The sequence below is a fragment of the Ceratotherium simum genome, chromosome 1, assembly GCF_057802395.1.
Source record: "Ceratotherium simum simum isolate JZ-2026a chromosome 1, ASM5780239v1, whole genome shotgun sequence".
In the NCBI taxonomy this organism is placed as follows: Eukaryota; Metazoa; Chordata; class Mammalia; order Perissodactyla; family Rhinocerotidae; genus Ceratotherium; species Ceratotherium simum.
The window spans coordinates 86,430,020-86,482,282 of record NC_141900.1 but is presented as its reverse complement, the minus strand read 5'-3'; the positions used below and the strand labels follow the sequence as shown (position 1 = coordinate 86,482,282).

The 52,263-nt window shown below is 47.1% G+C and overlaps 2 protein-coding genes across 2 annotated transcripts in view; both read right to left on the bottom strand.

Annotated features, from left to right (window-relative positions):
* CPA1 (carboxypeptidase A1) overlaps positions 1–4,485 on the bottom strand; it is a 6,626-nt gene extending 2,141 nt beyond the window's left edge. The window contains exons 1-8 of the mRNA XM_004418679.3: positions 4,403–4,485; positions 3,836–3,917; positions 3,145–3,378; positions 2,796–2,897; positions 2,136–2,237; positions 1,831–1,941; positions 1,049–1,139; positions 339–538 (exon numbers count right to left, since the gene is read on the bottom strand). Of these exons, the coding sequence (XP_004418736.1) occupies positions 339–538; positions 1,049–1,139; positions 1,831–1,941; positions 2,136–2,237; positions 2,796–2,897; positions 3,145–3,378; positions 3,836–3,917; positions 4,403–4,467 (987 nt within the window). The 5' untranslated portion in view covers positions 4,468–4,485. The remainder of the gene's footprint in view (positions 1–338; positions 539–1,048; positions 1,140–1,830; positions 1,942–2,135; positions 2,238–2,795; positions 2,898–3,144; positions 3,379–3,835; positions 3,918–4,402) is intronic.
* Positions 4,486–19,482: 14,997 nt separating this feature from the next.
* CPA5 (carboxypeptidase A5) lies at positions 19,483–37,918 on the bottom strand. The gene is made up of 11 exons (XM_014784803.2): positions 37,725–37,918; positions 35,980–36,061; positions 34,809–34,943; positions 27,761–27,859; positions 26,435–26,536; positions 25,128–25,229; positions 24,661–24,771; positions 24,133–24,223; positions 20,656–20,855; positions 20,281–20,365; positions 19,483–19,804 (listed from the first exon to the last, which is right to left on the bottom strand). Exons 1-11 carry the CDS (start codon positions 37,838–37,840, stop codon positions 19,617–19,619), a joined length of 1,311 nt encoding a protein of 436 aa, XP_014640289.1. The 5' UTR covers positions 37,841–37,918; the 3' UTR covers positions 19,483–19,616.
* Positions 37,919–52,263: the final 14,345 nt, after the last annotated feature.

Here is a 52,263-nt window from a genome sequence, read left to right as displayed (position 1 = left end):
ACAATCCTCTGACCCTGCAGGATGTCTGGCTAGCACTTCAGTGCCCTTTGGTCACACTGCAGCTCCAAGTGCAAACTTGCAGTACAACTTGCTCCAAGTCCAGCCCTGCCCCTTGCTCTGTCATGTGACAGAAGTGACTCAACCACTCTGTGCCTCAGTTTCCCAGACAGAAAGCGAGGCTAGTCTGCCTTGCCGGTCTTCCTCACCATCAGGGTCCCACGGGAGGAAGGGGTGGTAGGGTGTAGGCCCTCAGGCCTTAAGCAGGTCTGATGGATGAAAGCCCAGACCTGCCCAAAGCCGCCTGTGGGGTCGGAGGGCAAGCAGGGGTCAGCACATACCAGCTCATTCTGGTCGGCAGCTGCTTCTTTTTGGTAGCCATAGGGATAGAGGAGGAGCTGGGAGTAGCTGTGGATGGAGATGAAGGCCTTGATGTTCCCATGGTCCTTCACAAAGTCCACGACGGACTTGACCTCCACTTCAGAATTGGCAGACTTGCCGTGGTAAGTCTCTGAGCAGGGGCTGCTGCTGGCTCCGGCCACTGTGGGAGAAGAGAGGGGTAGTGGGCATTCCTTACACCCAAGCAGTTGCGGCTCCCATGGCTTCCAGCTCTCTGGATGGAGTTAGGGGTGAGGTGGGATGCAGGAGGGTTCACCCCGACCCTGGGATTAAGAAAAGGCCAGAGGCCTTTTATAACCTGGGAGTCCTGTCTCTGTCCACAGCCAGGCTTGGGCAGAGCTGATGGCCACGCCCAGGGAGGTAAGAAGGGCAACTCAAGCCAGACAGGTTCTTGTAGAGAAGTGACCACAGAGGGAAGGAGCTACCCTAGCAAAACCCTGGACAGGTGTCAGACTTTAGTTCCATTGGAAGGAAGTTTCTTTTTACAGACTAGGGACAAGCAAATCTCAGAGTGCCACCTTCCTCACCGAGAGCCTCAAAGGAGGGGCTGACCCCCACCCCACCCTCACTGCTGAGGGCAACAGGACAAAGGAGGGTAAGAAGCCCTTCTGGGTCGTCCCATCCCTGCTCGCCAAGTCACTCTGGGCCTTACACCCAAAGCCAGCGTCCCAGTTCCTGTTGGCGTCCACCCCGACACAGGAGGAGCCTGAAGTAAGGGATCGAGTCTTGCGCCACAGGCGATTCTGAGGAAGGAATCAAACACTTGTCGGTCACCGCGCTAGGCTGGGGTTCAGAGCCCCAGAGAGCACTGTGGGCTGCGAGCGGCCTCCATCAACACGAAGCTCCCCAATCCAGAGCTTGGGTGTGGACACAGTGTGGGATCAGAAACCACTTCCAATTGGTTGTCAGGGAGAAAGGTCTGCAAAGGGGGCTCTTGGTTGAAGGAGAGCAGAGGAAACAATGGAGGGCATTTGACCAGAGGGTTCTACTGGTGGCAGGTGAAGAACGCATGAGGCGCCCCCCAGACACATTTAATTGGAAACATGCTGTATCTGCCATAAACATAAAATAGAACCAGGAAGAAAGGTCTGGGGCAGTGGGTCTCCACTGAGGGCAGTTTTGTCCCCCCACACCCAGACATTTGGCAATGTCTGAAGACGTTTTCGATTGTCTCAACTGGGAGTTGCTACTGGCATCTAGTGAGTAATAGGTCAGGATGCTGCTCGACACTCTGCATGCCCAGGACAGCCCCGCACACAAAGAATGCCCTGCCCCAGAAGCCAAGACCACCGAGGTCAAGAACCCCTGGCCTGGGAGGACAGGTGTGTGCCCCTCCTTCGACTACTGGGGGTGGAGATTAGGGGTGAGTAGCTTGTGGACCTTGGAGGCTAGAGGCCCACCCTGCTTTCCTCAAGAACAGAAGAAGGCCTGTACCGTGCTGTGGGTGTAGGCAAAACCATCAGGGTTGGTCACGATCTCCAGGAAGATGTCCAGGGAGTCAAGAACGGCGGTGATAGCTGGGTCCTGGCCATAGTCTTGTGTGATCTGGTGGAGGGTTAGGGGGCAGAGAGGCAGAGTGGGCCAGACCAGGCATCAGCCCTGCTAAAGCAATGGACGCCTGTCCTCAGCCTCCCTCTACAGTCACGGCTTCTGGATGGGAAGGGGAGGCCAGGGCTTCCGTGGGCCTCAGACACCAATGCCCTACCAGACAAGAGCCCTCCTCACCTCCCTAGGCTTACCTTCTTTGCAAACCAGACCCCGCTGGCCTGGGTGACCCACTCCCGGGAATGGATGCCTGTGTCAAGCCAGATGGCAGGACGGTCTTCTCCCCCAGTGCTGAACTGGACAAGAAGAGCAGGGAAGTGGTCCAGCTGGAGCCTCATCTCACCTCCTTGAAGGCGAGAGCACCCCAGGCCAGAGGCCATCTGCTCTCTGGCTATCTCCAGTTAACGCTCTGTTTGTGGGGCCATCACTCGGGTGGGGTATAGGGGCTGGGGTCGGGCCGGGGATCCCGCAGAGCTTGGCCTCCTGCCCTCATGTTGGCCTTGGGGCAAATATGACTCAGCCAGACTTCAGGGCCCCGCCCTGTTCTGCTGCACATACAGTTGTCTGTGGGAGATCACATTTTATCTGGACTACTCTGCCTCCAGGATACTTTCCACAATGTGACACTTGATTGGAAACACTCGGGTCACTTAAAAGTTTAAACTGTGTGTGTACAGATATGCGCACACCTAGACCAGCATGGAAATTCTGACCTTCCCAAATGTCGGCACAGGGAGTCAGTACAACAGTGTGTTCTCTGTGACCATGGGCTCACCCGGGGGAACCTACGCACAGATGTGGGTGCCCGTTCTTGCACGTGTGCCCGTGTACATCCACTTGCAGGCTCCCGTTACCTTCAGCACGTAGATGGGACGACCTTCATAGGAGCTGCCAATCTGGAGCTTGCTGACAAGCTGTGGGTTCTCAGCCACCAGCAAGTCAATGAAGCCATAGATCTGAGAAGGAAGGGCGGAGAAGGGAGGGCTTAATGGCTTCCGAGCACCCGGGAGCCTCCCTTAGCAGCTCCGTTAGCCAGCCTCCTGTGAACTCTGCAATGCAGAGGAGCCACGACCCAGACAGCCCAGGACACATGGAGGCAGAGCAGGTGCCAGGCACACCCAGACTGGCCCTGGCTCTGGCCGCATTCTGCTAGCCTGATGAAGAGCTTGGTGCTTGTGGGGAGTGGCCCCAGGGGTCCCTCACCTCCTCCAGGGTGTGGTAAGTGGCGTAGTTAAAGTTGTCAGTAGAGCTGGTCCGGGCCTGGGAGGTGAATATCTGCTCCTGCTCTTCATCCAGCAACGACTGCACATCCTCGATCATAATCGTGTACTCGATGCCATAGGACTCCAGGAAGATTTTGACAGCCTGGATGCTGGAGAAGGGCACTCGGACGTCGATGGGGGAGCCAGGCTGGGCAGGGGCCCGCCAGAAGTCCAGCTGGAGAAGACAAGAGCTGGCACTGTCACAGCGGGCTGGAAAAGGGCCAGCCTGGGAGGGGTTGTTGGTGCCAGAATTTCCCGTATAATTGGGGAGGAGGCATGGGCGTTAGGGGCAGAGGTTGAAGGGAAACCCTGGGCACTGGACAAAGTCCAGTGTGGTCAGAGAAATGGCCCAGGAAGCGGAGAGGAGGGGCTTTGAGACAGCAAGTGAGAGAGAAGTACTGGAAGCGGGGGTCCCCCCTTCACTCAGATGCTCAAGGGCAGCAAGATTCTGGAAGGGGGCGGGGTTTAAGTCACTTCCTAACAAGGATCAGTCCCATGGCTCTGTTCTGGGTGGCTGGGGAGATAGAGCCCAGGCCCCAGTAGGTCCCAAGGGGTAGTGGGGTTCTGGGGTGGGCCCAGTTAGCCTGAGAGGTACCCTGGGGCCTCAGGGAGGGCTCCCCGCTTCCTCTGACCTTCAGGTGCTCCAGGTCCTCCAGCTCCTTCACCTTCTGTACCTGGGCTTCATCAGCCCCAGAGATTCGGAGCACCTGGTGCCTAGGCAGAGCACAGGGGGAGACTGAGGGCCTGAGCAGCCTCTACTGGCCATGCACACTCCCCACGTGGGAGGAGGGCAGCGGCTGGCCTGGACACCTCGTCCTCTGGGCTGAGCAGGGGGAAGCACAAGGGGTCTTAGCAATGGGAGGCCTGGGCTCCTTGGAAATTTCTGGACACTGCTGCAGTCCCCATCCCAGTTATACTCTATTTCTCCCGCCAAAGCCAGCTAGGCCTCTTCCCACCTCCTCTCCTGAAAATTCTTTCTCAGAGCTCAGATTTCTCCAGGGCTCAGGAGGCTGTCCTGAGAGACCGGACCCCTTCTCAGCCCTGGTCTCCAGTCAGCCTGCCTCCTAGGGTGGGCTAGTCTGCTCCTCTCTGGCCATCTTCCCATGCATCTGTGTGTCTGTCTCCTCTAGATGCCGGCTGGGGTCCAAGTCCTCCCTATCTCCCCTCTGAGCACCCTCTCCTCCTCTCCACACCCTTACCCCACAAAGTCCTCTTTGCCGAGGACAGCCCCCAGCAGCACACTCAAAATCAGCAGCTTCTGCATGCTGCAGCCAGTTAGGAAGGTCAACTGAGGCGGAGAGAGGCTCCTGGGGCTTTTTAAACTCTCCCAGGACAGAGGTCTTCTGGTTGTGCCCAAGAGTGGGCCTCCCCTTGCACCTGGGCCCTGTCCCACGGGGAGGGAGGGATGGGAGTTTTGAGCTCTGACACCTTCTCACCCTCCCTGATAAAGTGGCAGGGAACAGGGCAGCTGGAAAGATAAGCCTGGCCCCAAGCCCTTGGCCATGAGGGGCCAGGCTGGGCTGGAGGCCTCAGCGGGGACCCTGCTCTTTCATAGCCCTGGGCACTTCCAGTTTGCTGACCAGGCAGTGGAGAGGGAGCCAGGACTCCGGAGAGGCCTCACTAGCTGGGGCCTCGTGCAGGTGCCCCCTTCTCCCAGGTCCCTGAGCGCCAGCTCTTTTGTTCCTGTGACAGAGCAAGCTGGGACCCTCTGCTCCCATACAGCTCCTGTCCCCGCTGGCTCCTCACCACACTGGCTTTGTCCAGGGCTGCCCTACCCTGTGCACACGTGTCCCCCTCTGCAGTACAGTCCCCTGAAGGGCACTTCCCAGCCCCACTCCCACCAGCCTCAGCAGCCTTGTGGGAGTCAGGCCACAGCAGCAGCAACTGGGGCAGGAGCCCAGCTCTCTCCAGCATTTCCCTCCACCCCCAACGCTCGGGCTCAGGGATCAGGGTTGCTCTTGATGGGAACTGTAACCGGATGTCATCTGACTAGAAAGTGTGGTGGTGGGAACCAGGGCCAGACCCCTGTTGAGACCGCACAGTGTACAGGAGAAACTGGAACTCACAAAGGGGAATTCGCTCTGGCTCTGGCTGCTGATCTCACTGCAGAGACATCTAAGGCAGATCCGCTCTAATCCGCAGGGGCCCCCATCAGTTCCATAGCACCATCTGGGGGCCCTGCTCTGTGTCAAGGCCTCAGGCGTGGGCACTGATGACAGCCAAGGCAGCCCTTTCTGGTTTGCATCTGTTCCCTCTGCCTCTTTACCCTACACCCTACCTGGACACCCTCCTATATGCCAAGGCAGAGCAACCCCATTATATTTACCCACAACTGTCTCCCGAGCCTAGCTCTGGGAAGATGATAAAACACTGAACCCATCCTCAACAGATGTTGGGCCTCCACAAAGACTGTGTCTTTCCTTTCCTGCCCTCCAGGCCCCAGGCAAGGCTCACTTCCTCCCTAAAACTTCCTCTGGCTTCTTTCTCTCTCACAAGTCTGCCTCTTCTCTGAATGCTCATCCCTTTATTCAGTCATCCTTCCAGGCCAGGTACTATGTTCCACCCTGGGATGATGGCCAAGACAGACTGGTCCCTGATCGCAGGGAGCTCACCGTCTAGCAAAGGAGACAGACGTCACCAACCAACTTGTATTTTCAAGTGCTTCAAGAAGCTGTTGCCAAGACAGGATTAGACTTGCAAGAGACTTACTGGGGATGCTCTCCTCGCTGTAAGAGACCTGAGCAGCACATTCTCTGTGACATGGCATGAGAAGTAGCATAGGCTATGGACTCAGCACTATGGGCACACACAGAAGGGTCCAGGGAAGACTTAACCAAGAAAGTGACATTTAACCTGGGTCTTAATGACAGGATTTTGCCAGGCAGAGAAGGGAAGGGGTGTTTATCACACTATTCAGTGCTTGAACACAAACTCACATTCATTCCTCCTTAATTGTTCCTGGAGAGTTATTTCTGTCTCCCCAACAAGACTATAAATTTCCTCCTACTAGGAACCGTGTCTTACCCGTCCCTCACACTCTTCCTCATCCCTTAGTGTCCTGCAGTGTCTCAAGCTTTTTAATCTGTTCCCCACCAGGAAAGAAGGTTTTGTAGAGCCTTTCTTTAGCTTGCATTAGGAACACAATATTTCTCTTTCTATTTCTAAATCTAAAGCTGTCCTATAATTTTGACTCTGTTTCATGCACACTACACATGTTGGGGGATGTTGGCGAATTCTTGGGCCTTCTGTGAATTCCTTCCAGAAAAGATAAGCCCATTGGAAAAGGGAGGGGTGGGGGGGGCGGGGAGACTGCCTTGCCAAGAGGGCCTCTTGCTGCCTCGAGCCAGCAATCCAAAGTGTCCAACAGTCATATAATCTATTTTCTTGCAAGGTTGGGAAAGATTAATTCAATGCTGCAAGCTGAAATGAAAGCCCACTCTGGCTGGAAGCTTGAAAGCACAGCGGCAGAGGAATTTGGGTCTCAGGTGGAGGTTCAGCCTAATTCCCTGGGCCCCCCCAAAGCACCTCAGGAAGATGAAAATTGCCTCTTGGTAAAGACCAATTTGCTAGAATGGAGGCTGGGGCAGAGGGCCACAGCTCTGCCTTCCCACCCCGTGAGCTTATTTTGCGTCAGTCCAAGGCAAGCACCAAGACGAAGGCCAATAGGCGGAAAGCTAGAGGAACAGGCAGAGCAGCAAGACCTATTCGCATGAGAAAGAAACCACCAGGCTGGAGTCTAGATCCAAGGACAGGTCACCGGATGCAAACAGAGGGAGGCCTGCTGTAGCCACATTGACTAGTGTTCCCAGTGTCCCTCCCTTCTTCTTCCGGGCTGAACAAACCCAGATTGCGTGTAGGTGTCACCCCTCGGGAAAGCCACCCCATTGCCGGCTCAGGGACAGATTCTTTTTTTTTTTTTTAAAGATTTTATTTATTTATTTTTTCCCCCAAAGCCCCAGTAGATAGTTGTATGTCATAGCTGCACATCCTTCTAGTTGCTGTATGTGGGACGTGGCCTCAGCATGGCCAGAGAAGCGGTGCGTCAGTGCGCGCCCGGGATCCGAACCCGGGCCGCCAGCAGCGGAGCGCGTGCACTTAACTGCTAAGCCATGGGGCCGGCCCTCAGGGACAGATTCTAAGAGTGGTCTAAGACAACTGAGAAATCCCTTCTCTTTCGCAAGTGATTGGTTTAGAGCCGGGCATGTGACCCCATTTTGCGAATGAGATGTGAGGGGAGGCCAGCAAGGAAGCTTCTAGCAAACGTTTCCCCACTCTTGAGAAAGAGGCACCTGTCTCTGGATATTGTCAAGTCTGTTGCCCCACCTTTGGGCTATATAATAGGAAAGAATATACATTTCGTTTTTATTAATTGAAGTTTCTGTTGTTCCTGTAAAAAGCTTTCTAACTGATGCACTTACCAAACTCTTAAAGTGCTTCTATTGTCAGAAGACAATACAATTTTAGCCTAGGGGAGCCTTTATGTGACATGGAGAAAGGGACCCCTCCCTCTCTGGGCAGTCATAGTCCCTCATCCTCTTAGCAGAATGCCTTTGTGCAGTGCACAAACTGGACAACTATCCATGGCAGACTTGTTGCCAGAGAATGCCCAGGCACAGTAAACAGAAGCTCTAAGGCAATGATCAGAGAACCCCTCCACCTGCCACCACCGAACTAAAACCTAGAAAATGGATTGTTAAAGAGGCAGAAGGAGAACCCGTGCCCCATGTCCACTTTAGGGATCAAAGGGGGACAGCGGACAAGGGAGATCCTTGCAGAGAGCACAAACAGGTGCAGTCAGAATGGCTGGCCGCAGTAGCTGGACGAGACTTCAGGAGTCTCCTTTGGCAAGTGTGTTTAAGGTCGGACATAGTACAGTTGTGTGTCTGGGAAGAGAAGTCTATGAGAATTTGGGGCAGCCATGTGGTGGATGTAGTCCACCATCTCTCACTTGCCCCGCCCAGGATCCTCCTCCTTCTGATAACAGCACCTCCATTTTCCCTTGCGGAGGGAAGGACCACCCCTTCTTGACTCTGAGGCCACGTGATTCAGGTGGACCTAGCCACCCCACCCCAACCCCAGGTCTGGGGATGAGCCAACACATTCCATTTTTCTTCCTCAAGCTTTTTCAAGTTGGTTTTCTGTCACATGTGACTGAAAAAAGTACACAGCTAACACAAAGACATTCTCTAACTTCAGAAGAGAGCAAAATGGGGCAGGGGATGCCTTTAAAAGTAGATTGCCACGAACCCCTTATATGATTTGGGGCGGGTCACTGCATATCCCTGGGCCTCAGTTTCCTCATCTATGAAATGAGGGAGTTGGTCAGAATGATCTCCATGGTCCCTTCCAGCTGTGACACTTTATGACTCTAGGATATTTGTATTTTTACCCCCAAAAGAATCAAAACTGTGGTGACAGGTCTGGGCTTATGGCACGATATGTTTAAAGTGCTAAAAGGAAAAAATTTACAGCCAAGAATACTCTACCCAGCAAGGTTATCGTTCAAAATGGAAGGAGAGATCAAAATTTTCCCAGATAAGCAAAAATTAAAGGAGTTTGTCACCAAGAAACCAGTGTTACAAGAAATGTTAAAGGGACTGATTTAAGGGGAAAAGAGAAGACCACAAATAGGAAAAATTATCTATTTCCACGATTAGAACGTAATGGATACAAATGCACAAAAAAGAGGTTGGATATGATATCAAAAACATAAAAGGAGGGAGGAGGGGAGTTAAAGAGTACAGCTTTCAGACAGAGGTCAAACTAAAGTGACCATCAATTCTGTATAGAAGAAGTAAGGAACAGAGAAGGACTACTAAAACACTGAGGGGAAAAAAAAAAAAAGTTAAAAAATGGCAGTAAGTACATACTTATCAATAGCTACTTTAAACGTCAATGGACTAAATGCTCCAATTAAAAGGCATAGGGTGGCTGACTGGATAAAAAAACAAGACCCATATATATGCTGCATACAAGAGACACACTTCAGACCTAAAGACACTCACAAACTGAAAGTGAAGGGATGGAAAAAGATACTCCACGCAAATGGCAATGAAAAGAAAGCTGGGGTAGCAGTACTCATATCAGACAAAATAGACTTTAAAACAAAAACTGTAAAATGAGACAAAGAAGGGCATTACATAATGATCAAGGGAACAATCCAACAAGAGGATATAACACTTGTAAATATCTACGCACCCAATGTAGGTGCACCTAAATATATAAAGCAATTATTAACAGACATAAAAACAGAAATAGACAGTAACACAATAATAGTAGGGGACTTTAACACTCCACTTACACCAACGGATAGATCATCCAAACAGAAGATCAATAAGGAAACATTGGCCTTAAACGACACACTAGAACAGATGGACCTAGTAGATATATACAGAGCATTCCATCCAAAAACCGAAGAATACACGTTCTTTTCAAATGCACATGGAACATTCTCCAGGATTGATCACATATTAGGCCACAAAACAAGTCTCCATAAATTTAAGAAGATTGAAATAATACCAAGCATCTTTTCTGACCACAAAGGCATGAAACTAGAAATCAACTATAGGAAGAAAATCAGAAAAGCCACAAATACATGGAGATTAAACAAAATGCTACTGAACAACGATTGGGTTAACGAAGAAATCAAAGAAGAAATCAAAAAATACCTGGAGACAAATGAAAATGAAAATACGACATGCCAGAATTTATGGGATACAGCAAAAGCGGTTCTAAGAGGGAAGTTTATAGCAATACAGGCCTATCTCAACAAACAAGAAAAATCTCAAATAAACAATCTAACAATGCACCTAAAGGAACTGGAAAAAGAAGAACAAACAAAGCCCAAAATCAGTAGAAGAAGGGAAATAATAAAAATCAGAGCAGAAATAAATGAAATAGAGACCAAAAAAACAATAGAAAAAATTAATAAAACCAAGAGCTGGTTCTTTGAAAAGATCAACAAAATAGACAAACCTTTAGCTAGACTCACCAAGAAAAAAAAGAGAGAAGGCACAAATAAGTAAAATCAGAAATGAAAGAGGAGAGGTTACAACAGACACCTCAGAAATACAAAAGATTATAAGAGAATACTATGAAAAACTATATGCCAACCAATTCGACAATCTGGAAGAAATGGATAAATTCTTAGAATCATACAACCTTCCAAAACTGGATCAAGAAGAAGTAGAGAATTTGAATAGACCAATCATCAGTAAGGAGATCGAAACAGTAATCAAAAACCTCCCCAAAAATAAAAGTCCAGGACCAGACGGCTTCCCTGGTGAATTCTACCAAACATTCAAAGAAGACTTAATACCTATCCTTCTCAAACTCTTCCAAAAATTGAGGAGGGGGAAGCTCCTAACTCATTCTACGAAGCTGACATTACCCTGATACCAAAACCAGACAAGGACAACACAAAAAAGAAAATTACAGGCCAATATCACTGATGAACATCGATGCGAAAATCCTCAACAAAATACTAGCAAATCGCATACAACAATACGTTAAAAAGATTATACACCATGATCAAGTGGGATTTATTCCAGGTATGCAGGGATGGTTTAACATTCGCAAATCAATCAACATAATACACCACATTAATAAAATGAAGAACAAAAATCACATGATCATCTCAATAGATGCAGAGAAAGCATTTGACAAGATCCAGCATCCATTTATGATAAAAACTCTGAATAAAATGGGTATAGAAGGAAAGTACCTCAACATAATAAAGACCATAGGGCCGGCCCCGTGGCTTAGCGGTTAAGTGCGCGCGCTCTGATGCTGGCGGCCCGGGTTCGGATCCCGGGAGCGCCCCGAGGCACCACTTCTCCGTCCAACGCGAGGCCGAGTCCCACGTACAGCAACTAGAAGGATGTGAACCTATGACGTACAACTATCTACTGGGGCTTTGGGGGGAAAAACTGAATAAATAAAATCTTTAAAAAAAAAAAAATAAAAAAAAAAAAAAATAAAGACCATATATGAGAAACCCACAGCTAATATCATCCTCAATGGTGAAAAACTGAAAGCTATCCCTCTAAGAACAGGAACCAGACAAGGATGCCCACTGTCACCACTCCTATTTAATATAGTATTGGAAGTCCTAGCCAGAGCAATCAGGCAAGAGAAAGAAATAAAAGGGATCCAAATTGGAAAGGAAGAAGTGAAACTGTCACTATTTGCAGATGACATGATTTTATATATAGAAAACCCTAAAGAATCCACCAGAAAACTTTTAGAAGTAATAAACGAATATGGTAAAGTTGCAGGATACAAAATCAACATACAAAAATCAGTTGCATTCCTGTACACTAACAACGAAGTAGCAGAAAGAGAAATTAAGAATACAATCCCATTTACAATTGCAACAAAAAGAATAAAATACCTAGGAATAAACTTAACCAAAGAGGTGAAAGATCTGTACACCGAAAACTATAAAACATTTCTGAAAGAAATTGAAGAAGACACAAAGAAATGGAAAGATATTCCATGCTCTTGGATTGGAAGAATTAACTTAGTTAAGATGTCCATACTTCCTAAAGCCATCTATAGATTCAATGCAATACCTATCAAAGTTCCAACAACATTTTTCACAGAAATAGAACAAAGAATCCTAAAATTTATATGGAACAACAAAAGACCCCGAATAGCTAAAGGAATCCTGAGAAAAAAGAACAAAGCTGGAGGTATCACACTCCCTGATTTCAAAATATACTACAAAGCTATAGTAACCAAAACAGCATGGTACTGGCACAAAAACAGACACACAGATCAATGGAATAGAATCGAAAGCCCAGAAATAAACCCACACATCTATGGACAGCTAATCTTTGACAAAGGAGCCAAGAACATACAATGGGGAAAAGAAAGTCTCTTCAACAAATGGTGTTGGGAAAACTGGATAGCCACATGCAAAAAAATGAAAGTAGACCCTTACCTTACACCATACACAAAAATTAACTCCAAATGGATTAAAGACTTGAATGTAAGACCTGAAACTGTGAAAGTTCTAGAAGAAAACATAGGCAGTACGCTCTTCGACATCGGTCTTAGCAACATCTTTTCAAACACCACATCTGACCGGGCAAGAGAAACAATAGAAAAAATAAACAAATGGGACTACATCAAACTAAAAAGCTTCTGCACAGCAAAGGAAACCATCAACAAAACGAAAAGACAACCTAACAATTGGGAGAAGATATTTGCAAACCATACATCTGATAAGGGCTTAATCTCCAAAATATATAAAGAACTCATGCATCTCAACAACAAAAACTACCAACCCAATTAAAAAATGGGCAAAAGACCTGAACAGACATTTCTCCAAAGAAGATATACAGATGGCCAACAGACACATGAAAAGATGTTCAAAATCACTAACTATCAGGGAAATGCAAATCAAAACTACAATGAGATATCACCTCACGCCCGTCAGAATGGCTATAATTAACAAGACAGGAAACAACATGTGTTGGAGAGGTTGTGGAGAGAAGGGAACTCTCATACACTGCTGGTGGGAGTGCAAACTGGTGCAGCCACTATGGAAAACAGTATGGAGATTCCTCAAAAAATCAACGATAGAACTACCATATGATCCAGGTATTCCACTGTTGGGTATTTATCCAAAGAACTTGAAAACACCAATTTGCAAAGGTACATGCACCCCTGTGTTCATTGCAGCCTTATTCACGATAGCCAAGACTTGGAAGCAACCTAAGTGCCCATCAAGGGACGAATGGATAAAGAAGCTTTGGTATATATACACAATGGAATACTACTCAGCCATAAGAAACGATGAAATCCAGCCATTTGTGACAACATGGATGGACATTGAGGGTATAATGCAAAGTGAAATAAGTCAGAGGGAGAAGGTCAAATACCGTATGATTTCCTTCATTAAGTAGTAGATAATAACAACAATAAACAAACACATAGGGACAGAGATTGGATTGGTGGTTACCAGAGGGGAAGGGAGGAGGGAGGAGGGTGAAAGGGATAATTCGGTACATGTGTGTGGTGATGGGTTGTAATTAGTATTTTGGTGGTGAACATGATGTAGTCCATGCAGAAATAGAAGTACAATGATGTACACCTGAAATTTTTACAATGTTATAAACCAATGTTACTGCAATAAACAAAAAATTAAAAAAAAAAAAAAAAAAGTAGATTGCCACGAACCCCTTATATGATTTGGGGCGGGTCACTGCATATCCCTGGGCCTCAGTTTCCTCATCTATGAAATGAGGGAGTTGGTCAGAATGATCTCCATGGTCCCTTCCAGCTGTGACGCTTTATGACTCTAGGATATTTGTATTTTTACCCCCAAACGAATCAAAACTGTGGTGACAGGTCTGGGCTTGCCAGGTTTGTGAGATCAGAATAAAGCCACAGGGGCCCTGGGGCTTGTGATGGGTCAGCGTTCCCAGGGCAGTGTAGGTCGAGAGGGGCCACATCCTGCTGGAGTTGCAGGGGGGTCCCAGGGCTTGGGGGCGTCATGGAAGGCTGAGCAGAGGAGATCCATCAGCAGCCTCTCTGAGTTTTGCCCAGGAGAGCATATTTGTTTGTTTGCTTTGAAGCCGTAGAACTGTCCCTTTAAAGTGGCTAGAGGTGTTTGTCCCCAGAATGGAGGCAGGATTTTTCTTTGGAGGAAGAGTCACCTGAAGATAGAAGTAGGTCCTCAGGAAATGTCAAGTCAGAGCCCAAATCTGAGACGGGAGAGGTGGAAGAGAGAGGAACTAAGCAGGACTGTCCCATAATGTAGAAGGACAAGTAGGCTGGAGGCTGGCTTCTCCCCCAGCCTGAGAGAGGAGCTGAGGAGCCCTTGGAGGGGCATTCCCACACTTGGGGGGCAGGATGGGCTGCCCCAGCGGCGTGGGAGTGGGCAGGTGGTCAAGGAGGGCGAAGGCTGTAGGGGTTACCTCGCGAAGGGACATCCACCAACTCCAGCGCCAGCGATCTCCAGCGTCCCGCTGGAGTGTTTTCTTTTCTACACTGTATGTCCCTTCTGTATTCTCAAGTGACATTTTGTGAAATGTTGCCCTGCGGTCTTAGCTATGCTTTGGGGAATGGAGGGAGGTGGGCTGAGAGGCAGAAGGGCGGATGGAGAGCCACAGAGCTTGGCGAAGTTGGTTAGGAGAGAGCAGGACACCGGGTACAGGCCCCAGGGCAAGAGGCCAGTGAGGGTCAAGCCAAACGGACTGATTTGCAAACAAGTTATCGCTCCCAAGGACTGTCCCAACTACTCAGGGAAGGAGAACCTCCAAAGGCTGGACAGGCTGCAGTTGTCCTTCAGGACCCCCCCACCACCCCAGAAGAACATGATTTGCCCCCAGGATCGAGATGTGGTGCTGCCTCACCAGTTTGTGAAGCCCAGGCCCCATGTTCACTGGATTCTCTCTCAGCCTGTACTAAGTGGCTGCCTGGGCCTTCTTATTTTTCTAAAGGAGCTTTTTTAAATTTAATTTTATTTTTCAGTAAGGCCTTTTTTCTCTCTGGCCCCGTCTGGAGCAGTCAGAGGGGAGATGGAGGAGGACAGGGGACGTGAAACGCACCTCAGCAGCCTCCCTGGACCCCAGCCATTAGCCCATCACTCTCAGCCTCTGCGCCCGCCCTGCCCTCACACAGGACTCTTTCACATTCCACACCGCCTGCCTGGTTTGTTTTTTTAAGAAAGCAATAACTGCAGCACATTCGCTGTGGTTCTTTATAGCTTTCCATATGTATAATCGCTCTTTCTCTCTTCAGCTTTTCCAATGTTTTTTTCTTTTAAATAAATGGTCATAAATTTTACTGGTGAAAAGGATGAAAAAACATACCTTAAAAGAGAAATTTGTTGGGAGAAAAAAAAGTAAGCAGAAAGTAGAAAAACTGAATTCCTATTTAGCATTATATAGCTAAAAAAATGAAAAAAAAGTGCAGGTTTTATGAAAAAGAGATTATTCCATAATATCTCTAAAACTTGCATGTCTAAATCTTGAGCCTTTATTTGATAAACTTAAAGCCCCAGCCATCATCTCCCTGGGCTTGGTGAGGAGACCCCTCAGTCCTAGGAGGAAGACCCCCTGGCTTTGGTCTTCTCTCAGGAGTAGGTTCATATGGGGCCTTGTGCAAGTCAGGTGATCTAGCGGCCCCCGATCTTTATAACTGAAAATGAGGGGTCTGACTAGAAGCTTTTAAAAGACCTTTCTTTTGGAAAGTTCTATGGCTTTATGATTAAGTCAGTCACTTGATGAACTAGAGCAAAGAAACTGATTTGGAGGCCCCTTGAGATCCTCTCTCCCCTCAGAGAAGCTGCCGCAGACTCCGCTGGCTGCCTTCCCAATATCCATTCTCTCCTTCCTCCTTACCAACAGAACTCCAATTTATTCGAGGCAGCAATAAAGCAATTTCCTAGCCTCCTCTGCAGCTGAGCATGGCCACCTAACACAGCCCCAGCCAATAAGATGTAAGTTGAAGTCCATGGATGGGCCAACTCAGCTGGCTCACATTTTTTGCCCGTTGCCCTTACTGCCTGGAATTCAGTCATATGACGGAGACGAGGGGTCAAAATGATGGTGGAGCAGCAAAACAGAAAAGATCTGAGGGGTCTGCATCCCCAGTGCATCAAGCAGTCACTGAACTAGCCCTGGGCTGCCTACCTCAGATGACTTCCTGTTACACGACAGAAATAAAACCCTGATCTGGTTAGGCCACTATAAGGTGGGTTTCTGTCACATAATGCTAAACCTGGTCCTAATTTGTACTAGGCTGAGGAGAAGAAACACTCCTTCATCAAATATTGAGTACCTACTGCGTGCCTGACAGGAAGTGAGTGAGGGCGAATAACCCAGATACGGTCCCTACCCTCACAGAGCCCTCACACTGGTGGCAGAGGCAAACAACAACAAATAAAGTCAATTAATTACTATCATTGCTATGAAGGAAATAAAAAAAGCCTTGAAAAAGAGAATAATAGAAGATCTACTTCCAGTGGATGGTTCTAGAAGGACTAGTGAGAAAATGGTATTGAAGGGGAAAATTTAAGGAGTGGCCATTTGAAGGAAGAGTGGGAGGAAAGAATGTTCCAGACAAGAAGGAGAAGCACATGCAAAGGGCTCTAGTTTGGAAGGAGCTTTCATGCTGAAGGAACAGAGAAGAAGCCAGTGAGGTTGGGGCTGGTGAGTGAGGGGGTGAGGAGTATTGAAACACCATGGGAGAGGTAGGCAGGGCTGATCAAGGAGCGCTTTGGCGGGATTTTAAGTCATTGAAGGATTTTAAGAAGAAAGTTGCCTTTTAAGAAGACTCCCATCTGGAAAGCAGTTTCAGCCCCACCTTTTGTGGGCCTGTTGGCTACACAGAGATCTTGTCAACGTGGCTGTGAGAACAAGTTCCTGGCCCCTGGTCCTGAGGGGCCTTGGCCCTCAGGTTCAGGTTCTAGAAGCACATGATAAACTGTCACCTGAAGGCCGGTCCCAGCCCTGCTGCTCAGTAGCCGTGTGCCCTTTAGCCACTATCCTCTCTGAGCCTGAGCTTCCTCATCTGAAAATAAGGACAGTAATAGTCTTACCTCTTACAGCTGTGAGGAGCCAAAGTGTTGAGTCCTAGAAGGCACTTGGAACAATGCCTGGCACATAGTAAGTGCTAGAAAAGAGTTTATTGTTTTCACTGTTGCTGGGATCCCAGTGTCCAGATAGTCCTGCCTCTAGGCCAATGCTTCTCTAGCTTGGCATTAGAAACACATGGGTCCCATCCCCAGAGATTCTGATCCAGCAGGTCTGGAGGGACCCAAGAGTTTGCGTTTCCAACAAGCTTCCTGGTGATGCTGATGCTGTGGTCTGCAGACCACACTGCATTAGGCCAGGATCAAGGCGGCCCCTCGGGAATATTTTGGAGAAGGATGACTGGCCTCCCACTGTGGTAGCCACCTTCAGCTCTACTGGACAATGGCAGAGGGTGGGAGACCCAAAGCCCCAACTCCCCCTGGAAGACTCAAATGTGTTCCCTCTGGGAGGCAGGAGAGCAGGGATCAGTGGTTCTCAGCCTTCAAGTACCTCAGAACTCCTGGGGCAGACGGTAAAAATGCAGATTTGGGGGGTCCACCCCAGAGATCTGTTTCAGTCTGGGGGTGGAACCCACATAGCTTCATGTTAAATGACTCCCCATGGATTCTGCTGTGGGCGTGGCCACAGGCCTTACTTGGACAAATGGTAACACAGGTTTTGGAGTTAGACAAACCCAAGCTCAAGTCTCTCTCAACAACTTTCCATCCATGTGGTCTTGCATGGCCTTTAAAACCGCTCAAAATCATGCTTTCCTTATCTGAAAAATGAGCTTATTGATACCAGTAACATCTTCCCCATGAGGATGAAATAAAAATATTTGTGCAGAGAGCATAAAAGTTATAATCACAGGCTCCAGTGTGCAAAGGTATAACTTGCTTTATTTATCTACAGCTTATATTAACTTAGCCCATGACCTCGTATTTCCACTAATAGCAGAAAACTTCGGCTTGGAAATTCTAGATCACTCAGACCACTTCCAGCTTAAAAAAACTCAATCTCTTTAGGGAAACTGCAGCCTGAATAGGGATTTTCTCCTCCTCCGTCACTGGCTCTTCCCCTTAGGGTTCTTCAGGGGTTCATTACCCTGACTTCCTCAGGCCTTCCCGTAGCACAGCTGGTCCTGGGCACAGGTGTTCCCAGTGAATGCCCACTGTGCCACCATGGTCGCTGGTTGCTTGACCCCTAGGCTCGGCCTCCTTGCCTCTACCCCAGGCCTCCTCAGCCACCAACCTTCTCATTTCTTTGCTCAGAGCTCTCAGTAGCTGTACCACTGAGGTGTACCCAACCATATGGCTGCCTCTAATCACCCGTCCAGACCCCTCGCTCAGCCATTGTTAATCTGCTGCTCAGGCACCATATTGGACATGGGCCTTACCTGGGGTTTCCATCACCACTGATCCCCTCCTTCCACTCACTGGTCCAACCTCTGTCTCCTTTTACAGTTGTGTGTAAAGGGGGGCTTGTTTTTACTTTACCCTACTTTCTTCCCTGTCTGTGATTTGTAGTAAAACCCTACGCTCTGTGTCCTGCAGGAGCCAACTCACGGGTACCCACAATCCTTTTCTTTTGCAACAACACCAACAACAAAAGTCTGGCCTTTGCAAATGAAAGTCTTGCTTCTGCCTCAAACTTACACAAACCCATTCAGCTTTCCAGTTATCTCTTGCTTCTTAGGGATACCTGCCTTCCCCTGTGGGCAGGGCAAATAGACCCACTATCTCTGCTCCCCAGTGGTGGGGGATGGCAAAAGGCACAAGGAAGGCTGAGGATGGGGGAAGGATCTCATTAGCATCTCAAAGGATGCTCATTAGCATCTCAAAACAGTGCCCCTTTCTCTCCCTTAGATAAAGTGCTTACTAGGTACATGGCCTGGCCTGGAGTCACCGCTCAATGCATGACAACCATGACTATGGTGAGGAGAAAGAGACTTCTTCCTGGGTGTGTGGTGCTTTGCATGCTGGCTCTGACAGGCTGAGACTCTGTGCTCCCAAGATCAGCAGAGCCTGTGAGGACGCCCAGGAGGAACAGGTCACAAACCAGTGATTCGTTCATTCATTGACGGGGTGAGTGGATCTTCTGAGTGGGGGCCTCTGAAATGTGCCCCTGCTCTCTACCCAGCACGGGAAATGAAGCAGGAAGAGGAGGAGGCTGCCTGTCCACACCTATCTCTCCCTCAAGGTGCCAGAAATGCCACCACTGGAGACCCACTCCTTTAGATCAAAGAGTGTCCCCTCCAGTGTCATCTAAAAATGTAAAAAAACTGTGGGGGCCGGCCCTGTGGTGTGGTGTGAAGTTTGCGTGCTCTACGTCAGTGGCCTGAGGTTTGCAGGTTTGGATCCTGGGCGTGGACCTATGCACTGCTTATCAAGCCATGCTATGGCAGGCATCCCACACATAAAGTAGAGGAAGATGGGCACGGATGTGGCTCAGGGCCAATCTTCCTCTGCAAAAACAGGAGGATTGCCAACAGATGTTAGCTCAAGGCTAGTCTTCCTCACAGAATAAAAAGTAAAAACTGTGGGGACAATGTGTATATTAGTAGCTCCCAGAGGGTGAGTTATCTGTTCTAGGCCATGAGAACCTGCAAGAAGAGAAAAGGTAAGGCCTGCTAGTCCCTCATCCTCCTGAAAACCTGGGAGCGAAGAGGCATTTCAAGCTGCCCCTGCCCCCTCCTTAATGCTGAGCGCAAAGGGGTGGCAGCCAGCACCAGAGGCTGCCAAGCCTGTTCAAACTTGTTTTTATTTCCTAAGGGGTCAGGGTAGGAGGGGCATGGAGGGGAATTCATAACTTGGGTTTCAGGAGGGGCGCCGGGCCTTGGGCCTTGGGGAGGAGGACGAACCCTCCTGCTCTGCCCTCGGTAATGTTGCTAGTAGGGGTGATTCTGGGTGTGCTCCATGATGGTCCGAATCGCCATCCATGTCTCCTGGGCCGTGGGGACAATCTGGGAGGCCGGCAGCAGGAAGCCATAGCGCCCGGTGTCCCGGAGCTCAAAGCTGAAGGAGTACTTGATGCCGCTGTCGTAGGCCCAGTCCACGGTGATCCCGCTGGCCACATCTGGAAACAACAGGGCAAAGAAATGCCCCCGAAAGGAAGAACAGGGTGTGGCCACAAGGTACAGAGGCATCCTGAGTGGAAAGTGAGCCCTGGGGGCAAAACGCCCACCCACCCCAGACCACACCAAGCTTCCTAGCCCAGGCCTCACTCTGAACCACAGCCCGCCCACTCAGCCCATGCTCTGCCCGGCAAAAGGAAAGCTCCTTGAGGTCACCAGAAGGAGGATCTTTCCCCTCAAAGTACTTAGCAGTAAGCCAGGCATTGGGAGCTGTACATTAATTACTGTTGCAAAGATACAGCTGCCTGCTTCTGGGTTCCACCGTCCACTCCTCTATCCAGTTGTGGGAGTCAGCTCTGGCCCAGCCCAGCTAGATCTATGGTACTGCCCTGTAGCCAACCAGACCTGCCAGTCAGCAAAGAGCCGGCACCTGCTGGATGCAGTGCCTGAAGCAGTGGCCAGGGGAAGGCTCACTCACAGAGGGTGGTGCTGATGCTGCCATAGATGTACTCGATCCCGTGGACCCCATACATGGCCTGCACTGCGTCCTTGGCAAGATTGTACTGCAAGATTACATCCAGAGGGTAAGAGGCTGGGGTTCCCCACACCCCGCTCCCTTACCAACTGCTGAGAAGCAGGGACTTAGGAGTGCTAGGAGTTGAACATGTAGATGGCTCTCATGACACGGGAGCACAACACCTCCAGCTTTGAACTTGATCACACGTGAGAACAAGCTCCCCACTCCTCCCTACTGTGGGGTCTATTGGTCCAGATCCTTGTTTTCAAAGTGAGGGTCTGAACCCTGTGGGAGTCTGCTGGATGCCTCCCCCAAACCCTGAGCTGCCAATCTCACCAACTCCTTCTGGTTTGAAACAGGCTCCAGTGAGCGGCCATAAGGGTACATGAGCATCTGAGAGTAGCTGTGGATGGAGATCAGAGCCTTGATGTTCCCATGCGCTGTGATGAAGTCCACAATGGCAGCCACTTCTGACTCCGACTGAGGGCAGGGCCCATGATAAGTCTCTGAGCAGGGGTTGTTGTTAGAACCGTTTCCTGGAGGTAAAATAAAACCCCCCAAAGGGTTAGAATTTCCAGTTTTAGGAAAGACACTTCATGCTTTCAAAATATCCACGTATTCTCCTACATTTCCCACCCTCCTGTGCAGTTTAAGGCCGTGTGACTACTTATGACCAATGAGAATGTGAGCAGAAATGATGTGTCCCTTCTAGTCCAAGGCTATTTAGAGCAAGCATGACTTCACACTCTCTTCTGCTCACATGGTTGGAAGTAAAAGACTCTAGATGGAGGAAGTATCCTGGATCCTTCTGTTACTATTGGAAGAGAGCTGTCAAGGAGAGTTGACCCACATTGGACTTCATGTACACAAAAAATAAACTTTTATTGTGTTAAGCCACTGCGATTTGGAGGGGTACTGCTGCATACCCTAGTCTAACACATCACAAGAGTGTAGCCACACCATGACTCAGCAACTCTGTAGCCCTGTGGGGAGCTCCCTTGCCTTGTCCATTGGTTAAGTCCTGACTGTGGTTCCATTGGAAAGCCAAGCCTGTCTGAGCATTGTCTCCACAGGAAACCAGGTCTCTGCCCCAACCCAGCCTTCCCTATGAGCAGCGACCCCTTTGAGCTGACCCTTCTCTGCAGACCCTCCATGGCCATGCGGAAGGCTTGGGTTCACTGTCAGTTGAGTGCTCAGACTTCGCATCTGCTCAAGTTTTGTCACAGCCATGGCCCCAGGAGCAACAAGGACTTGTGGCCAGGAAAAGAGAGAACAGATCCCCATAGTTGCCTGGGGCTGGTCTGGGAACCACAGATGCAAAGAGGTCTTCGAAAATTCTTCTTGGGGACCAAAACTGGGGGAGAGGACAAAGAGGGTCAGTGCTTCCATTTTTTTCCACAAATTTAATTTGTCACCATCTCCTCCTAGATTCTTTGCTCCCTATCTCTTTTCTTCCTCTTCCCCTATTCTGTTTTCCTCCCCTCCCCAAGGGCCAGGTCATGGAGGGCTGGGCTGGGCTGGGCTGGGCTGGTCAAGATTTGTGGGTTAGGGACATATTTGGAAAGAACCTTCCCAGTTCCTCCTCTCGCTCCTCCTCCCTGAAATGACTATGCACAAGCCCAATTCAGAGGCCAGGGATCAGTCCAACTTCTGAAGCCTCCTGAGGATGCCAGAGCATCCCTCTTGACCCCCAGGGCAGCTGGCTGGCTGGAGAGCTGGGGGGCCTGGCCTGTGAACCAGTTCAGATGCTGCTCTAGGACTGCAGCAAACCGGTCCTCACCGAGAGTGCAGGTGAAGGTGGTACAGGTGGGAGGGATGGTCTACTCATTATGCAGCAATTAAATTAAGGCAATAATAAAACCATAAACAAACTCTTCCTGCCTGAGTCACCAGCCCAGACTCATGCTATTTCTGGCCACAGGAAGGCCCAGAGCAATGCACTGGGGAGCAGGGAGCACATCCCCTCCTGGTCTGTGGGGCCTTGCCTGGGGTGAGGACCCTGGTTAGAAGGGGATGTGCTTGCAGGGAGCAAGGGGGTGAGGAACAGTCCCACAGGCTGGAGTCAGCCCAGCTAATGGTGGCCCTGTTTGTTGTGTCTGCCGGGAGCTTCTGCACCTGCTACACTTGATGAATGACAAATAGCAACAGATGAGCAGAGCGAGGAGGCTGAAAGCTTTGTCTGCGTTTGCAGCCCACGCATGGAAAGCTGTTCCCCTGCCAACGACCAGGTGGCTTTGCCCAAATATGGAGAAACACTTCAGGCCATTAGTTCTGGTTTGAGCTAAGCAGAATAAACTAATCTCGCCCTGACCAAATGGGAATTAGCTGCCTGCTTCTCTCTGACGTTCACAGAGTCCTCTGAGCCTGCCTATTTCACAAGTACCTGCTAATAGATTCATTAGCTATTTATTTTTCCTTCTCTAAAAATGTAATTTGTAGCAAAATGAAATCTCTAGAAGGACATGGTAAATTATTAAAAGCAGTAATCTTTGGGTAGTGGGATTTTGGGAGTTTTTTTGTCCCCTCTGGGCTTCTTTTTTTTTTTCCATTGTGTATATACTGATCTTTTTTCCCTGCAATGAAACCCACAAAAGTTATTTTCTTTAAGAGGTAATTTGTCTTTCTACTAGCCTTTCCATCTTGGGGTCCATGGGCACTCACTTCAACCGGTTCTGAGGGGCCCACATGGATGCCCTGGGGCAGGGGTCTGGTCACTTGGAAGTGGAATCACCTAATTTTACTGGGTCGTGTTCCCTTACACACGGGGTTACACACAGCCCAGACCCTTAGGCAACCCTCACATAGTGGACTGGGGGCCTCGCTCCAAAAGCTTCGGAGCTGTCATTATTTCAATGAGAACAGACTCAAAGAAGCCAGATTTTCAAAGCGATAGGCAACCAGATCTAGAATGTTCTATCTCGTTGGTGCGGCCACCTGTCTATGGATCTGCTTTTCAAAAGCAATGGCACTGTCTCCTGTGGAGCCAAACCCCAATCCCCCAGTATAGTGCGGATGCCACATCTGGGGACTGAGGGCTGTGTGCATGCAACCCTCAGTACTGGAGACTGTCCCGGCTGGACCCAATGTCCCACCCACCAAATTGCTGCATTTCCAGGGTCCACGTGCTCATCTCTGAGCTTCCTGGAGATCTCAGTTTCCCCATCTAGTCCCTGTGCCCCTGGCATGGTAAGGGAGATAACCAGGGAAGAACATCAAGGAACTCAAGAGGAAGCTACCCACCCCTCCCTGGAATCAGACAGCCCTGCAGACACGCACCAGCCCATCAGCCCAAAGTACTTGGGTCAAAAATAAAAACCAGGCTCAAGTCAGTGTTGACGATAGGGAAGCGGCTTATTCTATATGTCAACTACCATTCTGGCCTCCTCAAAGGGCAAATTTCAGGTCACAGCTCTCAGGGAATGAGCTCAGAGGCATTTTCTTGTGGCATGCTCCCTTCAAAGAAGGGCTAGGGACATTTTGGGGGCACCATAAACTCCGAGTTTTGAGCAACCAGCTACCTTAGGCCTTTCTCCACCATATTGAAGATTTGATCCTTGCAGTTCATCTCCACTCAAGGAGCTGTTTCCCATGAAGGCTAAGCATATGTACACAGGTAACACACATGTACAAGCTCTCCCCATATCCCACAGCCAATCTTAGGCACATGCTTGCCTGTCCCTGGCCATGACTCACTTGCATTAGCTAATACGTTGCCTCCCAAGTTATGAGTCAACATAATCTGTGTGGGAGAATGTGCCAAGGACCAACACATCCTCCTCCAGCCCTGCCCCCAGGTCCAGTAGATTGCCATACCTCCAAAGCCTGACTTCCAGTTCCTGTTAAGATCCACACCGATGCAAAAGATTCCAGGTCTGGTGGACTTGTTCTTCCGCCACAAGCGGTTCTGAGAAAGCCCAGGTCAGGTGACCTCATTCACTGGGTCCATTCCCAGAGGTGGGAGCCACTGACATCCTGGCCTAGGAAGGGGGGTCTGGTGGGACAGGGAGGGACAAAGGGAAAGAATCTCTAGGGCAGGATGGGGCTAGCCTGGGGCTGGGCCAATGCTGCGGATCACACACTTTGTGGTTAAAGCCAGAGTGTGGAGGGAGGCCTGAGTATAGGCTGCCAATAGTGGCTTTCCTTGGGCAGCAGGAGGGAGGTTGGAGGGCAAGAGCCGCAGCTGCATACCTGAGCAGCCCACCTGCCTCAGTGAGACTCTCTGCAGGGGGCCCCTGAGGGGCTGGCCCCCAGGGAACCTCAGCCCAAAGCAGCAGTGACCTTTCCTCCAAACCTCCAGAGCTGACCCTTGGCCCCCAACCCCTCCCTCCCAGATGTCCTCACCATGCTGTGGGTAAAAGCAAACCCATCAGGGTTGGTGACGATCTCCATGAAGATGTCCATGGCGTTCAGTATGTTCGTCAGGATGCGGTCTTTGCCATATTCACTGACAATCTGCAAGAAAAGGCAGAGTAGATACAGGGTGAGGGAGGGGAGACCCTGCTGGGCTCTCCTCCGAGGTGGAGCAGGATATTTGCATGGCCATTGGCTGCAGGCAGGGGTGGCATCAGGCCATCAGGTACATCCTTTGTGCAGAAACAAAGACCTGGATTTTAAACAACTAGAAGGCAGAGGATAGATGTGGGTTCTGTGCTGCAAAAGGCCAGAGCACATGACAGCTGTTCCAAAGGGCAGGAGGGTAGAAAGTACCCTGAGTTTAAACAAACCAAGTATAATTTTTCAACTGGAGGTGCCCTTAAGTAGTGGAGCAGCTCCCACCCCCTGCACCAGCCCCCATCGTCCATGCTGACCTTCTTGGCAGTCCAGATGCCAGTGGCATGGGTGATCCACTCCCGGGAGTGAATTCCAGTGTCGATCCAGATGGCCCGTCGCTGAGAACCTCCAGTGCTGAACTGGGAAAAAGAACAGGGATCCAAAAAGAAGTTTGAACCGAGACAGCTACAAGGCTGTCCCTGAGCTGCCTGGGAGGAGACCCCGGATGTATCTTCGCTGCCTGGGGTGACCCTATGTGCCCTCGAGAGGGGGTGTGCAGGGACCTGTGCATGAGCCCATGAAGTGAATGGATGTGGGGGCACAGTGATGCTCTTCGAGAGCAAAGTGATCCAGCCAGAAACACAGAATGTCCAAGGTCTTGAAAGTATCTTAGACTAGTGCTTCTCAAACTTTAAAGGGCACCTGAATCCCCTGAGGACCTTACTAAAATGCAGATTCTGATTCGTAGGTCTAGTGAGGGGTCTGCAGTTCAGCATTTCTAACAAGCTCCGGGGTCTGCTGCTGCTGCTGCTGCAAGGACCACACTTTGAGTAGCAAGGTCTTATGTATATAAAGAGAGAACACAGACAGCACCTGGAGGAAACTGAAGCAGGGACAGGAGAAGTCAAGTCTCAAGTTAGATGAGACCACTGGGCCCTTCAGCAGAGTCCCCAGGGCATTGTTGAGAGCAGCAGTGCCTGTCTTCCCTGAGAGCTGGATGTCAAACGCCCTGTGGTCCATGCTCCTGAGTACCCTGTAGGCCACACTAAGAATTGTTTTCCGTGGGCCCCACACTCTCAGCTATCCTGCCTCCTTCATGACCAAGGGCACTGCAGCTGCCAAGTTTGCTCCAACTCTGTTTCCAGTGGCCCATGTGAAGGGCTGGGAGGTCTCCACACGGTCTCAGGCCCACCTGTGGCTGCCTGAGCCAGATGACCTAAGTCGTTTGCAAATGAGGCCTCTATGTCCCTCTCTTTCCGCTTAACAGATGAAGCAACTGAGGTAACAGGAAGAATACTGACTCACCCACACTCACACCCCAAGTCTAGAGTGATGACTGCCACTCTGCAGTTCCATTTCCTTAGCAACCCTCCCACCTACTCTCTGACCCAGGACGTGCCAGGTCACCACAATGTCACCTGGCCATACTTACAAGGGTGGGTCCCTGAATACCACAATCCCATAACTTGTGGGTCATCTCAGGACAGGGGCATACAATCTTCTCTTTCCCCAAAACTCCTACCCAGCCACGACCCCACATAGGCTCAATCTCATGCCAGAGGCTCAATCTCGTGCCAGAGGCTCTCACTGTAGAGTCTAGTGGTCAACACTACTGAGCTTTTACCTTCAGGACAAGAATGGACCGATTTTCAAAGCTGTGGCCGATCTGAATTTTTGAGACAATATCTGAATGCTCAGTTACAAAGTTGTCAATCCAGCTATATATCTGAAAGGAATGAAGTTTATCAGACAGGCAGTCAAGTAGGGAGGGGGTGAACCCCAGGACCTCTCTGAATGTTCTCCTTCCCTCATCCCACCCTCCTTAACGCTTCCCCACCTCCCTTGAGGATCTAAAAGAACCCAAATCAAGAACTGCAAAAATCAAAGATGCCCTGCAGACCTAAGGCAACAAGCTGTGGTCAGCCCAGATTCCCAGGCTTCTCACCACCGTGCAGAGCTAAACCTTAGCCTGGAAGAACAGCATGTGCTGAGCCTACTCAGTCCCCAGGGTCGGTCTGCAAGGCTCTCTCTGGTTGGAAATTTTCTCTCTTGCCTCCATTCTCTTGGCCCATTCAATCCATTTGACAGATCTCATAGACCTCACAGTGTTGTTTTGGTCTTCTCACCCCTTTTAGACTCTAAGCTCCTGGAAGGGAGGGTTATTTATCTCTGACATCAATAAATACTGAAGGACTTTATTAATTCATTCTCTTATTCTTTCAATACACATAATTGAATTAACAAATATATGAAATAAAACGAATTTTCTATTATAGGTCTTGTGAAATGGCAAGAGTGATGACGATAATAATAGAGTGGACAATATCAATAATGTCACATCCTTTATGTGGAAATGGGACCTGTGCCTTGAGTTTCTTTCTGGACTGGGCACCCCTATGCTCTCCTTATATATTCTCCTTTACAGACAGGTCACAATCAGTCACACCTGCCCTAGCTGCTATAACTGTGATCAGGAATTTTCTCCAAGTGAAGGCAACTCTTTTATTCTACAAAATGGCTCTCCAGTGTGCCTGGCTCCCTGCCCCTTCTACCCTCTAGTACCTACATCTGGGGCCACTTAACACCAGGAGAGGTCAAGACCCCTGGATCCCTAGCCAGAGTGTTGGATATGAAGGTGCCTCTACCTGCTCTGTTCTGGCCCATGACGGGTCCCCGCCATAGTGTTCTGCCTAGCAGACCCATTACTCTGGTTCACTACCTGTCATAGGCTGTACTATTGCACCACAGTCCCCTCTGTCTGAATCCTGGCTTCTGGATCTCTTTGAAGCTGTCTACCAACAGACCTTCGCCCAGTGTCTGCTCTGTACCCCCCAAGTCTCAGTTCACAGCCCCGTAGACCCCAAAGTCCTTCACTAGTCTCTGCCTGAGTCTGGAGATCCTGAGGGCCCAAAGGGACAACAGAGCCTGGAGCTTAACTGGGCAGACCTACCTCCTCCAGGGTGTGGTAAGAGGAGTAACTGAAGCTACTGGTGCTGCGCTCCAGCCGGCGGGATTTCGCCATGGCTTCTCTCTCCTCATCCAGCAGCACCTAGAAGACAGGAGCACATATTGGAAGGGAAGAGAGGGCTGGGCCGACCATGCCTCTTCTGAGCTCTGCCTCAGCTGGCTGTGCACATAGACAGCATCCACACATGAGAATGAGCCAAAATGAGTGTGAGCTGTACAACACGAGGAGATGCTGGGTTGCTGGGTGATTCTTCCGCTTGGTAAGCTGTCATTCATGCCACCACTTCTCAAATGAGCACAGGCAAGGAGTCTAGAGAGCTGCATTCCAAGTCTGCCACTGCCACTAACTGGCTGTGGAACCTTGACCTTAATTCCCTCAGCTTGAAAATTGGGACAGCAATACCTGCCTTGCTCATCTCACAGGAAGAAATGTAATAATGGATATGAAAGTATTTTGGAAAAGACGCTCATGGTCTACTGCCGACATTGCTTTTGCCCTCTATGAACACTCTGTTGAGTCAAGGCCCAAGCTGAACTATGTGCACTGACTCCCTGTGGGAGCAGAGGGCTCCCCTGAACCCCAACATCAACTCTACTCCCAGGAAGTAGCCTAGACAATTGGTGTCCAAGGCATTCAGAAAGCCAGGTGTGAACAAAGCCAATCCAAATCATTATTATTAATGTTCCAACAGTCTTTCACTCACCATGTTAACTGCCTCTTAAACACAAGAATAGGTGATCCAAAAGCAATGACCTGGGGTATCAACTCGGAGTTGGCACTCAATCTTCACATGGTACTTCCCACTGACCAGAGAGAGGGCAGTATATTGCCTGGGTTGGGTTGATCATCCTGGGACATTTTTCCCAGCATGGGACTCAGTGAGGTGGGCAGGTGCCTTTCACCCCAAGTTCATACCCTTACATTGCCACCCAGGGGCCAAGGCACTCCAGGACTCAGTGCTGACTGTCCAGTATGGGAAGTTCCTGGGCCCCTCAGCCACAAAGGGTGCTGGGAAAGCAGAGGACCTCAACCCAAAGTCACCCCTGGTTTGAAGCTCTGGGCCACAAGTAAGTCTTTGAGTTTACGGGCATCTTTATCCTCATCATCTCAGTTGATCTTGTCAGATGACCAGATAACAAGGCAGGAATCAACTATTCACATTTTAGAGCTAAAGCAGATTGGAGAGGTGAGGGACTTAACAGCAAAGCTAATAAGGGCCAGAAGTGAGATAAGAACCCAGCTATCCTAGTTCCTAGCCTTGGGTTCCTTAAGGCTAGCTAGCTATCAAAACTAAAGGCTAACAGTAATAACAAGCACGCACACACATATAGATATACATATCTATATATGTGTATATAGATACAGACACGCGTGTGCATATACATAGAGAGAGAGAGAAAGCAAATGTAAAAAATGTTAACAACAGGTGAAAAGTCCATCGTACTATTCTTGCAATTAAAAAGTGTTTTAAAACAAGGAAAAAGCTAGTACCCCAAGCATAGGAAAGCAAGACACTAAAATGCCAAAAAATATATATACTAAAATGCTAACAATGCCTGTTAGGATAGAAGGATTATGATTTTAAGCATTTTTTTTCTTTTCTCTATTTTTACATTTTGGCAATGTGCTTATACTACTTCAGTAAGTAGGATCTTCTAAATGAATGAATAATACTAACGCAAAAACAGAAAGCCCTAACGGCTTAAAATGAAGCAGCAGCCATGGAGTCTTCCGTCCCAGGGCTGGAAGAGAGTCCCCTGCTTGGGACTAAGCCATTGCCCAGTGACTCACTCACCCTGCTGCCCCAGTCAGCTTGCTCACAAACCTCCAGTTCACAGATTTTAAAATGGGACTGGAAATCGATGTTTGGGGCTCATTTTATTTTCTTTTTGAGCACCGACTACATGCCAGGCAATTGTCATTGCAACGTTTTGTAGCTGAACTGGCTGGGCTGGAGACGTTCCCACTCGGGCAAAGCTGGGATTGCTGGTTAGGTTAGAGATGGCTGGAGGCGCCGGGATCCTCACCGACATCACCACCACTCCGGGAAGCCCTAACAAAAGGAATGTCTTCTTCCCAGGAAATCGACGGAAATCTCAGCAGCCGCCACCACCCATGTGTGCCCATCACTGTAGGCCGGGCACTACCAGCTGTGGTGAGCAGCTGCAGGGGAGAGAGGCGGCCAGCCAGCGCACCCAGAGTCAGGGCCGGTCTGGTCCCCACTCTGGTCCCACTGGAATGAAGTTACAGAGGACATATATCTAATTTCCTAGGGGCTGGTGAAGGGCCTGAGGCGGAGGGTGAAAGTGGAGGACAGGGAGGAGAAACTGGGCAGAAAGGACCAGAGACCTCACTCTTCCCACACAGCCCAGGGACACCCACAGGAAGACAGCTCCCATGAGGCTGTCCTTTGTTCCACACACAGCTTGGAGGCGAATGGGAAGTCGACACCAAACTGCAAATAACTGTCCAAACACCCTCACAGCCTTGTGAATGGATATGACACCCGCTTACAAATTGGGAATGCTCAGCCCTCGCAGCTGGGCCCCAATTCCAGGAACATTAATCTACCCTGGCTTGAAAAATACACAGATGTTTGCTCCCTTCACAGGGCTGAAGGAAGGGGATGGGAGAACTAAGAATGCAGTCCTGCCACAGGCTCAGGAATGCCTAATTACAGCCCTGTCAGGCTTCTCAGAGAAAAAAAAAACTCAAAAGTAAGCCATTTGCCTCCCTGGAAGCCATAACCTGTCAGGGAAAGTAATACCTTGGTGTGAATTAATTTATGACAGGGGTAAGGAAGGATGGGAACATTAAGGAAAGAACAGCATCTCCAGGATGGGGGAGGGGAGGAGACCGGAACGGCACTCAGCAGCTGAACTCCAAGCACAGACGTAGAATGGACGCAGCTCCTGGAGACAGCAGTGGGGAGCAGGAGATGGGTCCTAACCCCCGCTCTGTGACGGCAGCAGTCACCTCTCCTCACAAGTTCCTGGCCTTCTCTTCCAGGCCTAACGTTTGCAGTAGCAGCTGCCTGGCTGGTGGCAGCTACAGTCCATGCCTACGTGGGGGGTGGCCACGGATCTAGGGTTATCAGAATGGACCCCCTCAGGGGTCAAGGCTAAACCGTGGTTTCACTGCCCAAAAGGCAAAGTTAAAACACCACACAGACAACAATGACCACTGCTGAGGAGGCAGATGGCACAAGAGCAAAGAGTGCAGCGCCTGTAGCCAGGTTGTCTCAGATTCAATCCTGACGCTGTCACTGTCTTGGGCAAATTACTAATTTCTCTGTGCCTCGGTTTACTAAATTGCTAATTTCTCTGTGCCTTCATAAAATGGAGGTCATGTGATCACATACTTTACAGTGTTCTCATGGGGATTAGAAGGGTTAATACATATAAAATGCTTAGAACATCGCCTAGCATGTAGTAAATGCTAGCTATGATGATGATGACAATGACAGGACAACAATAGCAACCCTTGGGGTGACTCCAGGACTCTGTGATGGAACAGTTATTACAAGGCATGACCAGGAAATCTGGATTCCTCCTGAACTCTGAAAAGAGGGGTTCAGGTTGGATATGTGAGTCTGGCTGGAGCTATAAACATGGGAGTATTCAGGAGGCTGAAGGTCTTCAACACCATGATCCTGGATGAGGGGACAGAGGAGAAATCCAAGGACAGAGCTGGGAAACAGCAAAACAATATGCAAAGGAGCAGCCAGTAAGATGAGATAACCCAGGAGAGTGCAGTGGCCCGGAAGCCAAAGAAAGAGACGTGTTGCAATGAGAAGCAAGTGACTAGTGTGCTGAAGGATGAAAGAACAATGAGCACTCAGAGCTGACCTCAGAGGTGGACCTAGGAGATGTGTGTGACATTGACAAGGGCAGTTTTGGTGAAGCGAGGGGTGGATGGTCTGCCGGAGGAGAGGGAAGGAGACGGCAAGTATAGTCAATATTTCCAGGAGTTTTGCTCTACGTGGAAGCAGAGAAATGGGGTGATAGCTGTGGGGGGGGGGCTCAAAAAAGGATTTTTTGAAGATGAGACAAATAACTCTATATTTGTATGCTAATGGGAATGACCCAGGAGAAAGGGGAAAATTCGTAAAGCAATATTTACACTAAATTGTATTTTGCTCCAGATGCTCAGAGCATGGGTGATTTTTGTTTTCTCCTTCATGCTTTCCCCTATTTTCCAAATTATCTACATGAATATTTATTAATTTTGTAATCAGAAAAAAGCCATTAAAATCCACAGAGCTGATTGCTCAAGTGAAGCCTTTCCACGGTGACTCATCCCGGGGAAAAAAACACAAAAACCAAAGGGCTGAAAAGAACGAGGAGGTGAGGAAAAATTAAATGCAAATAGACCTCACTCGGAATCAGATAATTTCTTGCCTGGCCCACTGCAATTTCCTCACCACCCTCCTGCCTGTCAGTCTCTCCCTGCTCCTGTCCCCAACCCCACACTGTCACTCTCAGAGGGATTTTTCTTAAATGCAAATCTGATCACGTCAGAGCCCTCCGATGGCTCCCCCACAGTTTTCGGGATAAAATCTCGACCTCTTCACCCCATGGAGGATGCCCTTTGTGATCTGGTTCAGCCTCATCGCAAAACAGGGTAGGGGCTCCCCTCCCCCTGTCCCCAGCTCGCCGGCTCTTCAGCCACACCGCACCACCGTAATTACTGCCTTCTCAGAGCCCAGACGTGCAGTGCCTCTTGTACTCGCTCCCATAGCAACCTGCTCCACTCCATCAGCGCACTCATCCACTTCATTGTAATCACCGATTTACTCCCCTCCGCTCCCCACCCCCACGACCCTCCAGTTCAGCTCCCCTAGATACAGGGGCTGCATTTCTTATCTTTGTATTTCCAGCCTTTGGCCCAATACCCAGCACACAGTAGGTATCTCTGTATCCGTGGGTGGAATGAATGAACCCACAGCTTCCATCTCAAGCATCCCTCTGATCACAGGGCAGGCAGGAGGCAGAGCACTTCCCTTCCTCAAAACTCTCCAGGGCCTCTGGCCAAAGGGAAAGTGAGCACCAAGATTTTTCACACTCACTTGCAACCTAGTATTATCAAGCAAACACACCCTCTCCTTCATTTCCTTCTCACATCCATTAATTCAACTAACATTTATTAAGCCCCAACTAAGCAGCAGATCCTACAGTAAGTGCTGGGGTATAAAGATGGATAAGGCGCATGATCCTGGACCTTGAGGGGGTCAGGGGAGGGGGCTCTGGAGACAAAGACCAACATTTTGTAAGGTCTCTCTCTGGGCATGCTCTTCCTGAGCCTGCCAGTAGAGTAACTCATTCAGCAGACAGTTGTCGATGGCCCACCATGCAGAAGACACTATGCCAAATCCTGAGGCTGAGCAGAACCAGAAGACAGGGAGAAATCAGGTCTGCGTGAGACTGGAGGCCAACAACCTGAGTGGTGCAAAGCCCTTCCCCTCCTGTTAGCGCCTCTGAGCTTTCCTCCTCCTGGACACCTTCCCTCATCCTCACCACAAATCAACTCAACACAGCAGCCCCACCCTCTCCCAGTACCCTAGACGCCAAAATGTGATCTCAAGTATGAAAATCAGAGCTTAATGCATTGCAGACAGAGTGCGTTGTTGGTGAAAATCCTGCCTAGCTGGGTTAGGGCTGCGAGTCCAGTACAATGAGAGGGAGTGAAAAACTACCAGAGCAATTGCAGAGCTGAGGACGACAGGAGAGGACAGGCCAAGGAGAACGCAGACAACCAACTCCAGAGGAGCCAGTCGGGGAGGCTCAGGGGTGCCTCTAGGGCCATTCTTGATAAGCAGAAATCAACAGATAATTTTTAGAGACCTCTTCATATCTGTTTGCCAAATGCTGTGGTTTCCAGGGTGGGGCAGAAGCAGGGAAATGCAAACTTCAAAATGCAGGCACGGGCTAAAAATGAGAAGTGAGTTCTATTTCTTTGGATGTAGTAGCCTCTCTTGTCTGCAGGAGTTTCCCCATTTTTGTTTGTGGGAGACTTAATTAGAGAAATAGCCCATCCCTACATGTTGAGCAGGAAACAGATGTGCCTGATGAGGAATAAAGGTCTTTGAATGGACCTGAGTGGCCCGGCCCTGTGCTTGCGCGAGAAAGGAACGCTGCCTGATGCCTTTATCCCCTGGCATGCGGTGTCAAGTGTGTGCGCTCCCGGGAGGCTGTGTTCCCACACTCAAGCGCTTAGAGGAGATTAGCTGCAGCACAGCGTGGTTGGGAATGAATCTTTGTGGATATCGTTCTACAGGTACACAACAGCATCTGCAGAGGGTGCAGCCAGAGGCCTAACCAAGGAGTGGTACCCAAAAGACTCGCTTTAGGAAGGAGGCTCCTTGGGATATCCTTGAAGATAGAACAATTGAAATAGAATTTCTTGATGTTCAGAAGAGACACTGTAAGGTGCAGCAACAAGTGGGAGAGAGGAGATTGGGGTGCCTGGGAGCGAGTCTTCCTTCCCCCTACCAGGAACAGCCAAAGCTGTTCCTCTGGGAGAATCCTGCCTGGGAGAGGTGTCTAGTGAGGGAAACAGCAGGGCCCACACGCGGCTTCTCTCACCTCCTCCCGCTTCTCTAGAGTGAAAGAATTCCCTGGATGGCTGGGACACACAGGCACGGGGGGAGCAGTCAGAAAAGCAAAGGAAGCCATCCAGAGTTGCCTTCCCATGGTGCATAGAAAAGGCCTGAGCTCTTTCTTCCCGTCTTCCTTCTCCCCCTCCCCTCCTTTGCTATGAGCTGCAAATCCCTCCGTAAAAGGACTCGTCCACAAGCGACCCTGTTACCACACTAGGAGTGCTTCCCCGCCATGAACTCTGTCTTAGATTTAAATTTTCTCTGAGAAGCATGAGCTTTCATTCCTTCCACTGCTGGTTCACAAAAATGCAGATAGAACTCCAGAAACAAGACGTCCATTTTAGCCCTGGATCTTTTTCCTTCATGTTGTGCCCAAACCGGAAAGGCAGTGGAAGATGAGCCCCGCGCTGCAGCGCTGGGGCGGGCCCTCACCTGGACGTCCTTTATCATGATGCTGTAAGCAAGGCCGTGAGCCTCCAGATAAGCTTTGACATCTTTCAGTTCAGAGAAAGGAACTCTCACATCCACAGGGAGGCTGGGCCTGGCGGGGCCACGCCAGAAGTCCACCTTGTTCACAGGGAAAGAAAAATGGGCACATTTATCACATGTCCTTACACACAATCTTGTAGGCACCCTGGCGAGCCAGATGATCTTCCCTTATATGGTTAAAAGGGCCCCAGTGCCATAATGAAAACCTAAGGCCGAGCAGCAAGACCAGGACAAACACAATCGCCAAGGCACTGAGTTTTCGTCTCTAATTTCAAGCACCTTCATCTCCCAGCTCCACTCACACATATAACTTTGCCCGGATCCAAAGAGCACAGTTTCTAAAAGTCAAATGGCTCATCATCTGGGACATTAATACACAGAAGAACTCTGGTCAGAAGAGAGTTCACTGCCCCCAAACCTGGGAGATACAGTAGGAAAGGCCTAATCTGGGTCCCCATGTCATCTGAATGCTACTCTATTTTTCAACTTGTAAAATGGAGAGAATTATTGTACAGCGTTATGAGTCCTGGTTGATCGGGGCACTCATACAAATAGGAACAAGGGCTTTGGGCCACCTCCAGAAATATCTGGTTGTTTCAATAGCCCTCAAACAAAACCCTTCTATGATAATAGTTGAAGAAAATGTTTTCCATCGTGGAATACTTGCAGAGGACAAATGTTCTTGGAAACAAATGCTCAGGCGCACAGGGACGAACCCAAATAAAACACAAGTTTGCCAAGCTAAGCCATTTCAACTGGGAAACAGACATGTCCAGTCTGCATGCTGCATGGCATCCCAGCCAGAGACATACGTACCTCCCATGTGGCTTCAGGACATTCCAGCTGTTTTCAGAGTGGCCCCCCCGAGAGGGTCTGCTCAGTAGCGCCCCATCAGGACAGAGGGGAAAGCCAAGAAGGGCCACCCAACCTTCTGGGCAAGTGTTCCCAACCTTTCCAGAAGAGGAGCCACATTTGATTTTTCCACACTGTTGTGATCTTTGGCAGAGACATCTTGAGGGCAGGTTTGGGGTTTGGGGAGCAGGACGGGGAGCCTAAAGTGCAAGCCACTGTGAAGGAGGGGAGTACATGTCCCCAAGCCCTGAGGAGTCCTCACCTTCTGGGGCTTCAGGGCCTCCAGATCCCTGAGAAGTGAAAGCTGCTTCTCATTTTTAGCCAGGACTCGAAGAACCTGGTCTCTAGAAAGACGTGGGGAGAGGGAGCAGTGAGAGGGATTCCTGGAAGGCTGTGCTGCTTGGAGGAGGCAGAAGAGACCAGGCTGAGGGGACCAGGCAGGAAGGCTGGGAGGCACCTTGTCACCAGGAGGCTGGAGGACTGCTGAGTAGAAGGACTTATAGCTCTGGGAAGCACACAAGTCCTCCAGCCTGGGGCCAGCTGTCTCTCCAGCCCCAAGGACAGACCACCCAGGGGATTAAATAAAGCCTGTCAGTGCTACTGATGAACCCGCAGCCAAGACAGGGGAAGAAAGATGGGAAACGAATGTGTGGGGTGGAGGAGGGCAGAACAACAAAAGGAATGAAGGGGACAAAGGAATAGAGACAGGGGGCCAAGGGTCCAACGATGGCCCCAAGTGCTCTCATACAAGGGCCCAAGGCCATGGTCTGTCCAAACCTAGTACCCTCTCCTTGCCTTCGCCCAAGAGCCTAAGGACATAGGAGAGATCAGCCTCACCCTACCTTATAGGGTCCCCCCGGTCTCACCCCTTCTTGTCCCACTGGAGGGGGTGGGAGGTGGTGTTAACTGAGCAGCCTGCAGTGTGACCTCTGGGATCTGATGCCTGGGATGGCGTTGGCTCCCTCCCTGACTGACTCTGATACCGTGGATGATGAACCCCGTCTCTAAGCTTGTGTCTCCTCTTCTCTACTATGGAGTAGTTACCTTGCGGGATCTTTGGGAGACTGAGAAATCATGTCCATAGAGGGCCTGGTGTATGATACTAGCCATTGTTGTTAGTGCTGTGGGGTTGATTCTGACTCCTAAGCGACCTTGTGAACAGCAGAGCGGAACCCTGTCCGGGCTTTATGCGCCATCCTCTCATCTTCCAGTGCTATATCAGACGATGCTTGGAGGCAATTCATAGGGTTTTCATGGCCAATTTTTTTGGAAGTGGGTGGCAGGTCCTTCTTCCTAATCTGTCTTAGTCTGGAAGCTCCGCTGAAAACTGTCCACCATGGATAACCTCGCTGGTGTTTGAAATACCAGTGACATAGCTTTCAGCATCACAGCAACACACAGCCGCCACAGTATGACAGCCAACAGACGGATAGTGTGGTTTGTTTCCAGGAAACAAACGTGAACCCAGGCCGCAGCAGTGAGAGTGCCAAATCTTAACCACTAGACCACCAGGGCTGCTATGGCTTATTATATTATATTATTTTATATATTTAAAATAGTATAGTATACTATATATTATTTATACTAGTGCTTATTGCTATTCAAAGGAGGACAATACCACATCCATATGGTAGGGATGCATAGCATTTTGGGGGTTACTAACCTCTCTAAGAATCAAAGGAAAGTTATAAACCCTTCTCCCATAAAAAAAGTAGATACACAAAAAATTTTACATATGATTTCAGAGGATTCTTGGAGCCCTGAAAGCTTACCCATAGACCCCAGATTAAGAACTCTGGATTTGGGGAGGGACAATAATACAGCTGCGTGTCCTGCCCTTGAGCATGAGATTGGGAGATTATGGAGTTGGAAGTGGGTTCAGGATGGGAACTAAAATCCTGACTCCTTCCTCTGCCTTGGTCCCAGCAGGACAGCCACCTCCCCGCTGGGACACCTGGTCCCCTAGCTCCTGGCCATCCTCCCTCCCACTAGGGAGCAGCCACTCACCCTGTGAAATTCATTTGGCCCAGAGCTGCTGCCAGGATAAAGCTGCAGACCAGGAGCGTGCGCCTGTCCACAGGGGACAGCCCAGGGCCCATGCCTCCTCTGCCAGTGCCCTGCATGCTTCTTCCTCCAGGTGAGCTTCAGTGGCTTTCCTCTCACATAGGCATGGCCAAGGCCTCAGGACAGCACAGCACCTAAAGGCCGGCAGGCCCGGCCTGAGAATGGGCATTAGGCTTTCTGGGAGACCCAGCAGGTGATTCCCACATGCCAGGCCTTGGGAGACCTAGGGCCGCCCCTCCCCACTTCTAGGCAAATCCTCTCCTGGGAAGGGGAGAGGGAAGAGGGAAAGAGGAAGACAAAGCCCTTAGCTTTCTCTCCTCCCTGGAGGTTTGCTGGGCCAGCCTCTAGTGAACATCGAATCCTCCATCTCCAGAGAAAGATGAGAGTAGTTAGAGCACCAAGGACATCGCTCCTTTCCTCCCTCCTCATTTAATGCTTTTCTTCCACTTTCCGTCTCCCTCGCCTTCCACTCACACTTTCCCTGGGCCACAGCCTCCTTACACATACGGGTGTGGACACCACAGAAAGGACGCAGGGTTTAGAGACAGACAGCCGGTGTTCACTTCACGTCTAAAAGATCTGGGACAATTGACCTAATCTCTCAATCTCGGTGTACTCACCAGCCAGATGGGGTTAATAACACCTCCCCTCCCTACCTCACAGGATTTGGGGTGGGGGGTATTAGGTGAGACAATTTGAGTGAATTGGCTTGGCAAAGCCTGCAAAATGTAACGTATTATTATTTCAAAGCATTAACTCTTAGTCACAGCCGCATCTTAGGTCAGTACTCCAGTTGCAGTGGGGAGAATGAGAAGAGAAGAGAATGGAGAGGGAACAAAGGAAGTATGTATTGTACGAGAAGGAATTCAGTGAAGAGTCCCTTCTCTCTATCTGCAGGGGGTCACCACTATGCTGGGAGAGGTAGTACGTTTTCTGCCAGACATGAAGGTCACTGCAGCCATTATTATAGTTCTCAACAGAGAGCAGAGCCAATTTCTCGGTCCTGCTGAAGCCCCACACAGCCCCCTTTATGGTCTGAGAATAGCAGGAATAAAACAGAGGCCAGCACACAAAGCAGTCATATTGGAAGGAGAAAGTGAAAGATGATGCCTGAATGGTAAATGATGAATCTAACAGAAAATCCACAGGAAGCGGAGGAAAGGCAGAGACTAAATCCAACAAAATTGTTCAGCAGAGGACATCAACAAAAGGCCACTTAACTGTCACCGGCGATTCTCAGAAGCCCCCCTCCCCATCCGTACTTTCCCAGAATGGCCAATTAACTGGCCATGTGTGCAGAGAAGTGAGCTCTTTTATTGACAGAATGCCCTGCTCCCACACTCTGCCGGACCTACTCCATTATCTCGTGGTTCAGCTGTTCAGACATGCCAAACTCTCCTAGAACCCTGGCTTTGGGAACTCTCAGACAGAAACATTAGCAAAGGGCTTAGGGACCTAGAAAAGAAAGTAATTAGGTTTTCCACCCAAGTAACATTCAGCTTTAGTAGAAATAGTAATAAAAGAATGTATTAGTAAACAATAGCTCAGGAATTTAAAAGAAAAAATGTGGGGATGGTGCTAGTCACCAAAAGTACCCAGCATCTTCTTGTTCAAAAGCATCATTTTAAGTCACTAATAATAGTAAGACAACTATCCCTGTACTTGGTTTAAGGGTGGAGGAGAGAGAGAGAAAGAGCGAGAGCAAGAGCAGAGCAAAAGAGCAAGAGAGAGAGAGAGGAGCCGTTAAGAATTCTTGAGACTTCTACGGCAACACTTCCAATAGAACTTCCTGTGATAATGGAGATGTTCTATGTCTGCACTATCCAATAGGATAGGCACTAGCCACTTGAAATGAGACTAGTGTGACTGAGGAATTGAATTTTTAGTTTTATTTCATTTTAATTCATTTAAATAACTTAGCCATGTGTGGCTAACGGCTATTGTATTAGACGGCATAGTTTTATGGGAATTCACCAGCCCTAAGGCTTTGCCTCCAAAGGCTGGATTTGAAGCAGAAACACATAGCCGTGCTTGACCTAATACCTAATATTGGCTTCTCACTCAAAACTGATTATTCATCCAATCATTTATTCAATAAATGTCTACTGAATACCTACGATGTGTCAGGCACTTGCTAAGGTCTGGGAATAAAATAGAGAGTGATACAGATCTGGACCTTAGATTTCTAATGGGGTAAGTAGACAATTAATTCAAAGAGCATACAAATAAATGTAAAAATATAGCAAGTGTATTGCTACAAGGGGAAGGTGCCATGTGCCATGAGGACAGGTAACATGGATTCCATACAGACTGAAGAGACAAGAGTTTCCCTAAAGAAGTTTTGAGGACTTTTATCTCCTGCAGGTGGGTGGATTAGACACCTAAACAATCCTGCCCAAATGAAACAACTAAAATGCTGGATAAAATATTTTTGTTAACAGCTTTTTAAATGTATCACTGGGTTGGCATGAAAGTAAGAATCTATAGATCCCACGAAGAAGTAAAACTAGACACCTCAGAGGTAGCAAATTTTCCCCTGAAGAGTTCTCTGAACCCTAGAATTCTTGATATTCCTGCTGGAAGAATACACCTTGTATAAGATCATTTTCCTTCTGCTTGAAATATATCTTTTAAAACTTTCCTTTAGTGAAGTTCTCTGTTTTTATTTGTTTGAAAATTCTTTACTTTGCTTTCATTCTTGAAAGAGTTTTACTGGGTTTAAATTCTAGGTTGATTATTTTTCTCTCAGCACATTGAAAACAATCTCCCACAGTCTTCTGGCTTCCGGTTGCTGTTAAAAGGTAATCAATTAATTGCTGTGAAAAGCTTCTCTTTGTCTTTGATGTTCTGCTGTTTTATCTTCATGTATTCTTCAGATACACCATAAGGTGTCTGGGCATAGATTTCTTTTGGTTTATCCTGCTTGGGAGTTATTTGGATTCCCGTATCTGGGGATAGCTCTCTTTCCACTATTTTCATAAATTTCTCAGTCATTATATTTTTAAACATTGCCTCTTTTCCATTCTCTCCATTACTTTCTTCTGGAACTTTTGATTAGATATGTTAGGCCTTATTCTATCCTCCAAGACTCTTAATCATTCTATTTCCATTTTATTGTCTCTCTGGGCTACATTCTGGATAATTTATTTGATCAAATATTTGTTTCTTTATTCCAGTTAACTAATTCTCTCATCAGCTGAGTTTAATCTGTTCTTTAATCAATCTGCTAAATTTTAAATTTCAATTTCTACAGTTCATTGATTCTGAAACAATTTTTTTCTCACATTTTAACACCTCTGAAATCAGGGTGCATCTTATAATCAGTGGCATCTTGCAACGATAATTGGCAGTGTTTTGGATGGCACATAAAATTATGGTGATCTTACAATCAATCATGTTTTATAGTCAACACAATATGGTATTCATTTTTAGAAATTCCATTTGATTCTTTTTCAAGCCCAAATTATTTGAATTTCTTATCTATCTTAGAACTCCTTGTTTGTTTCCTTAAACTTATAAAACATAAATATTTTATGTCAGATAATTGCAATATCTGAAGACTTTGTAAGTCTATTTCTGCTGCATATTATTTCTTCTGGTTCTCACTCATGGTGCATTGTTTTTTGTGCCATTTATCTATGAGCTAATCATTTTCTTTGAACCTTTATCTGGAAATCCTTTGAGGCCTGGATTGAAGTTGAGTTCCTCCAGAGAGGATCTGCGTTTACTTTTGTGAGTTGCCTTGGGGGGGCACTACCAACCTGAGACCACTCTAAATTAACCTGTTTGCTTGAGTGTTTTTGGACTACACCGTTAGCATAAATTTAGACCACAAACTCATGCAGGGACTTACTTGTGGTTATGAATTCTCAGGGGATATTTTTCCCCAGATCGCCTAAGTAACACCAAGATTTTAAATCCTGGACGACAATAATAGCGTATTAGTTGCAAGTGGGTAATCAGATTTAGTGTTTTAAGGTCTTGTAATCGTTGGGAGAAAGAATAGATATTGATAATTTTCTAAACTTTGGTAAGTATGCAATGTTCAAATTGCTTGAATAACAACTAAAAGACTGGCACAGAGCCATATAACTTCCAAACAGGTAGAAAAGATAAAGATGAAATGAAAAAAAAGAGGGGGAAATAAAGCAAAAGAAGATGAGAAAAGAAGACCAAAAAAAGGAATTTTTAAAAGTAGGACAAATAGAAAGGACATAAAAAGAAGAAACTCACCTAAATATATTTTCTATTGTACTAAATGTAAATGGGTTTAACTCTCCAGTGAAAGACAAAAATTATCAGAATAGCTTTTTTTAAAAAACTTAGCTATATGTATTCACAAGAGATGTGCTCAAAGCATAAGAAAAAAGAGAAACTAAAAGTCAAAGATCGGGGCCAGCCTGGTGGCGCAAGTGGTTAAGTGTGCACGCTCCGCTGAGGCGGCCCGGGGTTCGCTGGTTCCGATCCCAGGCGCACACCAACGCACCGTTTATCAAGCCATGCTGTGGCGGCGTCCCATATAAAGTGGAGGAAGATGGGCACAGATGTTAGCCCAGGGCCAGTCTTCCTCAGCAAAAAGAGGAGGATTGGTATGGATGTTAGCTCAGGGCCGATCTTCCTCACAAAAAAATAAAAATAAAAAAATAAAAGTCAAAGATGGAAAAAAGGATATTCCAGGTAAATGCTGACTGAAAGAAAGCATCTGTGCATTTATTAATATAAGATAAAATAAACTTTAAGGCAAAAGGCATTATCAGAAGTAAGAGGGCCACTAAATAATGACACTACTTTCAATTTCCCAAGAATATTTAACATATAAAAATATTCAGGAATAATTCTAACAAAAAACGTGCAATCCTTCCTGGAGACAATTATAAAACTTTATTGAATGGTAAGTTTCTAAACAAATCTAAAGATATACTGTACATTTGGATAAGAAACCTCAAAGTCATAAAATTACCCATTCTCCTCAAATAGATCTAGAGATTCAACGTAATTTCAGCCAAAAGTCCAACGATTCCATGAAATTTCACAAGCTGATAAAAATGTACATGAAAAAACAAAGATCCTAAGAAGAGTCAAGACAATCCTGAAGAAGAATAAAGTGGGAGAACTTTCTATACCAGACATTAAAACATATAAAGCTATAGTAATTGAGACAGTATAGCATTGGCACAGATAGACCAATAGAACATAGCACAGAAACAAACCCAAGCACATTCGGAAACTTCATTTTTTGCAGACTTGGATAGCAGATCATTGCAGAACACAGAGAATGTTCAATAAATGTTGCTGGGACAATTATAGATCTATATGGGAAAAATGGAACTAAATCCCTATCACACCACATACAGAAATCAGTTCCAGGTAGATTAAAATATTTAAATGTAAAAGGCAAAACTATAACACACTTAGAAGACAATATAGAGACTATTTGTGTGTGTGTGTGTGTATGAAGAAGATTAGCCCTGAGCTAACATCCGATGTCAACCCTCCTCTTTTTGCTGAAGAAGATGGGCCCTGGGCTAACATCCGGGCCCATCTTCCTCTACTTTATATGGGACGCCGCCACAGCATGGTTTGATAAGCGGTGCCTTGTTCGGTGCCCAGGATCCGGACCTGCAAACCCGGGGCGCGGAAGTGGAGCGCGCGAACTTAACCGCTACACCACTGGGCCGGCCCCTGTAGAGACTATTTTTATGACAGGCGGATAGGGAATAATTTTTCTAAATAAGACACGAAAGGGAAAAAAAAAACCATAAAGATTCCCCTCAAGGGAAAGATGCATAAAATCAACTACATTAAAATTAAGAACTTTCTGTTCTTAAGACCCTTGACAGAGATTAGAAAGCAGACCTCAAACTGAGAGGACATGTTTACAACGTGTAAAACTGATAAACAATTAATATCCATAAATTATAAACAACATCAGTGAATTTTTTTTTTAATGGGCAAAAAACATGGAAGGTCATTTCACAGAAGAGGACTCACAAGTGATCTATAAACATATGAAAATTAGTAATCAGGGAATAGCAAATTAAAACCATAATGAAATTACCATATCACACCACCAAATTGACAAAAGTTAAAAAGTCAGTCAATACCCAGTGTTGGCAAGCATGGGGGGAATAAAATTTCTCATTCACCCCTGGTGGAGCTTTTAACTGATGAAATCATTTTGGAAAACAGTGGTTACCTAGTAAAGTTGAAAATGTACTGCACACCCTATGTCCTGACAATTCCACTCCCAGCTACATGGCCTGGAGAAACTCTCGTGCATGCGCACCAAGAAAAATGTCCAAGATTGGATAAATGGAGATGTGTTATATTCATACAGAATACAACAGAGAAGAGAACATGCATCAACTACAGCTACACGCACCCACTGGGTGATCCCCAAAACTGTAATGTTGAGTGAAAGAAGCGAGATCAGAACACCCACTGCATGTTTCCATTTATATACGTTCATGGGCAGGTAAGACCAAACAATATATTGTTTAGGAATATGTCCACACATGATAATTATAAGGAAAAGGAAGGAAATTATTAGCATGGATTAGTGGTTTCATCTGGGGAAGGGAAGGATGTGCAACTGAGGGACACATGCAGGCTCTAAGGTAGTGTCATGTTTGTTCTTAAGCTGAACGGTGGGTAAAAGAGTGTTAATTTTATTTTAATAGGTTATGGACGTTTTATACAGGCTCTTGTATGTATGATATACTTTACAATAAGATATATTTTAAAAGAAATATGGAAAAGCTAAATTCTTATTTTTCATAGTGAAAAATCAATAGAAAATGCCTAAAACTGAAAAATCAAGAAGTAGCAACATAAGCATCTTATCTAGGTTTATGGATGTGAATATCAAGGCTAAAAGAATTCGATATGGTTGTTGCTGTAGAGCAAGACATGGGAAGAAGGAAGGGGGAGCAGGACTCCTCTGCTTTTTATAACAAATCTCATAGAACTACCTAACTCTTTAAACAACCTATTTAACTACATAACTGGTTAAAATAAAAGCGAGGTTTAAAAAGCGGCATTTGAGAGGCTGGCCGAGTGGTTCAAGTTCCACACGCTGCCCTTCGGCAGCCTGGGGTTCTTGGGTTCGGATCTCATGGGCGGACATACTCCACTCATCAGCCATGCTGTGGAGGCGTCCCACATACAAAATAGAGGAAGATTGGCACAGGTGTTAGCTCAGGGCTAGTCTTTCTCAAGCATAAAAAAGAGGAAGATTGCCAACAGATGTTAGCTCAGGGCAAATCTTCCTCACCAAGAAAAAAAAATTTTTTTTAAGTGGTATGTGATACCTAGAGTAGTCAAATCTTAGCTAAATTTGAGACATGGGGTGGGGAGGAGTAGGGCGATGGGGAGTTAGTGTTTAATGGGTAGAGTTTCAGCTGGGGAAGATGAAAAAGTTCTGGAGATGGATAGTACTGATGGTTGCACAACAATGTGAATGTACTTAATGCCACTAAACTGCACACTTAAAAAGTATTTAAGTGGTAAATTTTATGTTATGTACATTTTACCACAAACAAAAAATTAAAGCTCAAAAAAGAAGAGTGGCATTTGAGCTGAGTTAGGTTAGGTATGAAGGAGTTAACGAGCCGAAGCAGAGCAGGGAGGTTGCAGGAAATCTGATTCTTGCCCTGAATTCCTTCTTCATTAAAGGTATTAATTCCCACTTCTGGTTGGGAACCACCCTGAGGGTCTCCAGAGATCTCATGAGGTGTTCCAATATTTGCAAATAAAACTCCCAAACTAAATTATGTTTAATTTCCAAAAGTCCCCTTAGGTGCTTAATGGAAATAAATATATCAAATGTTATCTTAACAAACAGAAAAACAGGAGTGTCATCATTCACATTACAAAAGGATTCCTTTGATTAACAAGAGGATTTACCATGGTTTCTTAACATAGCCAGCTTCCCTGGTGCACTCAAAATGTGATTTAATTAACAAAAAACAGGCTTATCCCACCTTCCAGAAATATTCTAAACAGGTGTTTTCAGAGGAAATCAAGTACCGAAAATCCAAGAAAACAATAACCCGCCAAAAGGTAGGTTAATGCTGCTCTAAAGTTTCTAAATCCACTTCATCATTCCAAATCCCACACTGGGGCCACCCCCACCCACCCCAACACCACCCAATCCCCTCACCCACTCCCGGGGAGAAGCTGTAGCTGACTGCCCATATCTCCAATTTAGCTAATCACACCTTGCGCCTCCCTCTATCATCACACACCGTATAGATTCTAATTCTTTACAAGCATCAGTCTAACATGAAACAAAGTCCTCATGGGCTGCAGCTGTGTCATTTTCATCTGTGTGACCTCAGAAACCCTGCATACAGCCCAGGCCACTGCCCAGGACCTACTTATTGATTGATTAGTTGATTCACTCATTCACATGACTGAACAAAGCTTAGGGAAACCAACATTTGCTTCCCAGGCCTTTGCCTTTGCCTATTCCACCAGCTCTGCATCCATCAGCTCAGAGTTCCTAAATCTTTCTTCTGTCCTGCTCCCCATTTTTAGCGACTAGACCCCATTCTCACCACCCACAGCCAGAGACCACACGTGCTGTCATCCTTAAGTGCAGCCCTCCAACACCAGGGTCTTGCCTTCCCCTCCGCTAGGATTGGTGTCCATTCCCAAACCTAGGCCCAGCAGTCGATGACAGGCTCTTGGGCCACCCTCTGCCACATGGCTGCCTCCACCTGGGCACCCAACTGGCATCCTCCCAAATGCAGTGCACCCACCCCCTTCCCCACTGGTCCAGCCACCTAACAAGGGAACCCCCAGCTCCAGCCCACCTCCACCCAATCTCTGAGAAGGAGAGGGTTTACCCAGTGACATGCCCTGGCCCTCAGCCCACAGCTCTCACCACCCTATGGCTGAGGGTCTGCCCACCCAGGACCACCCAGCTAATGATCACTGTGAAGTGCTCAAGACCACAGGCAAAGAGCCTGCTCCCAGTGAGGAAGATGGTTGGCAGTCACCACCCAAAAAGCCACTTCCTACTTTTTGGAAGAAGGCGCCTACAAGCCAAGGGGTGCAGCTACAGCCAGGGCTAGCCCCTTGGGCTGGAGAGCCACCTGCACAGCCCTGCGAGGAGCTTAAGATGTCCCCACTGTGTGGAGGAAAGGCAAAGGTGACCCAAACACTTTCCCTGTCCAGGGTCCAGCAAACTCTTTGTGCAAAGAGCCAAGTAGTAACTATTTTAGGCTTTGAGGGGCCACGAGGTAAGAGAGCAGGTGTTCTTACTGAATAGTCTTTCTTACATTTAAAAATATAAAGGGGCCAGCCCAGAGGTGCAAGCGGTTAAGTGCGCGCGCTCTGCTGCGGCAGCCTGGGGTTCGCTGGTTCTGATCCCAGGCGCGCACCGACACTGCCTGGCAAACCATGCTGTGGCGGCATCCCGTATAAAGTGGAGGAAGATGGGCATGGATGTAAGCCCAGGGCCAGTCTTCCTCAGCAAAAAAAAAGAGGAGGATTAGCAGATGTTAGCACAGGCTGATCTTCTCACACACACACACACACACACACACACAAAATATATATCTATATTTATATATGAACCATTCTTAGCTTTCAGGCTGTACAAAAATAGGTGGGGACTAGATTTGGCCTGTGGGCTGTAGTTTGCCTACCCCTGGTCTGGTTGAAGAGGCAGGCATTCACTTAGAAGACTATTAGGAACTATTAGAGAGCTCAGGTAAATCAGAGAGGAGTTAGAAGCATTCTTAATCAAATCCAATGATCTCCAAAGTGAGGCATTCAATCCTAATGGGGGTAAAGGAAGAAATTATTAAGACTTTTACTATATATTTTTATCTCATCCTTTTTTATTTCAATTTTTTCAATTTTTATAAAATACATAATATGAGTACAATGGTATTTATACAGAATTTATAAATATGTAATTACATATGTTGGATGTGACATGTTAAAAATTTTTTAATTATAGGAGTGCAGGATGAAAAAAATCTGAAAGACACTGGTCTAATGATCTGGCACACTGTCATGCCTGTGTTTCCATAAGTACCTCTTCTCTGACATAGCGTTGGGTGGCAAAATCTGATTTTTTTTAAACTAAAATTTATTTAAATCAATGTTGGCAGATATTGGAGAATTTCACTACCCATGAAATGAACGTATTATGGAAAAAAAAAAAAGCTATTTAAGCACTGCTGTGAGCAAGGTTCTGCCTTTGGAACCTGACGTCTGGTTGGGATTTTGAATCTTTGCTGCTCCTTTTCGTCACGTAGAGTCAGAACCATCCTCCCCCATGGCAGGCCTTTGGGATCAAGAATGTTAAGGCTACTGCTGGGTCCATGGTTACTTCAGGCTCTCCTTGACTTACATCAATTATGTAGTAAGACTCCCTGTATGAGCTGAACTCAGTCTCTTGTACAACAGCAGACTTCTGGGCAACAGCGGAAGGAGAGCAAGTGTGTGGGGGCCATGAGACAGGTGATGCCTGCCAATTTAGCTTCTCACCTTACTTGATTTCATCTAAACAGCAATGTTTGTGCATTTTGCCCACATTTTGTAAAACTTAGTGGAAAATGGAAAACTGAAATTATTACTGCCAATGATTAAACAATTGATATAAACTTGATACAACTGAGATAAAGATGGAAATAGAGAGTCTGGAAGCAAATAGTTAGCCTCACTTGGACATTCATTGGATTAACCCAGGTAGCTAGGTATTGATTTGGGCAGGAAAAGAATAAAATTATAAAAGATGCTGTCAAAATTCTGAAAGGTCGAAGATCTTACTCTGCCTAAAAGCTAACAAGTTAGCTTGAAACAGTTTCATGGATGCCAGCAGAAGGCAACAATCCTGGGTCACAAACAAAGACTTTATTTTTCATGGCAATATCAGCATTTGTGCCAGTTCCCTGAGCCCTATTTTCCACAAAGAGGGCCAGGTGACACCTGCACAGGCAGTAGGTTGAATTACAGGAGAGGAATCCTAAGTGTAGGGAACCTGAAAACTTTTATGATTTCTATTCTTTTAAATTTGTTAAGATTTTTTTCTGTGGCCCAAAATATGGTCTATCTTAGTGAAAGTTCCTTGAGAGCTTGAGAAGAATGTGTATTCTACTGTTATTGGATGGAGTGTTCCATAAATGTCAATTACATCAAATCGATCAATGGTGCCGTTCAGGTCAACTATATTCTTACTGATTTTCTGCCTGCTTGACCTATAAATTACTGAAAGAAGGGTGTTGAAGTCTCCACCCAGATAGTGGATTTGTCTATTTCTCCTTGCAGTTCTATCAGTTTTTGCCTTACGTTGTTAAGTGCATACATATTAAGAATTGCTATCTCTTCTTTGAGAATTAAATTTTATTGTTATATTGGGCCGGCCCTGTGGCTTAGCGGTTAAGTGCGCGTGCTCCGCTGCAGGCGGCCTGGGTTCGGATCCCGGGTGCACACTGACGCACCGCTTCTCCGGCCATGCTGAGGCCGAGTCCCACATACAGCAACTAGAAGGATGTGCAGCTATGACATACAACTATCTACTGGAGCTTTGGACGAAAAAATAGATAAATAAATAAAGTTTAAAAAAAAATATTTTTTATTGTTATATAATGCCCCTTTTTCTCCTTTATCCTAATTTTTCTTTTTCTAAAGTTTGCTTTGTCTGAAATTAAGATAACTACTACAACTTTCTTTTGATTAGTTAGCATGGAATAGCTTTCTCCATCCCTTCACTTTTAAGATATCTGAATCCTTATATATTTTTTTTTAAAGATTTTATTTATTTATTTATTTTTCCCCCAAAGCCCCAGTAGATAGTTGTATGTCATAGCTGCACATCCTTCTAGTTGCTGTATGTGGGATGCAGCCTCAACATGGCCGGAGAAGTGGTGCGTCGGTGCGCGCCCGGGATCCAAACCTGGGCCGCCAGCAGCGGAGCGCGCGCACCCAACCGCTAAGCCACAGGGCCAGCCCTGAATCCTTATATTTGAAGTGAGTTTCTCGTAGACAACTACATAGTTGTTTCTTATTTTTTTATCTAGTCTGACAATCTCTGTCTTTTAATTGGTGTATTTAGACCATTCACATTTAAATGTGTTACTGATATAGTTGGAGTAACAGCTACCATGTTTGTAACCGTTTTCTATTTATTATACTTGTTCTTTGTTTCTTTTGTTCCCCTCTTTTCCTGCCTTCTCTGGTTTTAATTGAACATTTCATACGATTCCATTTTATCTTCTCTCTTGGCATATCAAGTACACTTATTATAATTATTTTAGCAATTGCCCTAGAGTTTGCAATGTACACTTTTAACTAATCTATATCCACCTTCGAGTAACACCAAGCTACTTCACATGTAGTGTGGGTACCTCAAAACAGAGTATTCCCAATTCCTTCCTCCTATCCCTTATGATATTGCTGAAATATATTTCACTTATCCCTAGGCTATAATCACACAATACATTGTTACCTTTATTACTTTAAACAGTTATCTTTTAGATCAGTTAAGAATAAGAAAAATAAAATATTTTATTTTACCTTTATTCCTTCTTCTTCCCTTTCTTCACGTAGATATGAATTTCTGCCCTATATCATTTTCCTACTCCCTAAAGAACTTTTAATATCTCTTGCAGAGCAGGTCTGCTGGTGATCAATTCCCTCAGTTTTTGTTTGTCTGAGAAAGTATTTCTCCTTCACTCTTGGATAATCTTACTGGATAGGAATTCTAAGTTGGTGGGTTTTTCTTTCAGTACTTTAAATATTTCACTCCACTCTCTCCTTGCCTGCATGGTTTCTGATAAGAAGTTCGCTGTAATTTATATTCTAGTTTCTCTATAGGTAAGGTGGTTTTTTTCTCCCTCTGGCTTCTTTCAAGATTTTCTCTTTGTATTTATTTTTCTGCAGTTTGAATATGATGATTATTTCTATTATACTGGACAGTAAACAAATCTGCTTTTCACTGAAGAGGGAAACATTATTTCTGTCTTCCAAGGCTGTTAAGGGTTCTAACATCCTTGAAAAGATAATCTAGAATAATCTGGATGTGCAGAAACATAAGAAATCTATGGAGAATTTTCTCCCAACTTATGTATAAAACATTGGAAAAATAGCACTGGAAAGTGGGTTTGATGCAATGGTCCTCAGCCTTGGCTGTCCATTAGCAACATCTGGGCAGATTTTTACAAAACCCATGTCCAAAGATTCTGTTTTAATTGATCAGAATGGAACCCAAGCTTCAGTAGTTCACAAAAGCCCCGGGTGATTCTAATGTATAACCAAGGTGAAGACCACCTGTCTAAAAGATGATGAAGTGAGGTATAATATATCTTTTTAGCTCAGTGATTCCCAAGCTTTGCTGGGCATATGAATTTCCTGAGAATCATGTTCAGTGCAGATTCTAATTCTGTAGGTCTGGAGAGGTGCCAGAGATTCTGTTTCTGATGAGCTCCCTGGTATAGCCTGATGATGTCATTGACTTTGAGTAGAAAGGCTTTGGCTCACTGGGAATAAACTTCTCATTATAATCTGTGCCTACTGCTAGACTTTCACAGTTTAGGCTCTATAATACATACATGTTCTGGAATTTATCATGTATGAAAGGCAAAGGCAGCCTGACTCTGGAAGACAGTTCTTGCAATAAGAGTAAGGCCTATCTTTTCCCGGGGCCACAGAAATACTCTGGGTGTTGAGATCATGAGAAATGTGAGATACTTCAGGGTGTTGAAAAAACAGAGATTTGGAACACAGGGCCATTAAATCCTAAGCAACAACTTTACTCTGACCCTTACATTGCTCAAATGTTGATGATGGTAGCAGCTGGGGAAGGGTCCACAAATTTGGATCTAAGTGTCAGAGAAATAAAAAGTAAAATCCTGATATTGCTGGAGCAAAAGCGCCATCAGGTTTGAGCAATTCAGAAAAACATTGATCTACTTGTTATTATTTCTCCTTCTATTGGAAGTAAGGGAAATCATCTCTGGCCCACCGCCTTCCAGTCTCCTGGTTTAATTTCCAAAGGTCATGATACCATTGGCCTCCAAGATGGCAGAGCTGGCCCCTGTACCTTTCCACCACCCTGCAGCACTGGCAAGGAGTGGGAGGGAAACACTCTCTTCCCGGGCCAGAGCTATTCATTATCAGGCCTTCCCCAGTCTAGCAATTTGTCCACTTTCCAGCTTGAATGAATATCTTTCTGGCTACACAAGTCATTCAGAGTAAAGCCTCCTAGACTTCTGCCAGGCACCAGGGAGCCTGGAGGACACAAAGAGACATGCCTGTTAAATACCGATCCTATTGATGGCCCTGGGGCAAGGGGGACCCAGGGAGGAAGATCTGGTGCCTTCTTCTTTGACATGCCTCCTTAACAAGTTAAAACCTGCCCACCACCAGCTGCCTCTGGAAGCAGTTTAGAAATACCACTTCACAATGATGAGATAGGGCATCCTTCCTTTCCCACTGGGCCTGGCTTCTTTGAGCTTTCCAATACAGA

Bases quoted from the DNA above. Each gene is read 5' to 3' on its own strand.
- CPA5 (XM_014784803.2), bottom strand. From the start codon at position 37,840: ATGCAGGGCACTGGCAGAGGAGGCATGGGCCCTGGGCTGTCCCCTGTG. The intron at 36,062-37,724 runs GTGAGTGGCTGC...ACGTCTTTCTAG, and splicing joins GGCCAAATGAATTTCACAGG to AGACCAGGTTCTTCGAGTCC. The intron at 27,860-34,808 runs GTGAGGGCCCGC...CCTGTCTTCTAG, and splicing joins TCATGATAAAGGACGTCCAG to GTGCTGCTGGATGAGGAGAG.